This window comes from Medicago truncatula, chromosome 1 (genome assembly GCF_003473485.1).
Source record: "Medicago truncatula cultivar Jemalong A17 chromosome 1, MtrunA17r5.0-ANR, whole genome shotgun sequence".
Taxonomy (NCBI): domain Eukaryota; kingdom Viridiplantae; phylum Streptophyta; class Magnoliopsida; order Fabales; family Fabaceae; genus Medicago; species Medicago truncatula.
This window is the reverse complement of record NC_053042.1, coordinates 37,563,547-37,625,992: the sequence shown is the minus strand read 5'-3', so window position 1 is coordinate 37,625,992 and position 62,446 is coordinate 37,563,547. Positions and strand designations below refer to the sequence as shown.

The window sequence follows — 62,446 nt, the reverse complement described above, 5'->3', positions numbered from 1 at the left end:
GTGTTTGCTAGCATTTTTTTGGTTGTTACTGAAATGGTTATGTGATGAGGCTTTTGTTCTTTTATTTGGACTTAAAGGCTTTTGCTGATAGTGAGACATGTCTATGCGTGTTAACAGATTTTATTAGGTTGACTGCTTAAATAAAAAAAAAAATAAGTCACGATACCTGACGTGGTTCTAGAAACAACGACAATCCTCACGATAATTGGAAATTACGGTAATTTGGAACGACAAAATTGAACAATCAAAATGGGAAGAAGAATGGAAAAGAAACAAAAATTGATCAATATGGAAGAATAAAGAAGAAGAAATTTGAAAGAAGGAGATGTTTTTGTTCTCACGTTCGGGGTTCTGGAATGGAAGAAATTTTATGAATGTAAATGATGAATTTAAGGACATCCAGATGAAAGAAATTTGATGTAAAATTTTATTTGTTATAAGTCTTGTAGTGTAAATTAATTAAGATTGAACACCTTAATATAATAAAAAATTAAATCATTTGTTGTTTCAAAAAAAAATTAAATAAAAATTAAAAGTATTAAAAGTTACCTTATGATTAAGATTAACTCTCCTTAAAAAAAGAAAAATTAAGATTAACTCTTTTATTTTTAGAAAAAATCTACTCATTTATTTGACATTTAATGTTACCTATGTATATTACATTTTGATTGGTTGATAACATGAGAGGGTAAATTACCCTCTAAACAAGAGAGGGTAACGTAGGCTTCACCATATTATTATCATTATTATGTAAGTATAATATAACATCTAGAGGTATTCCATGCAACGATTCTTGTGTGGTATGTGAATTATTGGTTGAATCCCACATGCACCTCTTCTTCGTGTGTGATAAGGCAAAGGAATGTTGGGAGAATATTGGTATGGGGAACTTAATCCGGGAACTGTTGAGCCGAGCTAACAATTTCTCTACTTTATTATTTGATTTCCCAACTGCTTTGGCACTTTACGGATGGTCTTGCATGCAAAGAGCTAAATTGCATGCCAAATCGGAATCAACTTACAACATGGTCAAAACCGCCTTCAAGTGTGACAAAATGTAACGTGGACGCCGCAATTTTCCACGACAATGTTATCACCGGTTATGAAATTTGTTTTCGTAATTGAGAGTCATTTCATAATAGGGAAGTCTGATTTTTCAACTTCTAATATGTCAGTTTTAGAGGCTTAACCAGTGACATTGCTTGAGGCGATAAAGTTAGCAGCTAACAACGGCTATCAATTCGTCCAATTTGAAACCGACAGCAAAATCCTAGCTGCTGCTGTGAACTCCAGCTGTGCTCGTATTAATGAGTTTGGAATGATAGTCTCTTAGTGTAGAGACCTTTTGATTTTAAATACCGACTTTAGAGTGTTGTTTATTCGGAGACAAGCTAATAGAGTCGCTCAAAGTATAGCTAGAGCTTCTCTATCACACACTAGCCCCCACCTATTTTATATTGTATCACCAAAACCTAGTTTTTTCTCCTTCATCCACTAAAGAGGGATGATTTATGGTCAATTTTTTACCCAAAATCACCCCCTCACACTCGTTTTCTATTTCCCTTTTATTGAAATAAGTGATTTTCACATCTATTTCGTTTTTCTTTCGTGATTTCGTCGTCTTAGTACGGCGTTGTTTTGTTTGTCGTCTTTGTGCGACGTTGTTTGTCTTTCTTGTTTCGTTCACGTATTTGTTTGATTCAGATTGTCAGATCAGGTTTGATCCAGTGTAGATCAAATCAATGACTTTGGAGCCGTCAACGTTGGAGATCCGTAGACATGGATATTCCAGAGACTTAAATATAGTCATATGTGTAGGCTTTAGTACTTTGCCGTTTTATGCTATTAACATGGATACTGTGAGTTTGTTCACAGATTCATCCTTTTTGTTTTTAGAAATTTTTTATTGTATCGATGTACTCTATCAATTTAAACGAATGAATATCGTTTATTTTTAAAAAAAAATGTAAATATAATATAACATGCAACGATAATGTTTTCTAAATAAACATAACAAAATATATGTTCTTTAGAAAATAATATGTAAATATAATATATTTCAAATTGTTACACAACAAGTATTATGGTGCAGCGGTAAGCTTTCCTCACATCCAGTATCATGTAAATGATTCGATTTTCATCCTTTACTTTCACAAACAATCTCTTGAGGGACCGTAGGAGAAAACAAGTCATTTAATGAGCATTAAAAAGTATTAAATTAGCAAATTTAAGAGAGAAAAGGAAGACCTTTCAAAAAATACTAAAAGAGAGAGAGAATAGAGTTAGACCGGTTTGACTTGAAAATCGACCGAGTCACCGAATTTTACCGGTACACACCGGTTCTTATTGGGCCAATTACATGGCCAATCTGATAGGTTGCTAAACCTGGTCTATCCACCGGTTCCTGGTTCGATCAGTCGGGTCGAGTTTTAAAACTATGTCACAATCTATTTTGTAAGGATGAGTTAAATTCAATATAAAATCTAAGGGGGTGTTTGTTTTAAGTTTAGTAAAAAACATTCTACGATTAATTTTTTTTTGTTACATTAGTATTATAATATTCTCAAGAATCTTAATAATATGGAGATTAAAAGATAAGTTATATATAAATTTATTCTCATCGTCATGGGAATTTTATTCTCACCTTTTTATTCGGGAAATTTTTTCTATTCCCTGAAAAATTTAATTCCCCAAAAATAAAATTTAATAAATTTGTAACAAACTTAAGAATATATATTTCTATCATTTTATTTTCGAAAATTTACCGAAATTACTTGACACAAATTCACCTTAAGAAACTCATTTAAATAATAGTGATGTTTTAAGTATATAGACATAATAACTTAAGGAAACAAATTGGCTATGAAATTCTTCAACGCCCTCACTCTTTTTTTGATAAGTCAAGAGAAAGGACATGCATTAAGAGAAAACAACGACATCCCAACTTGATTGGTACCCTGCGAACACATATTCAAATCACTTTACAATAATAACACATACTCAAATCTTAAGTATCCTATCATATTATAATAATCCAACAAACCTCTGATGAAATGATAAGAGATTTTCAATTTAATCAGAGGTCATAAGAAACAACTTTAGAAATGTAGCAGTATTAAATCTTGTTAGGGGGAGATTCTTCACCCCTTGTGGTCCTACCCAACTCGACCCTTAAATAATTAGGATCATTTATAGGCAAATTAGAAAATTGGCTCTGTTGTACCATGGACAACGAAGACGATTTTAATTCAAACTTGTTTGCCTCCATCCTCGAACACACAATGCTTGAATGCAGTTATGCATCAATGGGAGTAGCATAATCCTTTAAAGTATGATTTTCACAGATCTTGATTGTTCTCTTCTTCTTTGATGAGAAACCTCTCTATCTCAGTAATTGCTTACAGAATTGCCTCAAGACTTCTTCGCATTCAAACAAAAAACTAGAAAATTAAAAAGAATTTTTTTACTCTAACCAAAATAAAAAAGTGAATCAATATCAACAAAAATACCCGATAATGATGCCAAAAACTTGATAGACAACAAGAGCGCAATTCTATCACGTAATAAAAAATGTCAATCACACGAGTACTATTGTTGATTACCAATTACTTTTCCTAAGATTAGCTAAAGAGATTTGTGAATTTAGATATTGGTTTTTAATTTTATAAAGAAAATACAATAATGTTAAAAGCGTCTTAGGATTGCGGTTTCATCACAGTGATAGAAAGTCCAATCCCAATTCTCTTTGTTTTCTATAGAAATCAAATTTCTAAAAGTGAGATAAACTGATGTAACTCATGTCCCTTATCAAGGACGCACATGCATGTTTTGAACCAACAAAACATCCTATTTTCATGACACGATTGTTGGCAAACCCATTAAGTTCGATTACTCTATATCACCTGAAGGGAAACTATACTATTTTCATGTTTTGAATCTTTTTTTTTTAATGTCATCCTTTTTCTTATGGTTGACACCAACCTTCACTTTTCAGTTCATTGGTTGTTGTATAAGATCATGTATTGTGTTCTTATAATATTCAATCTTATTATGCTTTTATATAATATATTGGGGGACCATAACCTATATATAACATGATGACCAATTAGGGTTTCCAATATTTTAAATAGGTCGTCTGACATCCACTCATATCTGAGTCTATATCAACTAATCATTAAATTAATTACATATCTAAATAAAAATTTAATCAGTTTTATTTTATTTTATTTGACCATTAGTCAATTAAGGCTCTTATTTTGATAAATAGCTAATATAATTAATTAAGCCCACTTGGGTTGGCCTAGTGGTATTGGCTTGGAATCTGGGAGTGTGCTCCTCCTCAAGGTCTCAGGTTCGATTCTCTCTGGTGCCAATTTAAGGGGGTTAGTTTAACTTCTTTTTTTAAATTAATGTAAATATATACACTTAAAAGAGTGAAAGAGAGAAGAACATATTTTGCAGTATGCTATGCTACCTAAAACTCTTTGCAGTGAGATGGAAAAAATCCAAAGAGGTTTTGTTTGGGGGGATACATAACATATCCTCAAAGCTCATTTGATTAGTTGGGATACTTGTTGTTTACCCAAGAAGGAGGGGGGTCTTGGATTTAAAAGGCCTCTTTTGATGAATGAGGCTTTCCTCATGAAAATCCTATGGAACCTTATTAACAAGCCTAATGACCTTTGGTGGAGGGTGTTGTATAGTAAGTATGGGAGAAATAATGATTTGAAGATAACTATAAACTCTCAACCTTATGATTCTCCTTTATGGAAAGCTCTTACTAGGGTGTGGGATGATTTTCAAAGAAACATCATCTGGCAAATAGGAGATGGTAATAGTGTCAATTTCTGGTTGGATAAGTGGGGTCCAAACAACAATTCCCTCATTTCTCTAGCGACAAATTCGTATGTGGATACCACTCTTCTTGTCAGGGATGTGATGAGTTCTTCTGGTAATTGGGATCAAAATTTCCTTTTTGATAACTTGACTAACAACATAGCTGAAAAGGTGTTAGCTCTCCCTGCACCTTCTAGTGGTGATGGTCTTGATATTATTGGTTGGGGAGGCACGAGTACGCGACAATTCTCAGTCAAAAGTGCTTACGACATGAAAGACGGAAATCATGCTAATACCGGAGGGGATTAGAAAAGTTTGTGGAATTGGAAGGGTCCGCAACGTATTCAAACCTTCATTTGGTTGGTTGCTCATGATCGCATTTTGACTAATTACCGTCGAAGTAGATGGGGTGTTGGCATATCCCCAATTTGTCCTTCTTGTGGGAGTGAGGATGAGACTACTCTTCATGTACTCAGAGACTGCACTTATGCAACTCAGATATGGATCAGACTTGTACCTTCAGATTGTATAACTGACTTTTTTTCCTTTGATTGCAGAAATTGGATTTTTACAAACCTCAACAAGCGTCAAAACAGAGATCTCAACTCTAAGTGGAAGACAACTTTCATGACTACTTACTGGTATATTTGGAAATGGCGGAACAAGACAGTCTTCGAGGAAAATTTTCAGAGACCAGAGAATCCCACAAGTATCATCCAAAAGTTTACTAGTGATATTGAAGATTGTACACTTAATCATTTTCAAATGGATGTTCGACACACTGAAACAATTTATATTGGCTGGAAATATCCTCAAGAGGGATGGATCAAACTCAATTGTGATGGAGCTTGCAAAGAGAATGGAGATCGCTCGGGTTGTGGAGGCTTACTCCGGGATGCTAATTGTTATCGCGATTTTCGGGTGTCAAGTCATTAATTAGGCTTGAACCTTTCAATCTTTGATATTCTCTATTTTTTCTTGGGAAGGGCAAAATTGAGAAAAAAAACCCTTAGATTCGAAGTTCGGGGGTCGTTTTCACTACGGGAAGGTGTTAGGCACCCGGAGCGATTATGGTATTCCATAAGAACCGTTCTCCTAAATTTATTTCTACGCTTTATTTTTATTGCCTACTTATTTAAAAGAGAAATTTTATTTGAGTGAAGAATGGGGGGAAGAGAAGATGATTGAGATTTTATTTTACTTGGCTTGGAGGAGTTTTAACTCATTGCCTACGTACCCTTTTAAGGGATCAAAACCAAACGTAGTTCGTTCTCGAAAATTGTTTTTGTTTTTGTTGGTTGATTTTAAGTTTGAAAAAGGAATTTTGAAGAATGGAGATGAGAGGCCTCAAGGGCATGAGATTTGGAAAATGTGAGGTGGAAGTAGTTATTTTGTAAAATAAAGTCTAAGTATGATTAAAATTCATTGGGATTTTTTCTTAAGAAAACAAAAGGGAAATGAGGAGTTTTGACTCCTATTTTAGAAAAAAAAGTTTTCAAATGAGGTTATTCATATTTTTGAAAAATGATTTTTTTTTTTCTAAGCGTTGTAAAACCTAAGCATACATCTAAGCGGTAATCATGCAACGTGTGTGCGTGTCGGTACTTGTGTCGGTGTACATCCCTTATAATGTCCATAGTCCTTTACATTGTCCTAGTTACATGCTATGGTCTTTGTGAAGAATTTTAAAAGGAACTAATCTATCTAAGATTATTACAAACCCAATTGATATAGAAATGAATAGAAAAAATGATGTCAAAACTATAGGATGAATGAAATGTGAGATGAGATGGTTAGTATCATAAAGCATAAAAATAGTAGAAAGGTAAACAAAATTGAATAGAATAGCAAGAGAGAAAAAAAAGTAATGAAATGAAATAAAGTGGTAAAAATACACCTAGAATTTAGGTATAACACTCATACATGCATATGACCTATAATTCCCTCATTATAGCCATTTTTGAAAGGTTTGAATTTAAGCTACAATGTGAGGATCATAAGAGCACACACAAGCAAAGCATTATATCATATTCCTAGAGATATTTTCACACATTATTTCACATGCCAAAATATCACAATATGAAAAAATGCATCAAGAACATATATGGAATTTAATGAGCAAGAATTAAAAGAACAAAGTAAAGAAAATAAATGCAAAAATAAGCAAATAAATTCTAAAACTTAGAGGAAAAATCAAAATGATAGGGAAATATTTTTAGAAAATTTTTTCGAAGCATAAAATGCCAAGAAAGTGTAAAAAAGGTATTTAAAACACAATTAAAAAGCAATTAAAAAAAAGGCTCAGCAGGATTTAATCTGGTCCGCTGGATGAATCCAGAGGTCCAGATCTAACTCCCAAGATCTCATCACAGCCATTGGATCAAAGATCCAAGGGTCCAAAAAAAAGCACAAAAGATAGTGTAAAAATGCAGGAAGCACAGTGACCGTTAGATCAAAGATCTAACGGTTCAAACAGAAGATATACCATATTCCACACAAAAAATCACACACAGGATTCAAAATCAAACACACAGCAGCCATCAGATCTTAGAAGAATCCAGATCTGATGGTTCACAGAGCGAGGGAACACAACAAGAGCACGCACGCGCGCGCGTGGGAACGGAGGGAGTATAAAAAGGATTTTTCACACAAAAAACACATAAACTTCTTCCTCTTCTCTCTCTAAGTTAAACTTAGAGAGAGAAGCTCTCCCTTCTCTCTAAGAACTCGCCGCCGGCGAGCATGAGGTGGTGGTGGTTCCGGCGTGGCGGCCGGCCGGTTTCCGGCGGCGGCGCCACCGTGCCGGAAAATTCAAACTACTTTTTTTTTCAAAATTTTTACATCAAAAGTTCCGTCACCACCTCCTCTACACAAATCCGGCGTTAGTTTTAGCGAGAACGGTTCGGTTCGGACTAGATCTACATTTTTCTTTGAAAAATTTTTCACACTTTTTTTGAAAAAAAAAACCACGGATCTAGATATCCTTTTCGCTCTAGTGTCCGAATCCGGCCTCAAAATTTTCAAAATCCGAACGTACAAGCCTAGATCTACAAATACATATCCGTAACAAACTTTTTCACACCTTTTCTACACTACGTGCGCGCGCGAAAATGAAGAAAAAGAGGAGAGAAATGTGTTACCTCTGTCGTAGAACGGAGAAAAATCTTCGGAAAACTTCGAATCTCCCTTTTTCCCCTCCATGCGCGCGCGCGTTTTGCTCCGCTTGTGGTTGTTTTTGCTCGAAAATCCGGTACGTTTTGGTGTTGATGTGATGTTTCGCGGTGGTTTTGAGTGAATCCGGTTCGGATTTGTTGATTTTGTGGTGGTTGGGGCTGTTTTGGAGCAGATCCGGTTTGGATCTGTTGATTTTGGTGATGAAGTGTTCTTGGTGTTCTTCCTCTTTTTCTCAGCTTTTTCTGTTTTGATTCTGTTATGGATGAGAGAGAGAGAAAGATTCTGTTTTGAGAGTGATTGTGATTGATTCTGATTTTTCTGACTGATTTGACTGATTGTGATGGATCTGACACATTTACTATTTATAGCCTGCCATGTGTATTGGAGACCCAATGGAAAATTGACACCTGGACTGTTTTGGACTTATGGACTAATCTGCAAAAAAGTTAATATGAGGACTAATCTGCAATAAAAAAAAAAACTAAAAAAATGCAATTAAAAAAAGTATTGGACAAAAATGCAATTTTGGGACTCTTTTGGGGGACCGAAATGTAAATAAAAAATAAAATGAATTAAAATTGGTAATTGGTAAAAAGGTAAAGTGAAACGAAAAATAAAATCAACAAACGGACTAAAACGAACAAATTACCGACATGAGGTATTTTAAAATACCTCCCTGTCGGAATTTTAACAGGAAAAGACCAAAATGCCCCCTAGGGACTAAACTGACTCAGATGCAATTTTTGAAATGATTTTAAAAAGAGACTCAACAATAATTCGTACAGACAAGTTGAAAAGACTCAGAGGCAAACACAGGGACTAAAATGGGTTCCACTGCAGGAAATAACCAAAATACCCTTTTGTATGATTTTTTGAAATAAAATGCAAGAAAAGTAATGCGACGTTTCAGAGAGTTCTTAAATGACTTGTAATGTCAGAAAAGACAGACAGAGGCAGTAAAATATGTTTAAAAAAAAGAGTAAAGATTCAGAGAAAAAAAATAACAGAGAATTGACAAATATCAGTGTAAAAAAAAAAAAAAAATTTGAACGAGTATTTTTAGGTCCAAAATCAGGGTATAACACTAATGGTAGATGGATCAAAGGTTTTGTCCGCAAGATTGGCGCTTGTGATGCTCTTCATGCAGATATGTGGGGTATGTACCTTGGTCTAATGTTGGCTTGGAGGGACGATATTTCTCAGCTTTGCGTTGAAAGTGATTCAAAAATGCTTATTGACATGGTAACAAAAAATTGCAAGATGAATGGGACAACCCCTGTGCTCATTCAGCGTATTCAAAATATTTTGAATCGTAATTGGCGGATTCAGGTTCATCACACTTTGAGAGAAGACAACAGAAGTGTTGATTGGCTTGCCAACTTCAGCCTTACCATGGATTCATGGAATTTTACTATTTTGGAGACCCCTCATAATGAGCTCAATAGTCTCCTCTTTGATGACATCTCTGAAGCTTGTATGTCTAGAAATGTTCGTGTAATTGTTTAGTTTACTCTTTTGGGCTTCGGCCCTCTCTTATACAAAAAAAAAAATTATACAACAAAAGTCAAATTTATAAAACACAAATCAAATAACTTACAAACATTTTTTGATGATCTAACATAACATAAGTGTCATTACATTCCATTTAATGAAAGCTTCTTTTCCTACTAGTAAGTTATGCTCAATAGCTACTTCAAATGGAGAATGATTACAAAGCATGTTTAATTGAAATTAAGTGAGAGAAAAGCTTATACGCATATACTCTTTCTCCTTCAATGTGCGACTCCTACAAATAAATTTTTGTTAAAATAAGTTACGATTATTGATAGAAAAAATATTAATTATTGTTAAAATATAATGATATGTAATTATTGATGGAATCAAATTAGTAAATTTGTAGAAGTGTTGCATTAGAGGGTTTAATTCTTATTAAGAATTGATATTTCAAAATTATAAATAGGTGACATGTATACATGAAACTCACTTAAAAACTCATTTTAAGAGTTCTCCCTAAAACATGCTCCAAGTAACATATGAAATGTAAAAGTTTAGATAAAATGGACATCCACAATATTCATAACAAATTGGTCGATTATTTATCAAACTTGTTTTTTAAAAAATTAGTGGAATCATAATTTTACTGTTAGTTCAAAGATAAGAATTTAACTTTATAACTTTAAGAGTGTGTTTGATATGTAAAAAATTGAAAGGCATAACAATTATACATTATATAATTGTCTTTTACTAAACCCCAATACACTTTTTTTTTCTTTTAAATACACCCATGTTTGGTATCACTATGGGTGTACCAACATCATGACGACCCACCATGATGTTTCGAAAACTACACTCTATAAATTTTGTAAAATCATAGTGAGTCACCGTAATTTTAATATATTCGATATGATACAAAACACACATTGCAAATTGTCTACCATACTAAAATAGTCTATTGTCTACAAAAAAAATTGTAAAACATCATAGAAATTTGTCCTAAGTTATTTTATCTTATGTTGTGATGTTATATCTTTTTTTTGCCAGGTAGTCTAGTATTAGAACTCACATTTTTTTAAGGTGAATAAGTTGGGTGTTCGGCGTTCAAACCTCGACCCCTACATATAATAATGCATATCCCTGCCAACTAAGTTATGCTCACGGGGGCGTTGTGATGTTATATCTAATACTTACTTTTAGCAAATCAATCGTCATAAGATATACTCCATCCATTTCAAAATGAGTGTCGTTTTAACCAATAGTTGATTAGAATAATTTGGTAAAATAACATATCTCTTTATTTTAATTAATGCATTCTTAATCTATATGCAATTGGTTAAAACAACACTCATTTTAAAACGGAAGGAGTAATATATAGTTCAAATATCATCTTAAACAATTGTAAAATAGTGTTTGTATGTTAGACCGTAAGAGAAATGATATTTGTACAATCACTTTTTAACAACTTTTAAAACAACTCTCTCGTACTCACATGTGTTTTTATTATCTTATTCTCTCTCTCTTCTTCTTTCTCTCTATTGTTTTTATCGAATAAAAAGAGAAAGAAAATGATTGTCACAAAAGTTGTCGTTGTACAAATATCATCCTCGAGGGTAATAAGGTGAGATGTTCATTCACTTGTTCCTAGAAAGCGTCCATTTCCTTCTTCCCTAAGAAATCGCCTCCCAACCAACACGGTCCAAACAAACATGTCATGTCACATTAATACATTATTATCAATTTTCTGCATATTTACATTTTTAGCCCCAACATTCTCCCCTAATTATATTTTATCTTCTTCCCCATTTTCTCACTCTTCTATACTACTTTTCCAGGAAATTTTCAAATTTTCCTGGAAAATCATTTTCTCATTCAATTCAAACCCACTTATTATATCATCTCTATTTATTTATTTATACCCCAAAAAATATTCCTTTATTCCAGAATCTATAAATTATAAACCCTAAAAAAAAATCTGATTTTGAATTTGAATTTGAATTTGTAATTTTCGGATGGGACAAGGGCAATCGAAAAGCGAATTGCTCTACCAGCAAGTCAGTTATGGGAATTCCGATGGAATCAAAGCCCTTCATAGAGAAGGTGCAGGTCTTGAGGTAAATTAATTTTTGCTAATTTTTTCATAAAAAATGTTAATTTTATGATTATGATGATGGGTAGTGGTTAATGGTTTTGATCCATTTGATTTTGTTTTTTTTATTGTGATTGTGATGATTTTGTTGTTATTTGATGCAGTGGATGGATAGAGAAGGAAAGACACCCTTGATTGTTGCTTGTATGAATCCTGAGCTTTATAATGTTGCTAAGACTTTGATTGAACTTGGAGCCAATGTCAATGCGTACCGCCCTGGTATTCATCTCATTTTGTTTTGTTATTGTTTTCGATTCCGGTAATTAGCTTATTAGCAAATTATGCTGACTATTATGATTGAAATTAAATGGTTGGTAATTTGTAAGAAACATGAATGTTGTGGTAAATTGCCATTGGATAAAACTTGATATTTAGCATGTGTTTGATTTTAAGTGAATTGATTCTATAAAATTGTTTCCGGTTAAAAGCGAGTTGAACGTAAAGTGATTTATGTTTGGATACATTCATGTCATTTGAGTGTAAAAATCAATTATAGAATCAAAAGCTACAATTTCTAGCTTCAAGTTAGAATCAACTCAACAAGAGAGTAACCAAATATGTCAAATCAATTCTACACTTCCAGGATCAATTTGGACTCCTCAAAAGTGGATCCAAACATATGCTTAGTACTAAAATTACTCTACAGAATTTGTTATAATGAAGTATTGAAGTAAGATAATGTTATCTGGGAGGATGAGCTTCCACATTCCTCAGTTTATATGATCTTTTGTTTCTGCTGTTATCCTCAATTTTTACTAAACTTTCAACTACTGTTTAGGTCGTCATGCTGGATCTCCATTGCATCATGCAGCTAAAAGGGGACTTGAAAGCATTGTTAAGTTACTTCTTTTGCATGGAGGTATGGTCAAGTGTCTATATTTCAGAAATGGTTTGAATTTTAGAGACTCCAGTAAATGTTATTACTTATTAATATGGGATTTACTGTTTAAATTTCCAGCCAATCCTTTGCTCATGAATGATGATTGTCAAACTCCTCTTGAGGTTGCCCGGGCTAAAGGAAACAGCAATGTTGTTCGTGTAATTGAGGTAGCATTTAAACTTTTTTTAACGTTTTATTATTGTGGTACTGTATGAAGTTGAATGGGCTGATTGTTTTCTCTTTCATCTCTTTATCTTGTTACGTAAGTACATAAGTTCTTAAAATGATGGGTACTGTTTGCAGAGTCATATATGCTTGTTCTCTGGTTGGCTGCGGGAGTTTCATGGACCTGGATTTCTAGAAGTTGTAGCTCCTAATTTGGTATCGAGAAAAGTGTGAGTATGATGTGACATGTTGAAGCATCGCAGTTCACTTCTGCATTTTCTATGTTATGGCTAATTAATCTAGTTTTGTAAAAAAAAAATGTGATTATGTTCATTTGTCAATCTTCTTCGCAGTTGGGTGGTTGTTTTACCAGTAGGCTCCCGTGTTCTCACCACGCCTTACAAGTTGGAGCTTGCCGTATATGCTTCTTTGCAGGTACTCCATAATTAGTTAAATTATACTTTCGCATATACAGACACACACAAAATAATAAGTCTATGTTCCATTGACAGGAAGAAGTTTGAACTACTACCTTATTTTAATTTTCTACTACGTGGAAAAATGTTAAACTATTACAGGGACATTGAAATGCTTGTAGTTACTAGTTTTTAGTTTACAATTAAAACTAAGATAAGAATCGAGTTGGTGCTTTTCATTTGGCTAGATATTATTCCCCTATCATAATATATCTATTTGTATGTTCTCACAAAGCATATAATTAAATGAGCAGGATGCACGACCCCGTACAATTATTCCTCTGTGGAAGGCCAACTTAGAAGAACCAAAGCTTCGTCAGTCGGATCCGTCAGTGGCAATTAGTGATAAGACTACCAGTAAATCTCCTACACTTACTTCTTTTTCTTTTTCTTTTCATGTCTATCTTCATTTTTCCGTTTTGGACATCCATGCCTTGTCACAATTAGTTTTGGGTATTTATGTCTTGTTATACTGGTATGTGCATCTAAAGCTTCAATTTATATCCCTTATTTCATATATTAATAATGGTGATAAGAGTAGAGAAAGATAAGGGAAATTGAGGCCCAAACCAAATGCAAATCCAAATTCTGAAACTCACTGGTACAATCTATAGTTCACTGGTATTTGTACGTTTACTTGAAATTATGTGAGTTTGACAAAAAAAACGAGTTTATGTGTGATTAAGTCTGTTTTGATCCTGCGGTCATAAACTCATTAAAGCTTTATTCTAGAGCTATGTTGTCAATAGCGTGCTATAACGGTGTAGCGTTGGGGCGCAATCCTCCACTGCTACGCCATAGGCCCGTGAAGCACCATTGAGAGTAGCGTCAACAGCGGCCGCTATTAGCTGTTGAAAAGCGGCACCATCGCGGCACAATCCCGCTACCGTATCGGTTTGATGGCGGCTATTGCACCCTTTGAGTGACTTAATATTGTATAACCCACATGTATGATTGTTCAATTGTGGCTTTGCTTTTCATTCTTCTTCTCTTCGTGTTGCGATCGTTCCACGATCGTTCCTTGGAGTTTGAGTTCTGCCACTGTTGCCTTGCTCTCGTCCAAGTTCTTCTTCTCTATTTTGTGTTCTGCCATTGTTGTTGTCCTTTGCTCCATAGTTTTAAAAACCGTCTCGGACCGGCCGGTCAAACCGGTCCGACCAGGAACCGGTGGGTATGCCGGTTCGAGTCATATGTCAGATCGGCCATGCAATTGAATCGGTGTAAACCGGTGAGACTCGTATAAAACCGGTCAAAACCGGTGACTCGGCCGGTTATCGGGTCAATCCGGTTTAATGATTTTTTTTTTGTATTCACGGTCATAATTAGTCATTTATTAAATCATAATGCACAATTAATACTGATTAATGCTAATTAAATGCGCATTTCTTTAGGCTTCAACTGATTTGATTTTGATTTTTGTAGAAAATATCAAAATTTGAAAAAATTGTTAGTGACAGGAATCGAACCACAAACACCAGAGTTTAAAAAACGAGAATTTTACCACTACAACAACCACATGCTTGTGGTTTAAACTAAAGTGTATTATATATATAAGTATATTATATATTCATTTGTACAAAAGAAAAACACATTGTTTTTCTTTTTTCAAACACAATACATCTTTATTAAATACAATATTTACATAAATATTATAATCATTATTATATTAATATTAATAGATATGTAAATCAAAATATATTTCTTGTCAACAAAATATAGCTAAAAAATTAATCCTAAGCCGAGTCATCTAACCGAGTTATTCGGTTTAATCCGATTCAATCATGCGGTTCAACCAACGACTCAGTGGTTCGACCATTAACCCAATGACCCAGTACCCCTGCCGAGTCGATGACCGAGCCGAGTTTTAAAACTATGCTTTGCTTTGTTTATGTGCAAAAGGTTGTATTCTCCTACCTTTATGTTTATGTTTGAGTTCTTCTTGGTTCGTTTTGTTTTTCTCCTTCCTTTCTGTTTCTGTTCATGTTTTGTTTAAGTGTTTTTTTTTTGTTTTTTGTAAACTCGGTATATGGTCCAAGGACCGACTAATCCGGGAAACCGAACCCACTGTCCACCAGAGGGGTGGGCTAGCCCACAGAAATTTGCACCAGGAGTATTCGAAACTGAGACCTTGTGAGGTGCACACTCCAAGGTCCCAAAGACTACACCACCAGGCCAACCCATGTGGGTTGTTTTGTTTACTTTTAGACCTTGTTTTTGTCTTTTTTTGATGGGACGTCATTTTGAGTACTTTTAGAACTTCATATTGTTGAGATGCTATTTTGATTACATTCAGCACTTGATTTTGATGGGATGTCATTTTGATTAAATTTAAAGTTTATTTTGATGGGAAACAACACGATTGATTATAAATATTAAGTTTGATTGTCCCTTTAATTTTTTGTGTACTTTTTTTTGTTTTTGAGTATTTATGTATGTTGTTGGAATTTATGTTTACTTTATACATGATATTTTACCCTTTGGTTTTTTAGAACTATGGTTTTCCATACACAGGAGATGCTTCCTTCCTTCTTGACTGACTTCAATTCTGTTGATTTTTATCTGCGCCTTTTCAGGAACACGCCTTAAATTTGGGCCTGCAAGTGAGAATGACAGGCAACAACTTACTTGGTTTTCTAATGCTTGCAAAGGAATGCCGCAGGTTTGTCACATCTGATTACTGATATATACTGATGTTATTCTGTTTGTAAATTTTGCTTGAATCTGTTTTGTGTGTTTTGTTTGAGTTTCTATATACAGTTAATATTGTGCTTATTAACTGTATATGCATGTAACTAATAGGTTGATCCATAAAGAGTATGTTCTTTTCAAAGAAAAAGTTATTAAGATGAAGAGAAGAAACGACAACTAATTTGGAGTATAAGAAATCCTCTTCATTATAGAGCAAAAACCAAAACATCAATGGTCCAAAGCTGCCTTATAGAGCAAAAACCAAAACATCAATGGTCCAAAGCTGCCAAATCCCTCAACATATATGTTAGGGAGACTCCCTTAAAATGTCCAAGTTCTTTAGACCAAATAGAAACCAAGCATCTAATCTTATTTCTATATCAGTACTGTCCCAAAAGAACCTCCTTAAATGTTGAGTTACACTCAACCATAATATGCACCAAAATGTTGCATGGATTGCAAATTGACACAAACTTACACTATATTCTACCAAGTCCAAAACATAAAAACTAATCATAAAATATTGGTACAGGGATCTAAGAAAAACTATAGGCCCAATAATTGAGTAGAACTTATATTTAAATGGTCAGTCATCAGACATGATTATGATAGGATATTATGGCATTATTTGATCCATGTGTCTAACCCCATCTAGTGGGAAAAATACTTCGGTGTTGGCTGTTTTTTTATCCAAGCTACGCCTAACATTCACAAGAAATAGCGAACACTGAATTTCTAAGAGAAACATTGTAAAAGCATGTGAGGACTGGAGTTGATTCCAAGTGCCAGTATACATTCTGATACTGATAAGTGATAACCTTCCCATCAAATGTTAGTTTAATTATTATTTCCTGACATTTGACCTTGGTTTCAGTATTTATACAAATCTTCAAAGCATAAATTAGTATACTACGGCCTTTCCATTTTCTTTATTTCCTTTATTTTTTTGAAGTACATTATTCTTGCATCCAATTTCTAAAACTTTTTATTTTCATATTGATTAATAAAATAAGTTATGATATTTTTCTTTAATTTCACTTTAGTCATTTGCAACCCAGATGAGTTTTGCAAAGGTTTGCATATGAAGTAATAAGCATTTGATGCGTAAAATAACTGGCTTGTTCCCTGCATAATGCTCCCTGAACTTTTGATTTTTCCAGGTAAGTCCAGTATTTTTGCATAATAATCTGCCTACAGTTCCACCAACAGCACCGCCTGATGCTGAAGACCCAGAATTGGCTATGGCTATCCAAGCATCTATTCAGCATGCTCTTCACGAGAGGCCAAGCTTTCCTGATGCCCAGCCAAACTCTGAAGCAAGCTCTTCCATCAACGGAGTGAGTGCAGTGCAAGGTTTTCTTGGCACTCCAAATATAAATGATAGTGAATCTGTAGCTGTTCCAGGTGGCAATACTCAACATGTCCAGAACGATGACAATGTCTCTGCTGGCCATACTACTAGCGGTCTGGATTTGAATCCATCAGCTCCTCCATTTGCTGATGATGTTCAATTAGATGGCCCGGTTCATTATCCGTCCATTGATTTGAGCCCTGTTGATGTATCATCATCTCCACTAGTTGAGAAGCTACCTAATGAAGAAGGGAAAACTGCTGGTGGAAGTGGTTCAACATGCGTGATATGTTTAGATGCTCCAGCAGAAGGGGCATGCATACCCTGTGGCCATGTTGCTGGATGCATGTCTTGCTTGAATGAGGTTAAAACAAAGAAATGGGGTTGCCCCGTTTGTCGAGCTAAGATAGACCAGATCATTAAGCTATATCACGTTTGAGGGTTGAAACAGTGTCGAGAAGCTTACTTTGCTACCACCTGTTATATAAGTAGCAGTACATGAGAGACGAAAATCCATATTCATTTAAAAATATGTTTACAGCAAGCAAAGACAAACAGAAAAATGTAGTATCCACACCTCACAGGTTTTTTTGTGAATAATGTTATTTCATATTTTTTTTTTCTTTCTATGTACTTGTGGGTTCAAATTATCACTTTTGGAAGTGAATTGTGAAACTGGTGTAAGTAATACTGTAATAGGTCTTGAATACACTAAGATTTTGACCAATTTTGGTTTAATATCGAAGAGACTCGGTGAAAAAAGTGGTCTCGGGATACCTGGGATCTGTATTACAACCGATGAAATTCATGTACACTATTTAGATTTGTATTGTGTTTGTTCTTGTATTATATTGCAAAATAGTTTCATGTACCTCTTCTGCTGCTTGAAATTGTTGACAACTATTTAACATACCAGTATATTTACTCATGAGCTGCATCAATGTTTTGAGTTTTTTCTTTGGAGAAGCAAAGAAAAATTATTGAAATAAATCACAAAGCACAAGGAATGCTTTGGATGGAACCAAAATTACAAGCAGAGATAGTTATCAAGTATGTATGACAAAAGAGACCCCACACCAATACAAAAACTCCTAAGCCAACTTGATTACATGGATGACAAAAGCACAAACCAAAATTCACAACAAATACAAAAGCCAACTTGATTACATGTTTGCCAAGTTTACGGTATCATTCAAATTCTAGTTCCTTTATTCTAGTTCCTTTAATAGACATTAAGATCAATAATTCTAAGAATTCTGCTCTTCATCCTGCACATTTTGCTCGCGTCCTGCACTTTTTCCAAATATAATTCTGCGTGAGTTAAGTCACGCAGCGAGACTTAACTCACGCACCTCACAAGCTTTGCGTGACTTAAGTCACGCACCACTGAGCCTATGCGCGAGTTAACTTGCGTAAGTTGGCCGGTGGTAAAAACTGAAGCACAAATGTTTCTTGGACGGTAGTCAATGGTTTTGATTGGATTTTACACGTTTTTCTTAAGTTTTTCACACGTTTTTGGACCTCATTAAGTGGCATATACCTTATACCACCTATAAAAACCCTCGCATACTTCCTCTTTTCCTCACATTTTCTCCTCCCACTCTCTCCCCCTCTTTCTCTTCTTCTTCTTTGCTTCTTTAGTTTCTAGGCTTTTATATACCCCCTTTAGGTAAATACCGATGACTTTTGGGGAAAATAGTGGTCCGTTAAATTGGGGAAAAAGACATCATCCCTTGAGATAAAATTAGGTTTGTTTCCTTTTACTCCTAAAATCTTTTTACCGTGGGTAAAAAGAATCAATATGGGGGTATAAAAGGAACCAAATTTAAATTTAACTCAAGGGTCTTGACGTCGTTTTCCCCAGCAGGACGGATCACTATTTTCCCCAAGAGCTATTGACATATACCGAAGAGGGTAAAATATATGTATTATATAATGTAATGTTTGAATCATATTAATAAAATGAGAGTTATTTTTATTAATTTTGTTTTTTATTTCTATTTATTTTTCGCATTTATTTTATGTTTATGCTTATGTATTGAATAAATAAAATCGATTTTATTTTCTAATTTTGCATTTAATGAATAAATAAATTAGAATGAAAATTGAATTAGTATAAAATCGAATGCATAAATAATTTAGAATAAAATAAAATAAAATAGAATTTATATTTAGACTTTGCGCCATATTGACTAAATAAAATAATTTATTGAATCATATTGAATAAATAAAATATTTTCGATTTTGCACCATATTGAATAAATAAATAAAAAGTAGGCATTTTGCGCCACTTAAAGTTCGCACTAGTTTACACTTGCGCCACTTAACATGTGCAACGCTATTTAACTTGCGCATAAGTTTACACTTGCGTTAGTTAATTAGGCGCTGGGGCATTAGAATTCTAATTCTAAAGTAGGACAAGTGTTCCATGACTATTCCTAGTCTAAACAATACTCTCCTTTGTCCGTGATTATACTATTCTTTTGACACATTTATTTAATTTTAAATATAAGATCCTTTGCAAATTTTTAGATATCACATGCAAAATGATAGCCCTAGAGACCATTAATGACCCAGTCCTTCTTGGAGAAGAGATCAAATCATTTGAATTAGGGCAACTTAGAGTGAACCATCAAATTCGTCCCTGAATTTTTACGGGTCGGTCAAATTCATCCCTCAATTATGCGAAATATCAATTTAATCATTGAATTTGTCACATCTCCATCAAAAGATCCCTCCATCCAAGTGCTCCGTTAGCCATGCCGATGTGTCGCCCTGCATGTTGAGTTGTCTTGTACACGTGGCAAGAAGGAAGCCACGTGTTCAAGGACTAATTTGATTGAATTGGAAAAAGTTCGTTTTCACTTTTTAGACTTATTTTTTTCTGCTTTTCCCATTTTGCCTCTACATTACCCATATCTCCTTCTTCACATTTCAGTCAGAAACATCATAAACATCCTTGATGTAACACCCCGTTACCCAAAAGCAATAAAATAGCATAAATACATCAGAGTAATTTCACAACGGCATGTTACACGTCATTTCAAAATTCCTTAAATAGAAAATAAAGCTATTTAATTCGACATGTTTAATAACTTCAAAGATTATGCAGCGGAAAGTTTGCATTTCAAATAACCACAACAACGGTTAAAATTCTCCAAATAATATCTTGGCATAAAGCCTAACAACAATATCAACCATCAAAGGGCCACATCATCAAGTTCCAAAAATTGATACATAGGAGGAAAACAACAAGAAAATGAATAATAGTTCTCATCCCACGTATCAGAGCCCTAGACACGACATTGAGCCACCACCTACTACTCAGGATCACCTGCAAGTTACCCATAGGAAGGGCAACGTTTTCAAGCAGAAGGGGTGAGATTCACAACAATAAATATAGATATTAAAATCATCAAATGAATCTAACACCCTATTACTTCGAACATATTAATCTTGCAAATATCAATATTTAATTCACAAGCCACAACAACATCACCATAATAATCTATTTAGCAAGTATGTATACAATGTACATATTACCAATAACATCAACAACACATCAAGATCACAATGAATATATATAAATAAATGTATATTCAATATCAACATCAACATCAGATAAAACCGAACAACAACCAAGACTCATGCAAATGACATGACCACTGCTAAGACACCATCTTAGACTTATTAATGAAATGCATTATGCATGTGGTACCAATCAGGACCGAAGCCCTCACCGCTGTTGAGCAACGAGTACTCCAGGACCGAAGCCCTCACCGCTGTTTTATGCATATGCAATGGACCTACTTGTGTATATCTACATACAACTGACCATGCAATGCAACTCCATGTGACTCCATAAAATACAACATGTATGGTTTAATAAATAAATCATACATCATAGCCATCAGCAATAGCAACAACCAGCAATTCATCAATCCATAATAATGCACAATTACATAAAACTATGCTCAACACATCAACAATAAGTTACTACTATCCATGCACGAAAATCAACACTCAGGAACTGAGTAGCTCGCCTCGCGAGCACATCTGCTCGCCATGGCGAGTTCACAAAAACACTAGCTCGCCATGGCGAGTTCAAGGCGAACTCGAGGCGAGTAAAAATCAGGTACTCTCGGGAAAAAGTGACATTTTCTCACTCAAACTCCAATTCTAAGCTCCCTATTCATCTTTTTAACCTAAAACTTTCACCATTCATCATTAATATCATCTACGTACCTTAAACCATCCCCAAAACATCTTATAACAACTTTTCAAAAATCAAGTTTTATCCAGGCTTACTCGCCATGGCGAGTTGGACTGCTCGCGAGGCGAGTGATGAAGTTGCTCACTCGCGAGGCGAAGCATGAATGCTCGCGAGGCGAGCGATGAACTTCTGTACGGGCAGAAATCTGGTTTTTCCCCAAAATCCCATTTTTCTTCCAATCACTCCCCAAATCAGTTTACAGATGCAAATTAACTTTCTGTATGCACTTAGAACCTATTTCTAACATCAAATTCATGCTTACAATCATCAAAACCCACAATTTCAACATAAAACCCAAAATTCCCAATCTTTACCAAAACCTGTTAGACTCAAAATCAGACTTTAAATTCTACACTATTGAAGTAAACCCCACCCTTACCTTAGAAATTGAAGAAGAAATGCACAGCAAAAAGGGGTTCCTCTGGTTTCTCTCTCTTGCTCCTGGTTTTCTCTTCCTTGGTTTGATTTCACGTAAAACTGTTTTCTCACGTACAATAATTCTAACTTCTATTTTGTTAACTTCCCACTTAAGAGTAACTCCCTCCTAATTACACTTAACTCCCCCAAATTCCTAATAACTCCAATTAATTCCCCAAACACCAAAATAATTAATATTTCATACTTATTCTAATTATTATTAAATAAACCATATAATAAAATAATACACCACATAAATCACCCAAAAATTACATATATACAAATATATGCATATATATACTCCGCATAAATCACCAAACATCATATATAAATATATATATATATATACTCCACATAGTAAAATAATTAAATAAATAATTAGGGCGTTACACTTGACCCTTCTCCTTCCCGCTAAAACTTTCTCCCCTTCAAAATCATCATCATCTCCGGCGATTATGACGTTTTTGAAGTTTCTGTGTTCGACTGTGATTAAAGGTAACGCCTTTCCTATTGTTTATCAAGTTTCTGTGTTCGTATTCACTCTATTTTTGTCGCTTTTTTGTTTTTTAGTTTTAAGTTTTGATCATTTTGTTTATTTTGTTTTTGTGATCGTGGATGCTTGCTTTGTTCTTTGTCTTCCAGAAAATGGAAATGCAGAAAGTGCAGAAAATGTTGTTGCAAATGCTGGACAGGTATGACACTTAAATTTTAAGGATCGATTTGACAATTATTTAATTAATTGAAGGACTTATATGATTGATTATGTCATAGTCTAGGGACTAATTTGATTGAATTTGCAATTTCAGGGTGTTGCACCAAGGAGGTATGGTCTTAGAGGACCGGTTCTTTCAGCTAATAGGCCTAAGCAAACACCAATGAGGGGTCCTACACCAACTAATCCAACTCCTCCTGCCATAATTAGAGTTCCATATCCAACCTATGGTCCACCCGGTTAGAATCAACCTCAATTCATGGAGTTTATACCAACCCCCGGATTTTCAAAGAAGTAAAGCTTCATGAAGTTTAAAATATGCTTTAGGGTTTGTAATATTTAGGCTTATTTGAATTACGCCTCATAGTTGTGTTTGTAACGCCCTCTTTGAATTATTTAATTATTTAATTGAGTCTAGAAGTTATTAAGATAAGTTTATATTATATTTATATGATATATGTGTGATTTAAGAGATTTATATGATTGAGGTGATTTTATGTGATTTTATGAGAAGTTATGACTTATTTTATTGTTTAATAAAATAAGATTTGAAAATAAAATAAATATTGAGTTTAGGGGTTGTTTTGAGATTTTAGAGAGTTTTGGAAGAGAAAGAGAAATAAGATAAAGTAGATAGAGGAGATATAAATAAGAAAGACCTAGTTTAGAAAAACATTACGTACGATCAGTTTTTGGAGAAAAGGGAGAAAAGCCAAGAGAAGGGAGAGAGACCAAAAAGTTGCGATTCTCATATTCTAAGGTAAGGGTGAGACTAACTTATAATTCTATTAATCTATATGATTCTGATAATTGTATTTAGCAAGTGTAGGATTGAATTAGAGAAGTCGAAAAACTAGGGTTAATGAGGAAAATTGAGGATTAATTGATGCATAATGGTTAGATTGATGTAGAAACTGTTTACAGACCTTAGATAAGTCATAAGATGATTACAGGAATCATTGTTAGGCTTAAAACCATGAGAAATAGTGAATTTTTGTAAAAACTGCACTTCTGCCCGAGCCTAAATTCATCGCTCACCTCCCGAGCTATGATCCTCGCCATAGCGAGTGATGAACTTCATCGCTCGCCTCGCGAGCAACTTTCCCTCGCCTCGCGAGTTGCTCCTTGCAGCTCGCCATAGCGAACAGATGAACTCGCCATAGCGAGCATGACCAGAGAGCTACCCAGATTTCGTAATTTTGACTTTTGAGTTGATCCTTAGATGTTTTTGAGTTCCTGAATATGTCTAATAATGATTAGGAAAGATTGGAGAATGAGATTGAACCTGGAAAGATTTTAGAATGAATTTTTGTGAGTTGCACCTGAACTCGCCATGGCGAGCAGAGGCTCTCGCCTCGCGAATTACCCAGTTACAGAGTGCCTTGCTTATGTTAAATGCGATCTTTGTCACACGAGTTGATGTGAGTTGATCTTAGAGGTTAGAAACTAAGTTGTTTATCTTGTTGTTGTTGTTCTAGTAAGACTGATGCATATGAATTGATGTTGTTTATAATGTTATATAATTGTATATACATTACATGAATTATGTTTGATATTTGAGATGTTGACGACTTGCATTCGATATTGTTATATCATGATGATTTGCATACTGCCTATGTTGCTGTTTGTTATTTAACTAAGTTGCATGAGTCGGTCTAAGTTGAAGATGATGATGTTCCAAATTATTGGACTTATATAAGAGGTGGTTGTTCTAAGTGGTTAAGATGTTGTGTCCATGCATTAGCATTCATTGTTGGGGGCTTGATGCCCTGGAGCCTTTGCTCACCACGTTGGGGGCTTGATGCCCTGGAGCTTTAGCTCAATTATGTTGGGGGCTTGATGCCCTGGAAGTATATTAATACTTATTACGTTGGGGGCTTGATGCCCTGGATTGGTACCACATGCATATAAGAGGTCTAAGTTGCATAGTCGCATTTGTCGAGTCAAAGATGTTAAGTTGCCAAGTTGATGAAGTTGTGATTCTTTATATGAATTATGAATGAAGTGATTTATGATATATTATTATCTATGATGAATATTAAGATGTTTTCATGTTGTTAAATATAATTGTTGAATTATATGTTTAATATTATTGTTTTGTGAAATCTCACCCCTTCTGCTTGGAAATGTTGCTCTTCGTATGAGTAACTTGCAGGTGATCGAGAGTAGTGTTGTTGCCTTGCTGTCGTGAGTGGTTATCCCTCATTGAGTCTTTTAGGTGCTCTGATACGTAACGGGATGAGATCTTTTGTGGCTATTTCTTATTTCTTTACGTATTTGTTTTATGAATTTAAATGATTAAGTTGTTTAACTGAATTTATGAGATGTTTTGATGAGGCCTACGTGCCAAGACTTATTTATGTTGAAGAATTTAATCCGCTGCTAATATGTTGATGATTTATGTTGAAGGATAATTAGTTAATTATCTCGTTTATGACTTTTAGAAGTGTAGCATTCCGTTTATGTGTTGATTACTCTGATAATATGTTTTGAAATTTTTATGTTGGGAAAACGGGGTGTTATAGTGTTTCCTTTTGCTTATCTTTATTTAAGACTCATGACTTGTTAATGCCCCATAGTTCGGTTTCTTTTGCATATGTAATGTCTCAGACTTATGACTTATAACCTATGACTTTTGCCTATGTAATATTTCAGTTTCAATTTGTGTGTTCTGGCTTTTTTACTTCATTTTGTACATATATGCTTCAATGATCAATTTGATATCTGATTAAACAATTCAGGGACTTATTTGATGGGTTTTTAATATAACGTATGGATCTATTTGATAGATAGAGAAATAATTCAGGGACAAATTTGATGGAAATATTATTACAAAAAGGTTACATTTCTGAATCATCTTCAACCTCTTTTCATCACCATTAAACTTGGAGCTTGAAGATGAAGCTCGACTTTCATAACAGTTTTTTCCTATATTCCCACCCCCCATCATTTCGGATTTTATTTCAATAGTTTTGCTTCAAGAAATTTTGAGGATTCTGGCTTTCAGGGTTTGAAGTTTTTTGAATTGGGGAAGAACTGGACTAGTTATTATTGGAGGAAATTTAGGTGATTTTAGAGTGTATATTGCAGATTGTGTAATTAGGGTTCCAATTTTGTACAATTGAGGAAGAAAGAGCCGTTGGGGAAGAAGAGAGCAGTTTGGGAAGAAACCAAAAACATTTCTGCAAATCAATCAATTTAGTCCTTCGAAATGTTTGTTATTATCGGTCAAATTAGTCCCTGCCTACGTGGCGTCTGACATGTGAGAGGTTAACGGCCACGTCAACCTTGTTAACGCTCCGTTTGAATAGAAGGACTAACTTGATTGACATTTAACAAATTCAAGGATTAAATTGATATTTCGCATAATTGAGGGACGAATTTGGCTGACCCGTAAAAATTCATGGACAAAATTGATGATTCACTCGGGCAACTTAATTATATGATTTTTTAATGCTGATGTGGTGGGGCCGAAAACTTCATTTTGGTCACAAACTCATCAACTTGAGCTCCATTAATGAGCCTCCCACCAGCTTCAATTAAACCATCAACAAATAAGATTAAATCACTTAGAATTGTAACCAAAACCTAGATTTCTTTTTTACTCATTTGCTAAGATTAATGCACCATTTATCCTTAATCATAAGTTAAAATTACTCAAAGAAAATTGATGTATTTGGTTTAAATTTTGGATCAAATATATTAACTTTTTTTGACCATTTTTTATTTATAATTAAGAACGGATCAAATATATTAACTTTTTTTGACCATTTTTTGTTTATAATTAAGAATGGAAGGAGTGCTCAAATATTAGTTTTTTTTAGACTAAACAATAGAAAAAAAATAATAATATTGCATTGGTATTTTAAAATTACTATAATTTTGAGAAAAAGATAAAATGGTAAATAGAAAAATGGAGTACTTCAAAAGAGAAATTTCGTTTCAAATATTTACGAAAACTAGACTATTAAAAGGATTAGATTCGTCATAAATACGAGTATGGCATTTAAGTTGAAAATATTAACCCTAAAAAAATACAAATTGCTATGTTTATTTAAGTTTGTCTGTTGACAAATTTTGCATGCTATAATTGGAAGTGACATCTTCATCAACTGATTGACAAGAACATAAATGCATTCACCCAAATAAATGATCCTAATTAAAGTTTACCTTCCACCCCAATTTTAGATTATCAAGCCCTTTTGTTTAAAACATCAGAGCGATCAAAACAACCAAGGTGAAAATAAAGCACAAATAAATAAGGGTGGAAAAATTAAGAGTAAGATCTCTTTCAGTTTAGCTAAAAGGTTATGGATCCAAACTACCAAAAAAAAAAGGTTATGGATCCAAATTAAATCTTAAGATGCAGTAATGTTAAAAGTTTTAAAGGAGTGTTTTGTCTTCAACTAATGTTTTATTCGATTCAAACGATTTATCTCTTCATTTTTGCGTAAATATATCTGACTCACACACAAAATAAGAGTGAAAAAAACAATTTTTATATGCAGCTGTATCACACAGGCTATGAAAATTATTTATATATATTATCTAAGCCGTATGGGTATGTTTGTTACCTATTATAAAAATAAATATTAATAATCTAGAGATTAGTTTTTAGATATTAGGTTTAAAAAGCATAAGATGTTTGGTGTTTGTTTTCCCAACACTTTTTCATAAAAATAAATTAGTCTTTTTTTTTTTTTAAAGAAGCTAAAATTTAAATGAAATATATTAAGTAAAACTTAGTCTCCCAAACACAAAGAGTGTCTGAAAAGAACTAAGATAGAAGAAATATTTGTTACATCATGTTAACAATGAAAAGGGAAAGAAAAAAAAGCGACATGGCCATAATACAGTCACACTTAAGATACATAAGCTAAAATAAATTAAGTGATAACTTGCAAAAATAAAAGGAGATTAAGCCAACACATGTGATAATTAAAAGCAAAATTAAGATGATTTGTCTTCAACCATTAGAAGGATTGGAGCTTAATTTTATCCATAAGCTGAATGATTGAATTCCCCTTTTGTTGAAAAACTCTAGCATTTCTATCACGCCAAATAATCCAAACGCAGGAAAGCCAAATTAGATTAAAAAGCAGAACAAATGTTTTTTGAGAAGCCACCCAACGATCAGAAAAGAAGCAAGCGATCCCTTACTCGAGCTGGTTTAGCTGAAACCACTCCGAACCAATTATAAATTTCATACCAAATTTGTCAAAATAGTCACAAGTCAAAAATAGATGATCAGAATCCTCTTGTGAGCCGCAACCTCCTGAGCAGAACAAAAACATATTTGGTTGAAAGACCCTTCGCCTGATTAATTTATCGATTGTTGGAAGGCGGTTTCGCAAAAGACGCCATGCATAGATGTTGGTTTTTAGAGGAACATCCTTGTGCCAATAAGAGTATTATGATCATTGTTTGAAGGAAAATAAATGATTAGTTATAAAAAATTATTTTTTTGACAAGCTACTCAAACCGTTTCTCATTTGAAGCATATTTTTAATTTTTATATCATCATATTTTAATTTTATTAACAAGGAAGTGCCCCTAAAAATTAGTCACTTTGCTTGGTGTCTGTTGCGGGATAGATTACCAACAACGGATAATCTAATTAAAAGACACATTTTACTTCCAAATGCTCAATTATGCGTGGGTGGATGCGGCATGATGGAGGATGCAAAACACTTATTCCTCTCTTGTGATTTTTTTGGTAAACTTTGGTATGGTATTTCTCATTGGCTTAGTTACCACATAGTGTTTCCTGAACATGTGCCAGACCATTTGTATCAATTTGGCACCATATGAGGCTTCTCAAAAAACAATCGCTCCGCTTTTCATCTTATATGGTTATCTTGTGTGTGAGTGATTTGGCTTGAAAGGAATGCTCAGGTTTTTCACCAAACAGAAGTTTCGATTAATCAATTGCTAGATAAAGTTAAGCTTCAATCTTACTAGTGGCTGAAAGCAAATCGTCCTAGTTTTGTTTTCTCCTACCATTCTTGGTGGTTAAATCCTTTACCTTGTTTGGGAATTTTTATGTAACAGGGTAGCTCTCTTTTTTGGTTTTTCCTGTTTTTGTTCTCCGGATTTTTTTGATTGTATTTGATACTATTCAGCTGGGTTTTTAGCACTCCTTGTGCTGAAATCTTCAGGTGTTCAATAATATATTCCATTTTAACTTCTTAAAAAAAAAAAAAATTAATTTTATTAAGATTCTATAACAAACGAATGAAATTTTCAAAAATAATTATTTATTTAGAAAAGACGATTTTTTTATGAAAAATCTATAATAAATGGGCTATATATGTATTTGGTGCAAAATTCCCTCTAAAAAAATGTATTTGCGGCAAATTCATATTTGTTTTTGAAGGATATATTGTTTCTTCACATTTAAGGTTAACGAGAGTATTATATATGAGGTTTGATAGGATACACACACTAGTTTTTATTAAGGTGTATTTTAACAAAGATATAATTAATAAGTTGTTAAATACACCTTAAGGTGAATGTTGTTAAAACACACCTTCTAAAAAAATAAGTGGGTGTATGCTAGCAACTCCTATAGACATTTGTTAGGATACACCCACTTATTTTTTGAGTATTGATATTTGAACAACTATTTAATAAAACTTTTGTGACAACTTTTTTTTTTTTTTTTTTCATTGGTTTAAAACAATGGAGAGAGAAAAAGGAAGAGAGAGAATACGAGTATAATGTGAGTATGAGAGAGAAAGTTGTTACAAAGTTGTCAAAAAGTGGTTGTACAAATGTCATTTCTCTATTTTTTAGAAGGTGTGTTTTAGCAAGTTATAACTAAAAAGTAGTTAAATACATCTTAAGGTGTAGCTTGCTAAAATACCCCACATAAAAACTAGTGGGTGTGTTTTAGCAAATCCCATTATATATAATTTAAATAATGTTTAATTAAAATATGAATTATTTAAGATTGATTACTTTTTGTAAAAAAAAAAAAAAAAAAAAAAAGGATTAATTCTTTTTTGTCGTTTGTCCAACACATTTACGGATTGTCCCTGCTGGGTTCAGTCTTATGTGATAAGACTTTCTTTGTAGGACTTATGTGGTACTATTAACATAAAATTGTAAAAATTTAGATTTGATAACACTCCTATAAAATTTATGTATGACTTATATGAATTATTGAATTTTATTTTTAAAATAGTGGAATCTATATATTCCTAAAACAAATCTATGTGGGTCACATAAAATTTTGCTTTACGTACCAATAAAATTTTATGCTTTGTTTTGTTTGGATAGTACGGTTTTCTAATTATTTTAGATGTTATGCAAAGCAAATAGAAGGAGATTGATTGATATGTGTATATTACACTTTCTTGGTACTTTCTTTATGGCTCGGACTTACATAATTAACCATTGTCTCTAAACTATAAAAGGGGAAGCAACTATTATATTAGATTTTATAATTTTTGAGACAGATATGGAATCTAAATCGAAAAATAGCAATAATTTAGAGAGTAACAATGAGATTAGATGTTTTTTTAATCAAATATTGATTTATAAGCTCAATTTTTTAACAGGTAAATAGAAGCTGTCAAGAGTAGCTTCTTAAAAAATAGATTTTGTTCAGAGGAGAGAGAAAATATTGTTTAAAAGATTGAATTAATTTTGTAACAAAAAATCTCTTTTATATAGTTGTATCCAATCAAATTAAATTATTTGTTTAAAAAAAGTTATTTTTATTACGGTAAACAAACGCAAAATAGATTCTGATTTTTCATAAAATATCTAAAATATAATCTCTAAATTATTTTATGTCAAAATCATTTTTATTTTAATCCGTAACAAACGGGTCCTAAAAAGGTAGTAAATGGATAAAGATTTGAGACAAAAAGTGTAATAAGAAAGAGGGACATTTTAGGGCAGAGGGAGTGTGTTATTTTTTCTAGGGATTACTTTTTTCTGATAAAATCAAATTTGGGTACACATTGATTTTTTTTACAATTGGATAACTCATTTTATGATATAGAGAGTAGTGTTATTTTTTGGGTCGGCTAAAAAATGCAAGTATATACCACTATATATATTTTGCATTTTTAACCTACTAAATTATTTTTTCTTGCACCACTAGCCCAGAAATCTAAAAACTCAAAAGTTTAAATCCCTAAACCAAGGTCTAGGTTCGCTCTTGTCTCACCAACCTACTTATCACTCTAAACTGAACTATCTCATTGTAGTCAAATAATTTTCATAATTGTCATGGGTTAGTAGTTTTTTTTTTTTTTTTAGGGAAGTCATGGTTTAGTAGTTAGGTAGTAAGGATTATTTCCTTTTTTAAGGATGTAGTAAGGATTACTTAGTACACAAAGAAGCCTACATAGTTTAAATGTTTTATACCAATAAATCCCTTTATACTAAAGAAGGATGCATAGTTTAAATGTTTTAAAAAAGGTCAAATGTATTTAAAGGTCTTTTAAATTTTTCATTTTTCTTAAAGTGGTTCTTTAAGTTTCAAAAGTCTCAAACAAGTCCTTTTAGTTTTTGAATCGTGTCAAACAAGTCCTATTGTAGATAGCATAGCTGGTAATTGCTTCCTTGAACTCATCTTTCGTACCAAATCTGGCTCCTAACACCCACTTAAAATTAGTCATCTTTTTAGGCATGGCAAACGGTGGATAATGCTCTTTGTTGCTATCATCTAAATCATCACAATCATCCTCTAAAAGGACTTGTTTGAAACGATTCAAAAACTAAAAGAACTTGTTTGGGACTTTTAAAACTTAAAGGACCACTTTGGGACTTTTGAAACTTAAAGGACGACTTTTGGAAAAACAAAAAACTCAAAGGACCTTTAGATGCATTTGACCTTTAAAAAACTACATGTTTAATATAAAATGCACAAGTTCTAAGAAAAAGTAATTATTTTAAACTTCTTAGCGTGTGTAAATTTGAACATGATAGAAAAACTTTAAATAAAATGTATGTTTTAAAAAATAATAACAGTGCATCTCATAAGTTGTATAATGCTTATATTTAAGCCCAAATCTTTTTTTTAAAGGATTTATTTAATAGCAATTCCTACTGAAACAAAGAGAAGGCTACCGAGTGTTCTTAAAATATCGACTAAAGTTTTAAAGGAAGTAAATTTACATTAAAAATTATTGTAATTATTACTAAGATAAAAATCAAAATTTATATTTCTAAAACAAATTATATTTATGAATTTCTTAATCAATATATTTAAAATGTGTTTGGATGGAGGGTTTAGGAGAAGAAATGATGAGAGAACTTATTTTTCTTTTTTAAATTATGAATATTATAAAATAATTTTAAAAAAATTGATATAATACTTCAAAAACACTTAACTTATTTTAAAAAAATATTTTACATTTTATCAAAAAAATATATTTTACATTGTTTATTATTTAAAAAATAAAAGTGAATCATAATTTCTTTTTCGCTTTTAAACCTTCAATTCAAACAAACATTTTGGATATTGATAAGCAAACGCATGAAACAGTGACTTTCATAATTGAAACTGAAATGATTATAATTTGCAAAAACAAATCATCATATCTAGGGATTAACACTTCTTTCAAAAGTAACAGTCTAATGATGGTAAATACACAAAGCCCTACTGTCTACTCATATGCAACTATATATATGGTTGATGATCCCATTATATTCCTGTCAGACAAGGAAGGGCAAATAAGTCATTTCCTTAAGGTGTTGTCAATCAACTAAAGAAAGAGAATCAACAAAAAAACATATTTTATATATTTAATTTTACCCCCACCTATTAACTTTATCTGTCTGCATCAATCATCTCTCACAGTCATGCATTTTTCAAATTCAACCTATTTCCATTTCCACAAAAAACCCTAAAGTCCAAACCACTGCTCCTTTCTCATTTTGATAGGGTCAAATTAAAGCAACACAAATTTTCCATATAAAAAGAAAACTCTGTCAATTCCTAAAAATGGATTTTTGCTAAAAAGCACCTAACATTACCACTTACTACACTTTCAAGTATTCTAGGAGTTATCAAAAAACCAAAAGAATGCAAAGGTGTAGCCTCCTATCCTAGCCTTGTTGGAAAATAGTCTTCACTCTTTCTTAACTGTTCTTTTACCCCTCCATCACTCTCTATCACACCCCCATCTCTCTCTTCTCTCTCAATAAAAAGACTCTAGATCGATCAAGATCCAATCTAGTTTAGTCATGAATTCATTTGAAGAATTCAACTCATCATCATCAACAAAAAATATCATCAACTTCACCAACACAACAACCTCAGAAGACAACAAAAACATCTCAAATTTCACATCTTCTAGTTCTTCAGCAGTACCACCAGCAACAAACACAAACACTCTAAGTCGCTATGAGAATCAAAAAAGAAGAGACTGGAACACTTTTGGTCAATACCTAAGAAACCATAGACCACCACTTTCACTCTCACGTTGTAGTGGAGCACATGTTCTTGAATTTTTAAGGTATCTTGATCAGTTTGGGAAAACTAAGGTTCATTCACAGATTTGTCCATTTTTTGGTCATCCAAACCCACCTGCACCTTGTCCTTGTCCTCTACGACAAGCTTGGGGAAGTCTTGATGCATTGATTGGAAGACTAAGAGCTGCTTTTGAAGAAAATGGTGGGAAACCTGAAGATAACCCTTTTGGTGCTCGTGCTGTTAGACTCTTTCTTCGTGAAGTTAGGGATTCTCAATCGAAAGCTAGAGGTATCAGCTATGAGAAAAAGAAGCGTAAAAGACCTCAAATTCAACCTCCACCACCACCATCAAATGCAACTAATTAAGTACTAAGCAATGGTATATTATATATATTATTCTCTCATATTTAGCATGTAATAAGTTGTTTCATTCTGTTGTTCCAAAAAAAAAAAATCTGTTTCATTCATTCTTGAGTATATTTGGATTAGCAGTGAGTTTAGATAAATCACAGAAAACCCCTTAAATTTGTTGAAAGTTATATTTTGAAATTTCAACTATATGAGGGTGTTAGGTTATGTGATTTTGTGACATTCCAAACATGCAAGTATTAGCAAATATGTTTGTTTGAACAACCAAACTTAGACAATTTTTAAGTGATTAACGCAATTCAAATACGCAGTTAATTTAATGTTTATAGTAGATGATTAATGAATATAACATGCGTCTAAAGTCATTAATCATTAACAACAATTTTTAGGGGTTCAACTCTACTTGCATTTGAACACCTAAAAAATTTATGGTCAATGAAGATAGGTTGATGGTTACTGGTTTCGGCACATGGTATATTCATTAATAATCTAGTGAAAATTAGTCACTAATTTGCACTGTGTTAAATGTTATTCATTTTTTACTTTTACATTGCTAGTTGTGTGCAGAAGTTGTGATTTGATACTGAGTGACTGCACTATTGGGAAGGATACCCTTTGGAATTGGATTAACCTAAACAGAAGAAGCATGTACTCTTGGTTGAAGCATGAAGCAATGGTTGAGTGTTATTTTAGGCATTAGAAATGTCACTGAAATGGCTCTATGACACTGCTAAACTTGTAATAAAATGTTTCCATCTTAATTAAGATGTTACATGATGAAAATAATATATGGATTTCAATATTATGTTTTCATGTGTTCCCTGCTGGATCATGAGGTAGGTAATGTGGTAATGTGGTTTCTTCCTTCAGTTGCTTTGATGTCTTGATATATTGCATAGGCTTATGAAATTGTTGATTCATGATTATATTTCAGTTTTTAATTAAAATATATACCATATGTGTACTATAATTCTTTATGGAAAATGTTTATAGTGCTCTAAGAACATTGGTTAAGCAATCAAAAGAAGTAAAATTTTAATTAAAAGGTGGTGTAATAATTACTTAATCAAAAGAAACATTTATATTTATAATACAAAAATTTTATTTTTAGATTCCTTAGCGAGTGCTGTAGAGACACTAGTTAACAAGTTTTTTTTTTTTTAAGAAGACTCTTTCTTTATTGTATATTGACTTTTACTTTACATTTGCTAGCAAATTTTGAATGTCTATATACTTATATATCTAATCTAAGATCTTTTGTGTGAAAGAATGAATCATAGCATACTATGAAAATTACTTGGTGCAGATTTGTGGTAGGATCCTCATATTTATGATGAGCCGCTAAGAGTCAATAAAACTAAACTGAGAATAAAATTTATGTAAAAAAAGGAAAATGTTTCCTATACAACTCAATTGGCGCATACACCTCGATAAAGATAAAGATAAAAATAAGAGAAAGTGGTGTGATAAATATTCTAAACGATAATGTGAAGGAAAATATGAGACAAAAAGGAAAATAAATTTTTGAATAAATGTAGAAAAATTTGACAAACTTCCAATTGTTTAGACCTAAACATAATGATTTGTTGCATTATCCATATTATACTTTGATTTCAGGGATGAGCTCTTTTGGTAGCTTTTCATTCTTTATGTTCTGTTAGTTCAGTGATTTCGTGTAGTTTACTTTAGTTAATAATCAGTTCTTAGTTGTATAGGTATAGGTATAGGTATATAGAGTCTGATGAGTTGATATGATGCTTCAAACCGTCACAAGAATTGGAAGCATAGTCATGCCTCGGAGTTTGCGTCTAATTGGTAGTGCGTGCGTGCACTTTTCTTTTTGTCAAATTTTAACATCAAACTGGGTGCTGCCGATTAGGGCTGGACAGAATTTTAAAAACCGGTCCAAACCGGCCGAACCGGACCTTTTTAAACAATCGACCGACTGTCCATCCCTACTGCCAATACACTGCACACACTATATATAAGTGTTATTGTTAATAGAGAAATGATAATTGTGCAATCATTTTATTACAATTTTTTGACAACTTTTTCTCTCATACTCACATTATATTCTTATTTTCTCTCTTTATTGTTTTGGACCAATGAGAAGAGAAAAAATGAGAGTTGTCATCAAAGTTGTCCCAAATGGTTGTACATATATCACTACTCTTGTTAATAACATTATCAAAATCATTTTTAAACAACCTTCATAACAAGTTTTTATCATGTTTTATTATTCTCTATTTTCTCATATTATTGTTTTTGTTCAATGAAAAGATAGAAGTGAAAAATTATCATAAAACGGTCGTACAAATATCATTGTTTTAATAATATATTATTGATGTTTATTTATAAGGAGAATCCACTAATTAGATGTGCTGGTAATATTTTTAGTTGTGATGTTTAGACATAAAAAAAACAATATTGTATTTCGACACCGTATATAATAAGTTGTTAATGTAAGTTGAACTGAAGTTGGAATTGCGAAAAGAAAAAAAAGAAAGGAATATACCAGAAGTGTTTTCAAAAACATTTCTTTTAAGAAGAGCTCATTAACCTCCAAAATCTATATTTGTTAAATATTTTTAGCTGCTAAAATTTATTGGTGATCAATTTTTGTTGGATTATCTGATCGACTATTTTAGACCATTTTAACTTTCAACTAGGTTTCCTCTAAAAAACTTTAAACGAGGTTGATTAATTCACCACATGTGTCAAGTATCTATCTAGCTACATGTATATGTCTGTATATATGTGCCCCCTCTGATCCTCCTTTGGACAAGATATATAAATTTTTTCTATTTACAATCTGTAGCAGTACAGTACCTATCGACATACATGTATAAAAGCATGTACTTTTGTTCGTGTGTATGTGCATTTTCAGGTGATTTCAGATCATACAAAATAAAAGTCTTTGAACGATTTTAGCTGAATCAAAATAAAGCAATAAAATGTAGTTTAAATTACTTTGACCCCAATAGTTCGGGTTGTTTAATATGAATCCGGTCCAAATGTAGATAATATTCAATCCGATCCTCTTTAACAAATAAACTTTAGTCAACAAAAAGTAATGCATTTGGTTAAAAATTCAGTCTAGATACATTGAGTTTTGTTGTCCCAATTTTCTCTTATACTAAATTTTAATATAATAATTTTTTACATCATTTTTGTTATTACAAAATTCATTTTTTTACTAAAAAAAGTAAGGTCCACCTTTAAATCATTTTCGAGAGGTTCATATTAGACACACCTCAATATTACATACTTTATGTTAAGGGAAATGTTAACGAGTGCCCTCCGGGGCACTCTTATGTTAATAATGTGTGGAGAACGTTTTTAGCGAGTCAACATTCGTGAATGTAAACACATGAGAGAAAATAATGAGAGAAAGGGAGAGAGGTTGGGGGAGGTCCATCGTGGGAAACATGAGAGAAAATATAATCAACCTATCATCTCGAAGGAATGTCCAAGATCAGAGGAATGGTTTATCCATAAATTTGATCAAAGGACATTTTTCTTTTTATTTCAAAACATCCTTCTTGAAGTTAAAACCATTGATTTATGACATATTTTTGTTAACTTTCAAAGAGTACATGAGGTGTTCATTCTTAATAAGGTGGATATGAAGGAGTAGATATTTTGGTTTGTTTAGTTTAAGGAGCTGCAAAAAGTAGGAGAACAAACTTCAAAATGTTTGACAGGGTTACACTTACCCCCATATTTTATAAGAAATTGAATGATTGCAAGATCTATGGCATCTAATCAGTGACTATTTACGAAATTAATTAGTTTTGATTGTCATTTAGTCATTTAGAACTATTGATGCTCATTTTGGTTGTTTTGTGGAACATTTTGAATATTTGTTGTGGCGATACAAGAAGATATATCGTTAGAAAGGTGTTTGGCGATGTATGGAGATGCATTGCTAGGAAAGAAGCTTGGAGATGTATCGTTTTAGATCGCAGAGTACGATTGTAGTAGTGTACGAACTCTTGGGACCTTGTCTGCCATTGCATAGGGGCTAAGTTTGATAAGATGTCTCCAATCATTCTAGTATCAGGAATAAAAGAAAATGTTGAGTACCGAGAGTATAAGACAAGGACGCCTCATAGGTGAAATTACCAAAGGGCACAACTTGTAGTGGTTGGACTTGTACTATAAAAGTGTGATATTATGCAATCAAAATATATATAGGGTTAATAGGCCTTTACACCCCTGTAATATAGGTCACTTTTGGTTTTGCCCCCTGTAAAAAAAAAAAAAAAAAAAATTGGATTCGGTCCTTGTAAATTTTTTTTTGTTTTGGAAAACCCCCTTAGACCAGTTGACTGTGCATTTTTGCTGATGTGGCGCGCTGACTGTATAATTATTTTTATTTTTTATTTTTTATGGGGTACACATGGCATTTATGAAAAAATTAAAAAAACAAAAAAATATTATACTACGAAGTTGAGAGAGTATCATCAGTGTTAAGTGTGACATTATGAAGATATACCTATCAAAAATTAATTCAAAAATATGTTAACCAGTTTACAAACATGAGAAGCAGGAATAGCTCAGTGGGTTAGAGCGTGTGGCTGTTAACCACAAGGTCGGAGGTTCAACCCCTCCTTCTAGCGTTTTTTAATTTTTTTGATTTCACCAACAATAAAAAGCTTTTATAACTTATTGTTATGTCGGTATTGGATTCTATAGCTACAATTATTAGTGTTTGCATCCATAAAAAAGTAAAAATCCACCTTTAAATCATTTTTGAGATGTTCATATTAAAGTCTGATATTATGTAATCAAAATAAATATATACTTATATTTTGGGTGATAATAAGAAGTTGAGAGAGTATCATCAGTGTTAAGTGTGACATTATGAAGATATACCTATCAAATATTAATTCAAAAATATGTTAACCAGTTTACAAACATGAGAAGCTGGAATAGCTCAGTGGGTTAGAGCGTATGGTTGTTAACCACAAGGTCAGAGGTTCAACCCCTCCTTTTAGCGTTTTCTAATTGTTTTGATTTCACCAACAAAAAAAAGCTTTTATAACTGATTGTTACGTCGTTATTGGATTCTTTAGCTACAATTATTAGTGTTTGCTTCCATAAAAAGTAAAAATCCACCTTTAAATCATTTTCGAGATGTTCATATTAGACATACCTCAATATTACATACTTTATGTTAATAATGTGTGGAGAACGTTTTTACCGAGTCAACGTCCGTGAATGTAACACATGAGAGAAAATAGTGAGAGAAAAGGAGAGAGTTTGGGGGAGGACCATCGTGGGAAACATGAGAGAAAATTTATTCAACCTATCATCACTTGGGAGGAATGTCCAAGATCACAGGAATGGTTTATCCATAAATTTGATCAAAGGACATTTTTCTTTTTATTTCAAAACATCCTTGTTGAAGTTAAAACCATTGATTTATGACATATTTTTGTTATCTTTCGAAGAGTACATGAGGTGTTAATCCCTAATAAGGTAGATATGAAGGAGTAGATATTTTGGTTTGTTTAGTTTAAGGAGTTGCAAAATGAAGAAGAACTTCAAAATGTTTGGCAGGGTTACACTTACCCCCCATATTTTATGAGAAATTGAATGATTGCATGATTTATAGCATCTAATCAGTGAGTATTTACGAAATTAATTAGTTTTGATTGTCATTTAGTCATTTTAAACTATTGATGCTCATTTTGGTTGTTTTCTGGACCATGTTGAATATTTGTTGGAGCGATACAAGAAGATATATCGTTGGAAAGGTGTTTGGCGATGTTTGGAGATACATTGCTAGGAAAGAAGCTTAGAGATGTATCATTTTAGATCGCCCAGTACGATCGTAGAAGTGTACGAACTCTTGGGACCTTGTATGCCATTGCATGGGGGCTAAGTTTGATAACATGTCTCCAATCGTTGTAGTATCAGGAATAAAAGAAAATGTTGAGTACCGAGAGGATAAGACAAGGACGCCTCATAGGAGAAATTACCAAAGGGCACAACTTGTAGTGGTTGGACTTGTACTATAAAAGTGTGATATTATGCAATCAAAATAAATATATAATTATATTTTGGGTTATACTACGAAGTTGAGAGAGTATCATCAGTGTTTAGTGTGACATTATGAAGATATACCTATCAAAAATTAATTCAAAAATATGTTAACCAGTTTGTAAACATGAGAAGCTGGAATAGCTCAGTGGGTTAGAGCGTGTGGCTGTTAACCACAAGGTCGGAGGTTCAACCCCTCCTTCTAGCGTTTCTAAATTTTTTTGATTTCACCAACAAAAAAAGCTTTTATAACTGATTGTTACGTCGGTATTGTATTCTATAGCTACAATTATTTGTGTTTCCTTCCATAAAAAGTAAAAATCCACCTTTAAATCATTTTCGAGATGTTCATATTAGACATACCTCTATATTACATACTTTATGTTAATAATGTGTGGAGAGCGTTTTTACCGAGTCAACGTTCGTGAATGTAAACACATGAGAGAAAATTGTGAGAGAAAAGGAGAGAGTTTGGGGGAGGGTCATCGTAGGAAACATGAGAGAAAATATAATCAACCTATCACATGGAAGGAATGTCTAAGATCAGAGGAATGGTTTATCCATAAATTTGATCAAATGACATTTTTCTTTTTATTTCAAAACATCCTTGTTGAAGTTAAAACCATTGATTTATGACATATTTTTGTTATCTTTCGAAGAGTACATGAGGTGTTAATCCCTAATAAGGTGGATATGAAGGAGTAGATATTTTGGTTTGTTTAGTTTAAGGAGTTGCAAAATGAGGAAGAACTTCAAAATGTTTGGCAGGGTTACACTTACCCCCCATATTTTATGAGAAATTGAATGATTGCATGATTTATAGCATCTAATCAGTGAGTATTTACGAAATTAATTAGTTTTGATTGTCATTTAGTCATTTTAAACTATTGATGCTCATTTTGGTTGTTTTCTGGACCATGTTGAATATTTGTTGTAGCGATACAATAAGATATATCGTTGGAAAGGTGTTTGGCGATGTTTGGAGATACATTGCTAGGAAAGAAGCTTAGAGATGTATCATTTTAGATCGCCCAGTACGATCGTAGAAGTGTACGAACTCTTGGGACCTTGTATGCCATTGCATGGGGGCTAAGTTTGATAACATGTCTCCAATCGTTGTAGTATCAGGAATAAAAGAAAATGTTGAGTACCGAGAGGATAAGACAAGGACGCCTCATAGGAGAAATTACCAAAGGGCACAACTTGTAGTGGTTGGACTTGTACTATAAAAGTGTGATATTATGCAATCAAAATAAATATATAATTATATTTTGGGTTATACTACGAAGTTGAGAGAGTATCATCAGTGTTTAGTGTGACATTATGAAGATATACCTATCAAAAATTAATTCAAAAATATGTTAACCAGTTTGTAAACATGAGAAGCTGGAATAGCTCAGTGGGTTAGAGCGTGTGGCTGTTAACCACAAGGTCGGAGGTTCAACCCCTCCTTCTAGCGTTTTCTAAATTTTTTTGATTTCACCAACAAAAAAAGCTTTTATAACTGATTGTTACGTCGGTATTGTATTCTATAGCTACAATTATTTGTGTTTCCTTCCATAAAAAGTAAAAATCCACCTTTAAATCATTTTCGAGATGTTCATATTAGACATACCTCTATATTACATACTTTATGTTAATAATGTGTGGAGAACGTTTTTACCGAGTCAACGTCCGTGAATGTAACACATGAGAGAAAATAGTGAGAGAAAAGGAGAGAGTTTGGGGGAGGACCATCGTGGGAAACATGAGAGAAAATTTATTCAACCTATCATCACTTGGGAGGAATGTCCAAGATCACAGGAATGGTTTATCCATAAATTTGATCAAAGGACATTTTTCTTTTTATTTCAAAACATCCTTGTTGAAGTTAAAACCATTGATTTATGACATATTTTTGTTATCTTTCGAAGAGTACATGAGGTGTTAATCCCTAATAAGGTGGATATGAAGGAGTAGATATTTTGGTTTGTTTAGTTTAAGGAGTTGCAAAATGAAGAAGAACTTCAAAATGTTTGGCAGGGTTACACTTACCCCCCATATTTTATGAGAAATTGAATGATTGCATGATTTATAGCATCTAATCAGTGAGTATTTACGAAATTAATTAGTTTTGATTGTCATTTAGTCATTTTAAACTATTGATGCTCATTTTGGTTGTTTTCTGGACCATGTTGAATATTTGTTGTAGCGATACAAGAAGATATATCGTTGGAAAGGTGTTTGGCAATGTATGGAGATGCATTGCTAGGAAAGAAGCTTGGAGATGTATCATTTTCGATCGCCCAGTACAATCGTAGAAGTGTACGAACCCTTGGGACCTTGTCTGCCATTGCATATGGGCTAAGTTTTTATAAGATGTCTCCAATCATTGTAGTATCAGGAATAAAAGAAAACGTTGAGTACCGAGAGTATTAGACAAGGACGCCTCATAGGTGAAATTACCAAAGGACACAACTTGTAGTGGTTGGACTTGTACTATAAAAGTGTGATATTATGCAATGAAATATATATATATATATATATATATATATATATATATATATATATATATATATATAAAATTATATTTTGGGTTATACTACGAAGTTGAGAGAGTATCATCAGTGTTAAGTGTGACATTATGAAGATATACCTATCAAAAATTAATTCAAAAATATGTTAACCAGTTTACAAATATGAGAAGCTGGAATAGCTCAGTGGGTTAGAGCGTGTGGCTGTTAACCACGAGGTCGGAGGTTCAACCCCTCCTTCTAGCGTTTTTTATTTTTTTATTTTTTTATTTTACCAACAAAAAAAAAGCTCTTATAACTAATTGTTATGTCGGTATTGGATTCTATAGCTACAATTATTAGTGTTTTCTTCCATAAAAAGTAAAAATTCACCTTTAAATCATTTTTGAGATCTTCATATTAGACATACCTCAATATTACATACTTTATGTTAGTAATGTGAGGAGAACGTTTTTACCGAGTCAACGTTCGTGAATATAAACACATGAGAGAAAAGGAGAGAGTTTGGGGGAGGGCCATCATGGGAAACATGAGAGAAAATATAATTAACCTATCACCTGGAAGGAATGTCCAAGATCAGAGGAATGGTTTATCCATATATTTGATAAAAATACATTTTTCTTTTTATTTCAAAACATCCTTGTTGAAGTTAATACCATTGATTTATGACATCTTTTTGTTAACTTTCGAAGAGTACATGAGGTATTCATTCCTAATAAGGTGGATATGAAGGGGTAGATATTTTGGTTTATTTAGTTTAAAGAGGTGCAAAACGAGGAAGAGTAAGAGAACAAACTTCAAAATGTTTGGCAGGTTATTATTTATGACCAGTAAAATTGTTGGTTATCACCTTACACTTATCCCCCATATTTCATGAGAAATTGAACGATTGCATGCTCTATAGTATCTAATCAGTGACTATTTACGAAATTAGTTAGTTTTGATTGTCATTTAGTCATTTTGAACTATTGATGCTCGTTTTGTGGAACATGTTGAATATTTGTTGTGGCGATACAAGAAGATATATCTTTGGAAAGGTGTTTAGCGATGTATGGAGATGCATTGCTAGGAAAAAAGCTTGAAGATGTATCGTTTTAGATCGCCCAGTACAAACGTAGAAGTGTACGAACTCTTGGGACCTTGTCTGCCATTGCATAGGGGCTAAGTTTGATAAGATGTCTCCAATCATTGTAGTATGAGGAATAAAAGAAAATGTTGAGTACCAAAAGGACAAGACAAGGACACCTCATAGGAGAAATTACCAAAGGGCACAACTTGTAGTGGTTGGACTTGTACTATAAAAGTGTGATATTATGCAATGAAAAGAAATATATAATTATATTTTGGATGATACTACGAAGTTACGAAGTTGAGAGAGTATCATCAATGTTAAGTGTAACACTATGAAGATATACTTATCAAAAATTAATTCAAAAATATGTTAACAAGTTTACAAACATGAGAAGCTACAATAGCTCAGTGGGTTAGAACGTGTGGACCTTAACCACAAGGTCGGAGGTTCAACCCCTCCTCCTAGTGTTTTCTAATATTTTTTATTTCACCAACAAAAAAAAAGTTTTTATAACTGATTGTTATGTCGTTATTGGATTCTATAGCTACAATTATTAGTATTTGTTTCCATAAAAAGTAAAAATCCACCTCTAAATCATTTTTGAGATGTTCATATTAGACATACCTCAATATGACATACTTTATGTTAATAATGTGTAGTGGACGCTCTTACCGAGTCAACATTTATTAATGTACATACATGAGAGAAACTAGTGAGAGAAAGGGAGAGAGAGTTTAGGGTAGGGCAATCGTGGGAAACATGAGAGAAAACATAATCAACCTATCAGCTGGAATGAGTGTCCAAGATCTGAGGAATTGGTTTTATCCATAAATTTGATCAAAGGACATTTTTCTTTTTATTTCAAAACATCCTTTATGAAGTTAAAACCATTTATCTATGGCATCTTTTTGTTAAGTTTGGAAGAGTGCATGAGATGTTTATTCCTAATAAAGTGGATAGGATGGAGTAGATGTTTTGGTTTGTATAGTTTAAGGAAGTGCAAAATGAGGAAGAGTAAGACACCGAATTTTAAAATGTTTGGCAGGGTCTTATTTATAACTGGTAAAATTGTTGGTTATCACCTTACCCTTGTTCCCCATATTTTACGAGAAATTGAGTGATTGCTTGGTCTATAGCATCTAATAAGTGACTATTTAGGAAATTAATTAGTTATTTTAAACTTGTGATGCTCGTTTTTGTTGTTTTGCGGAACATGTTGAATATTTGTTGTGGCGATACAAGAAGATATATATCGCTGGAGCCTGGAAAGGAGTTTTGCGATGTATGGAGATGCAGCGCTATGTAAGAAGTTTGGAGATGAATCATTTTAGATCGCCTAGTACGATCGTAGAAGTGTACGAACTGTTTGGACCTTGTCTGCCATTGCATAGGGGCTAAGTTCGATAAGCTCTCTCCAATCATTGTAGTACGGCCACGCGGGATAAAAGAATATGTTGAGTACCAAGAGGATAAGACAAGGACACAGCATATGAGAAATTACCAAAGGGCGCAACTATAAAAGTACAACTACATGTTAGTTCCAAGGTCCAAAATTTGTTAGTTTGAATTGAGTGGCCAAGTTCTAGCTATGGTTAGCAGCCACTAAAGTTCTCACTGTGTCCCATCTCATCCATAGATGAGCATGAGTGTTAGTTTTTAGTGAAGTAGAGTTAGAATTTCTTGGATGATGCATAAGCTCGCCTCTTTCCTTTATGAGAGGTTTTCTGATTAGAGAGAGGTTGGGCTTCATTCTTTTGTCATCTGGTTAGATATATAAGTGGAATGAAGCTTTGTTCAACTTCATAGGGTTGAGGTTTGGTAATGTTATCAAAATAAACGAAGACACTTGGAAGAAAAATATACTTAATGTGGCCTAGATAAAAAAATTATATAGATGTATTCAAATTATAGAGTCGGATATTTCATTCTCCACCATGGGAATTTAAAGATTTATGTAAATGAGAAAGGTGTGGGGTTAGAGCTTATTGATGATCAAAGTAGTTCCTCAGGCGCACATTTGTCTAGCGTTGACGCTAGAAAGTTTAAGGGCAATAAGTGGTAACGAACGTGAAATTGAAGAAACAAAGCCTAACGGAATCACATATGGAGTCAGAGTGAAATTTGTCCTTCGAATATGTGAATTTTTCACATGATCAGTGCTAATTTGAGGCATGTTTAACACTTGATCTTCTTTGTTCAAATTGTTATTTCCTGGGATATTACTTTGGTTTATGTTCCTTCTCCATGAAGTGTTGGCCACTTTTAACTTTTCTTATATTTTGAAATTTAGGAAAGTTAACGCAAACTATCTTAAACCACGTCTCACCGGGTGTGTCAATTTATCGGCAATAAACAAATGAGTAGTGATATATGTACATCCATTTGATGACAACTTTCATGACAACCTTGTTTTTTATCTTCTTATTGGTCAAAAATAACACAGAGAGAGAGAGAAATAAGGAGAGAGGAAAATAGCATCATGTGAGTATGAAAGAGAAAATTATCCAAAAATTATTATAAAATGAATGTACAAATATCATTCATCTAAACAAATATACTAAATGATCAATCTGGCGAGTTTTAGCATGGGGCAATTGTGAAATTGCCCAATCTTAGATCAATTTTGTTTTATTTGTTGTTACATGTACACCCTGCATTTTATATTCCAATTTATAACCCTACTCAATTATAATTTGATTCAAATTAATTTACTTGTAAATACATTATTTTTTAATCTCCTGTTTAAAAATCTAATAGGTCCAGCTCATTCTCAATAATTTTTTTAATATGAAAACATTTTTTTTTTTTAATTTGAAAACATAGACATGTTTAAATCTGGGCTAAAAAAATTATGGCGTAAATATATATTTACTACATTATTTATAAAGAAATAAATTTAGTTTATATCTAACTTTGTAATATTAATCCAATCCACAAAAAATTTTAATATTAATTAGGGTTAAATATATTTTTGGTGCTTATAAATATAACTAAATTTGTTTTTAGTTCTTATAAAAAATGACATATTTTTGTCCCTTCAAAATATTTTAATTCCCATTAAATTAAAATTAAAATTGATATATTATAAATGAATATAACTATAAATTGGAATATAAAAATGCAGGATGTACAATTAATAACAAATAAAACAATAAGATGGAGCAATTTAACAATTGCCCTATGCTAAAACTCACCGATCAATCTAAGACACAAGTTAGATCTATAGGGGTTTTTAAGTTGATAGGTTTATTTTTTCAAGTCAAACTCACAATGCAAGAAGCGTATGAAAATAATTTCAAGTTTAAAAAATGTATAAACAAAAACACTTAAGTGCGAAAATGCAAAAAAAATATAAACGAAGGGACTTAAGTAGATAAAATGAAATGGTATTACTGTCACCAAGAGTGACTTACATGCATCATTAAATCAAACATACCACTATAGTTTTTGTTGATAAATCTCAGTCATAACAAGTATTTAGTGCCATTTTAGAGTCTTTTGAGTCCATTAGTTATTTCTTTCAATTTAATGTTTATTTTAGAGTTATTTTTGACAAATGTTTCATGGAGGATTATATAAGGTTTCCATAGTTTCATCTTATTTATTAACCACCTGGTTTTTCATAGCTTCATTTTATCTAAAGCTAATCGTTCAAATTGACTCTATAATATACACGAAGTCAGAAAAATGATTTTAAAAAACACATAATTTAACGGTGTCATTCCTATTTTTGATCTCTTATTTTCCACGTAGAAATAAACTTCAAAAAATTGACCTAGAAGATTTTTTTCATGCCTTTTTACAGGAATGTTTAGGACGCTAAAATATGGTTTTCCGTTTAAAATTAGAATTTTTGAACAATGAACGAATTAATTATGAATTTTTAAACCACAAAAACTAAAAAAAAAAAAACAGAAACATCAACCTATAAATTGAATTTTGAGCATTTTATTTTTGATGAGACATCTATTATAATATATAGAAAGGATATACAAAGTTTCATAACATTTTGAAGAAGCCTCAATTTATTTTTATTTTTTGACCAAAACGTGCAAATTGCAATTTTGTTATGAGTAGACATACTCGTGTGTCAAAATTTGTGCCCTACTTTTTCTAGCTTGTCTATAACATCATAACTAATTTGTCCCCCGTTTAAAAACTCCAAAATTTTATGGTGAAGGACGTTCTTAATTATGATGTTATAAACAAGTTATTAAAATTAAGGAATAAATTTGACCCATGAATATATGCTTAATTACTCAATACAAAATTGTAATTTTGCACGTTTTGAAAAAAAAATAAATAGAAGCTTCTTCATAATGTTATGAAACTTCACATATTCTTTCTATAAATGTTGGAATTCCACTGTCCCTAAATCTATAGTTATTTCATCTATTTATGAAACTATCATTTACGTTGTAGCCTCCTTTGCAATTTTTTGTCTCATGATATCCTTTATGTTACTCTTATTTTGGCTGTAAGTCTTCTGCTATATATTCGAGTGTTGTCTATCTTTTTCGAGCGCAACACTTGTAGTTTTAATTTTCCGGCTATCTTTAGTTGTCTTGCAACTGAACACGAAATTAAAAATTTAAATTTTACCAATGACGACAATTAACGAAAATGCTAAAAAGTATTCTTAGGATGTTAGAAAAGAGAATTAAAATAGAAACAAAATATTGAAAAATGATGAAAAATTGTGAATTCAACTTTTTGAAAGTAAAAAATTTTGTTGATTTCAATGTTAATATGTATTTTTGGTTTTCTTAACAAGGCATTTGTCATCCAATAATTAATAATATCGAAGTAATTTTAATTAATATACAACTATATCTAACAAATACCATGAATAAATATTTGTCAAAAAAACTCGTCTGAATTTGATGTCAATCTATAATGTTGGAATTCCACTGTCCCTAAATGTATAAAGTTTTTTTTTTCTTTCTAAATCTATAAAGTTAGATTAAACAACATTTTACTAGGAAGGAACATCTCCTCCATTGTTCTTGAATATATAAATAAAATTTAGGACTTTCATGTGTAAATTTGTATATGTTAAATAGTAAAAAATGACAAGTTTTTCTTGTATCTTATGCACCTTATATTAAAAACATAATTTTGTGATAAATCATCATTATTTCAATAAAAACATACAATTTATAATTGTTTTTACTTATACAATATTGTATAAGATAATTAAACCTTAAAATCAAATATCCAACCTAACATTCCATTCGAATTTCACTTCCAATTTCCCATACCCAAAAAACAGTTAATATCTCATCTTTTTTTCTTTTCGGTGCGTTAATACCTTATCTACTCAAGTGGAAACCTTTTCTTTACATTTATTTTATTTAAAAAAATCATTTCTTTTTTGGTACAAATATCTTTAAATCAATGCAAACCGATAAGATTCTCAATATTTCCCTTAAAATAATAAAAATTCTGTTTCAACGACGTGACCTGATTTTGAGGGAGTCACAATATTTGTGGCATAAAATAAAGCCACCGACTGAATCAAAGAGCTGGAAAACGCGGTTCACTGTCAGTGTTAAGTGCAAACCCACTCTCTCCAAGTGGAATCGCGGTGGTAAATTAATTCACATGCATTACTTTTTTTCTCAGAACAGAACTCATCAGAGTTAGAACAGACATAAAACGTAACTTTCGGTGAATATTAACAGAATTATTTTTACATTTTACAGATCGTCCACAAAAATCTCTTATGTGAAAATTGAACTCACAACTTTACGGATAAGTCAACTTCTTATCGAGTAAGTTTATAATTAATTAATTATTTAATTGATGAATCTATATTATATTACTCCATAAAAGTTGCTACCTTAATCACAGGTCAATTTGCTGTTTTTGCAAACTGTTTCTACACACTTTTAGGTTGGAAAACACACCACCTTAAATTTCACACTGTCGGTTATTCTACTGTCTTTCTATCTCATCATTCTCACACACATAACTAAAATACAAACACTTGTTGAGATCTCAATCTCACTCTTGTTCTTTTTTCTTCTTCTTTTTGATAAAGCTTTTGTTTTTCTTTGACCCAATTGGATTCTAAGCTAAACCCAGTAAGCTTTTTCTCTAATTCTATTGTTTTGCATTATTTTTTGGGATTGTAATGGATCTGGAACATTTTACTATGTGGTTTTTTTAAGTTTGTTTTTGTGGTTCTTGTTGTGAATTATGATGGTTGTTGCTACTGATGTATTGAATTGAATGCTAATGCTCAGCACTTTTGAGCTTAGAGTCTATTATTTCTATGATTATAACTTGTTATTAATGGTAGTTACCATTTTCAATGCTAGTGTTGTTTTCCATTATGCTAGATCTGGTAGTTCTGTTTAATTCTATTGTTATTATTTGTATTTATTGTTAACATGATTCATGGTGTTTGATTTTAATCCTCAATTGCCAATTTGGATTCATGATGTGTTCACTTGTCACTTTATATCATAAATCATGTTTCTTTTTATGGAGTGATTTGGATTGGATCCATCATTTTGACTTGGTTTTTTACTGTCACTTTACTTGATGACTATCATGATTGTCATCATTCACTTTTATAATTTTGTATTATTTTCCCTCCTATGGAATATCTAGTCCAAAGTATTTGGTTAAAAACTTGAAATGAATGAGGAATCTTGTGGATTGAGTTTTAACTTAATGTTGAACTGAATTGCAATGACTCTAGTTACAATCTAAGAGTGTATATGTTAGATCACCAATTTTCATTGGATAAAGAAGTTTGAATTGGTCTCTTTATTTGGACTGTTTTCCTTATCTTAGTTTAAACTTTTTCTTGATGTAAACGTATAATAAAGATCTGCAGGTTACTTAAAAGTCAAGTACCGAATTTGCTGACTATTGTTTCCTTCCTTAATTGCAGGTTAATCCTTAAGTCAGTGTATTGTATTGTGAGGAAGTTACATAATTCTGATTTGAATTATTGGTGTTGAGACGTTCAGTTGGGTTTTGGATTTTGTGGATTTGGATCTGAATGTCTGGTCAAGCAAGATCCTTTTAATTGGAATTTGGATCTGAAAGTTGGAATTTGGATCTGTATTGATTTCAAGTTTCAACTAATAAATGTCGAGGGGAAGATCTGATGGGTCACAAAAGAAGCGCATAGTTGCTTCCATCTGTGTTGTGACGGTTTTTATTGGTTTATTGTATGTGTATGGTGGATCCATCTTTGGTTCTCAAACTAGTGGTTCATCTGCTCTAGAATATGGCAAATCATTAAGGAAACTCGGTTCATCATATTTGGGTGCGGATGATGACAATGATGACAAGCAAGATGATTCTTCATCAGGTTTCGGGCAGGTTGATGAGGACGACAATATTGTTCCAAAGAGTTTCCCTGTAAGTCTCTTTGTAAGCTTAGACACAAGGGACATCCACTCTATTTTTGCTTTTGATATTTGGTTTTATCAGTCTTTGCATTAATAGAAATAACTAAGTCTCTTGTGTAGGGTTTTGTTCAGTCAATTTCAGGTTGCCAAGCTCATGTGTACAAGAATTTAGTAATTTCTGATAAATCAATAAATAAATAATAGATACAAGCTATATAAGATGCTTAAAATTAAATGTAAATGGAAAATTACAGTTTTTGAAAAAACTGATTTAGTGTCCACATATAGTAACTAAATCAGTCAACAAGAGTCATGTTTGCATAATGAAAATAAAATTAATTGTTTCTTGTATAGAAAAGTGGCCACAATCCAGTTTATGCGCAACATTTGGATGCAGCAATATTTTTGGCTCATCATCAATCTTGTGATATTTATAATGTTTCTTCTTTTGAAGGTTTGTGATGATCGACATTCGGAGTTGATTCCTTGTTTAGATAGACACCTTATCTATCAACTGCGGATGAAATTGGACTTGTCTGTGATGGAACACTATGAGAGACATTGTCCTCCTGCAGAAAGGCGCTACAATTGCTTGATTCCACCTCCAGCAGGATACAAGGTAAAGCTTTACCAAGAGTTGATGTTGTTCGAATATAAAATAATGTCTTGATATTATGTCAGAATATCTAAGCTTATCCCCTTGGATCAATTTTTAATCTTAGAGCATCTCAGATTATCCCCTAGGATTAAGTTTTACATATTTCTTAACTATTATCATGATTTCTTTTCTTACGTTCTTATTTATTCAAGATTAGGAATCTTGTTAGAATAAATAGAAGCTAGTGCTTAGTCTTTTGTATTAAGTCAGCATCATGTTATTATCAATCACATTCAAAGTTCTTATTACTTCTCTCCTCCATTTATCTAAATCCCATAACTTCAACAAATGTGATTTTCAATGTATCCTCTGATACATATGTATTATTTTAATCCAAGCATTTGTCATGTCTTTAATGTTGCAGGTCCCTGTTAAGTGGCCAAAAAGCAGAGATGAGGTGTGGAAAGCAAATATCCCGCATACTCACCTTGCACATGAGAAATCTGACCAGAACTGGATGGTTGAAAAAGGTGAAAAGATAGCGTTTCCTGGAGGTGGGACTCATTTTCATTATGGAGCTGATAAGTACATTGCATCAATGGCAAATGTAAGTCTGCATCTTGTTTTACTGGTTTTGCCCATGAGAATGTTTTCAGATAGGAGTTCTATGGGATAGGATAATATCTGTGTTATGCAAGTGTCTGTACATATTCCTTCTACAAGTGAAACATTTTCCATTTTCATTTGATGGTCCAGAAATTCCAAAATAATCCATATTCTGTTTTTAGTACATAAACAGAACATACATGGTTTGAAGTGTATTTGGTAAATTTAAAATGATATATAAATAATTTATTTGAGATAGCTACACCTTATATTTTATCGCCACAGTATTTGTTTTTCTCCTATTCTTTCTCCTCCCTTTTTCTTTTTATCTCTATTTCATTTTTTGATTTTTTAATGTGTCCCTCACATCTAACTATGTCATTTTAATACACTTTTATATATTGATGTATACATTATAAGCTGTGCATTTATATGCAACCACCTTGTAGCTTAAGCTTCTAGAAAAATTGGTCCCTACCTTAGTAGCTTAATATACCTGATTCATAATTACTAGACATGAAAAAATTTCACTTCATAAAAGTGTGCCTATGCATTTTTGAAGATTAGATATGCTCATTTTTTTTTAAATGAGTCATTATCGTATCATGTTTGACAATGTTGGTTGTTTGATGTATTCAGTTTATCTGGATTTGCTTGCATTTCATGGATAAATCATTTTCTTAACAATCCAGTTTCAACTTGCATTTACAGATGCTTAACTTTTCAAACAATAATCTAAACAATGAGGGAAGATTGAGGACAGTGCTTGATGTTGGCTGTGGTGTTGCAAGTTTTGGAGGATACCTTCTTTCATCTGATATCATTACAATGTCCTTGGCACCAAATGATGTGCATCAAAATCAAATCCAATTTGCCCTCGAAAGAGGAATTCCTGCATATCTTGGTGTGTTGGGAACTAAGAGACTTCCATACCCAAGCAGATCTTTTGAACTTGCTCATTGTTCTCGTTGTCGAATTGATTGGCTTCAGAGAGATGGAATACTACTTCTTGAACTAGACCGGGTTCTCAGGCCAGGAGGTTATTTTGCATACTCGTCTCCAGAAGCATATGCTCAGGATGAAGAGAATCTAAGGATATGGAAAGAAATGAGTGATCTTGTGGGGCGTATGTGTTGGAGAATAGCTTCAAAAAAGGAGCAAACTGTTATCTGGCAAAAACCTTTGACAAATGATTGCTATAAAAAAAGAGAACCTGGTACTCGCCCTCCTCTATGCCAGTCTGACGCTGATCCTGATGCAGTTTTTGGAGTAAATATGGAAGTTTGCATAACACCTTACAGTGAACGTGAGTACTCTTTTTTCTCTCTGTTATTTGTTGGCCTTTTGTATTCTATTGCTCATAGGGCGGATGAAGATTTCTCTATAATATCAGTTGATAGATACTTCTTTAGTAGTGTACGTTCTTTTAGTTTTTCATTTTAGGTTTATCTGTCAATGTATATGTATTCTATGATTTCTATGGTCCATTCTGGCTCAAGATTTATTATCCTTTGACTGCAATGGATTGTTTGATTTCCATCAAAGAAACAAAATAACCCTGAGAATTGAGTATTAAATGGATTTTTTAATTATTGAAAGATATTTTTTTTAGAGGTTTAGCCTTTATGTTATAAATAACAAGCCGTGAGTTTGAAACTTACCTACTGAAATTTATGTTGGATTTTATCAGATGACAACAAAGCTAAAGGTAGTGGCTTAGCTCCATGGCCTGCAAGATTGACCAGTCCTCCTCCTAGATTAGCTGATTTTGGCTATTCAAATGAAATGTTCGAAAAGGATTCGGTAATTAGAAATTACAATTGAACCTCTTGTTAATGATTTTTTTATTTTTTTTTTATTTCTAACATAGAAATTGTGTAATAACAGTATACATTTAGATAAACCAACTGTTGGCTTACATTTTATCTTGTGGTACAGGAACTATGGCGAGAGAGAGTTGATAAATACTGGAGTCTCATGAGTAAAAAAATCAAATCCGATACGATAAGGAATATTATGGATATGAAAGCTAACATGGGTTCATTTGGAGCTGCTCTTAAAGACAAGGATGTATGGGTGATGAATGTTGTACCTCAAGATGGACCAAACACACTTAAAGTTATATATGACAGAGGCCTCATAGGCGCCACTCATGACTGGTATTGAATCCAGTTTACTTCAATTATAAGTTCATTGATATATTTCCATTTCAATATTGTCAATTGCAGATCACAGAAAATAGTAGTTTGTTCAAATTTAGCTACACAATAGTGTTGTTGCGCGCCACTTCAACCACTATTTGACAACATTTTATACTAAATAGCATATTGTAGAACAATAACGATTTGTTCGAATACTGCTACACTATAGTGTCATGGCGCACCGCTATTTAGCAGCATCTTCTTTTTTGTCAGTTTTTGTTGGTAGTTCTAATGAATGATGAGAAATTTGATTTGACGCTTAAGTTCTAACTAACACGATGCATCTCGAACAGGTGTGAAGCATTCTCAACATACCCTCGGACTTACGACTTGCTCCATGCATGGACTGTCTTGTCTGACGTAGCAAAGAAAGATTGCAGTCCAGAGGATCTATTAATTGAGATGGACCGCGTGCTTAGACCTACCGGTTTTGTAATCTTCCGTGATAAACAGCCAATGATTGATTTTGTGAAGAAGTACTTAACTGCTTTGCACTGGGAAGCAGTTGCAACCGCAGATTCGGGTTCCGACTCTGTTCAGGATAGTGATGAAGTTGTTTTTATCATCCAGAAGAAATTGTGGCTAACTAGTGGAAGCTTCAGGGATACTGAATGAATAGAACAAAAGTGAAACAACCATTGCCATTTTCATTTTTTTAATATATTATCTGCTACTGCAAAGGGATCAAAGCACTTCCCAAGTAGTGAAGCAGTAAGCAACTTTACATAATGTTTTCTTTTCATTCTATTTCCTTCTATTGATTCTCATTTTTGAGGTAATGATTCAAGTTGTTATTAAGAAATAGGCAACACGCTTATATAGGCTATTCAAAATTTTGCTGCCTGCATTTGGGTATTATGTAAGCTAGTTCAATAATCAAGACATGGCAGTTGACTAAATGATTAAAGTATAGACAGTGACTTATCACTTATAATTTATGTAATATATATACATTTGGCATTTTATGCTCAAAATTCCGTCTGTACAATGATATTTTTGTGCTATTCTGTTTAGTATGGCTTGCTCGAGTATCTGTGACATGACCTCATAATGGCTAAATTACATCCGAGGTCCTTTAAGTTTGAGGTTCGTAACAGATTGATCCTTTAAGTTACTTTGTTCCCACATAAGTCCTTTAACTTTGTGGTTTGTAAGAGATTGGTCCTTTAAGTTATTTTGGTCTCACATAAGTCCTTTTAAGTTTGTAAACGTTTTTGATTTAGTCCTTCTGCCACATCATATGTTTGGTTAACATAAAGACTAAATTGAAAACGTTTACAAACTTAAAGGACTTACGTGTGACCAAAATAACTTAAAAGGACCAATATGTTACATACCACAAACTTAAATGACTTATGTGGGAACAAAATAACTTAAAGGACCAATCTGTTATAAACCTCAAACTTAAAGGACCCCTGGTGTAATTTACCCCCTCATAATCAATTTCTAGCACAAATTCTGATCCAAATGTTTGTCAATGCATTCTATTACTTGCTCGACAAGTAATCAAAATTGAATTGCTTAAAAACCTTTTTTCCCATCAATTTGATCATGTTTGTCAATGCATTCTATTACTTGCTCGACAAGTAAATCAATATTGACTTTCTTAAAAACCTTTTTTCCCGTCAATTTGATGAAGGATATCATTTAACCATGCTTCATAATTTTGAACTACAGTTTCATTTTCAAAATCGTCATAATCAATTTCCTCTTCAACTTCCACTAGAGGCATATTCAGATCAAGATAGGACTGTGACACCTTTCTCACATGTTTCATTATCTTGCTAGTTACTTTCTCATTATTAAGAAATGTTTCTTTTCTTTTTGCAACAACATTCACATTTGTGCTACTGCTACTCATGACATCCTCAGAAGCATGCTCAAGTGATAACTCAGTTTGACATCTTTTAGCTTCAAGGCTTTTTCCATATCGAAAAAGCCTCCAACTTTGAACACATGACAGTTCACAACAAAGATTGCATTGTAGAGGCTGATTTTCCTTCCATATGAGTACGGAAACTTACCTGTTCTTATTGCTTTGAACATTTTATCATCTATTTATAATATAACAATCTAATATATATAAAAAAAAAATAAAAAATAAAAAAAAAACATGTATATCAGATTATGCCAAAACATTAAGCAAGATCGATCATGCAAGAATATCAAAGGCATCAAGCTAAACTACGAAGGAAGACACAAGTGCCACACCACACGTGTCCTACACTTGCAAACAAACATGTAATTTTTAACTGGATTGGACCATGTTAAACATTGTATGCATATGCATGACTCAAATTAAATGTGAACATATGATAAATGAAAGCCAAAAACAGGAGCTATCCAAATTAAAAATTGGAATTTGTATAATTATTAGCATCTGCATTCATCAATTTTTCATTACATTAATCATAGTTCTCTTGGTTGCTGGATAGTAACAACTCAATTTGAACATAACTAATAACAAAGCAAAGATTTAGGGAGAAGAAAATGGAACCATATATTATACCCTAATAGTAGTAATAAGTTGTTATGATGCAAAATACTTGCATTCTGTCCAACTTTTGCATTAAATAAACTAGTCTAGAGATGCACGGAGGATCCAATGTCAGAGTTAACATTAGATTTACACCACCATCTGCTCTTGCTCCATGTATAATTGCTCCGGCCAAGACGGAGCATCCGGATTATAGCATTGCAGTTGATCTTCAACTCAATGTTGATCAAATTCCATTGTTGGACCATCCTCCACAAGTGAATTAACCCAAGATTCATGGCTTAAAAACACATCTGGATCATCGACACTTGATGCAGCAGCCATTGTTGAAGTGCTACTTCTGTTGCGAAATCCGAAAGAATAAGATTTCCTCATTTTATTGAGTTCATCGCCGCGGATGGACCAGTCTAATTTTCCATCAGGAGAGCCCGAACCAGAGAAGGCAGAAGGTTCCATGGCAACTGAACTTAATGCAGCAGCCATTGTTGAAGTGCTACTTCTGTTTTGAAAGCCGAAAGAAATAGATTTCCTCATGTTATTGAGTTCATTGCCGCGGATGGACCAGTCTAATTTTCCATCAGGAGAGCCCCAACCAGAGAAGGCAGAAGGTTCCATGGCAACTGAGCTAGCAGAAGGAAGCTCGGAATTAAATCTCGCCATGCTGCTGCACTCAATAAAGCTTTGGCTACGCTTCGAAAAGGCATCAACTCTAAATTGTGATGATCCAATCACGTTTGAATTGGTAAGATCAAAAGGATTGCCCCAAAGTTGCTGGTTTGTGCTCTGATGCACCTGTATTGATGTCGGAGATTGTATTGATGACCCAAAAATGTTTTCAAGGTTAGTAGGATTCACTCCTGCAAGCCTATTTGAAGGAGATGGAAGACCTGTAAGGCGATTTTCAAGTTTGAGAAATTCAGCATTATTTCTGACATTCATTGCAGTTTTAAATCTGCTTCTCGGCATCTGAAGGGTAGGGACTGCAGCATGAAGCTGAATCTGAGTCTGCCACATGGTTCCAGCCGTAGGCGATGATGCTGCAGATGGAGTCAAAGGTGGCGTCGACGCAGATTGTATCAAAGAAGACAGAGAGCTCAATGTGAAAGAATCCATTGAAGAAGCACTAGGTGAATTTGAATATGATGTAGGTGAAGGTAGAGCAGAACCGGTAGAAGCATACAACGGTCGAAGCTCCTCTGGCTTGTGAGCGAAAAAGCAAACCCTTCTCGTGCATCTAGTTTCATCCTTGCAAAGCCTTGTTCTGTATTGAGCAGGATGAAGCCAGCATTCAAAAATACCATGTGCATATTCAGAAGCATCCCCTTTGTTGCATGATCCCTTCCGAAACTCGGGGCAAGGGACACATGTGTAATGACATTTCCTCAGATCGCGGCGCCTTGCATTCTCCCCAGGATGAACAAAGGGGCACTCAGTCCAATCATGAGAATAAGCCCTTGAACAAGGCTTCACTTTGAATGTAAACATCCTAAATTCATCTGTACTATATATTCCATTCTTTATGTCAGGTAGGGATGGATCAATGGGATAATCTTTCTTCTCGGTGTGAGGTGTACCTACGTCTTGTTGCTTCTCCACCATTTGGAAACCTATTTCCTTAAGGAAATTGTCGTCCTCGTCATCAACATCATCTACCCCTTCTAGTATCCCTTGTAGTATCCTCTTCCTTGAACCGTAGAGACTATTAGAAACCGAGACAACCAAGTTGCTGCACCGGTTACGATATGCATCAGCGGAACTAACATCTGCAGATGCATCAAGCAGAAGTTTGACAACCTCGGCAGAAGCAGCAGAACAACCAGAAACAGCACAACGAAGAGCGGTAGCCCTATCTGAGCCACACACTCGGTTAACATCAACACGACCGGTTCCGAGAATATAAGACAACACACCCTTGCTTCCATATAAAGCAGCTACCATAAGAGGTGTCCTCTCTTCATATCCCATTTCCTTTGATCCAACCTTCCTTCCATACCATAACCCTACTTCATCAACATTATGATCATCTTTCTCAACTGCATCTGTGAACGCCATTACATCATCTTTGGCTGAAAACTCAAGCAAAGCTGAAATCTTATGATGATGTTCTTCTTGTCTTTCACATTCATTTTCCCTTATCAAACCAGTTTGACAAGGTTTTCTATTCGAACCGTTGCACATGACTTTTGTTTTATCACTCTTAGTTTATCTTCTTCTCTATTATTACAATACAGAATCTGCAAAATCAAAAGAGAAAATGTGTTTTAATATGATACTAAACCAGAGAGATTTCTACATATTTAAAGCATAGAAAACTTTCTTTAAAAGATTTCAGTTTAATCAACAATAAACAGAAAGGGATCAGATAGGGAAATAACAAGAGACAGATTCTGCTAAATTTGCAACAATGTTTCTAAAAAAATAAAATATTGCAACAAGTATTGGTTTAATTTTTAAATGTACAATATATTTGTTTATGCACAACAATAATTCAAAAAATCTTGTCAGAAAAAAACAATAATTCTAAAAATAAACATAAACCTTAGGAACAGAAAAAAAAAAAAAAAAAAAAAAAAAAAAAAAAAAAAACCGGTAAACTAGTTATACAACCTTATTAGCCAAACAGCAAAAACAACCTGTACATCTTTCAGAGTGAAAGAGAAAGCTAATACAAATAATTCAAAACACACCTCGAGGTATTTTCTTAGTAACCAAGCAAAAACATTGAAATTAGAAATACTTTATAAAACTTTACATAACTATCTTACTAATTTTTAATTTAGAATTCCTTATTTATGTCGATTAATTCTTAATCCCTTAATCTTAAACATTGTCAATTTGGCACTATGAAGTCTAATATGTAGTACAGGTACGATACGATATGGATGTGCAATTTTTTTTTTTTTTTTAAGTTTAGGATATGATACAGCTAAGATACGTAACAATTTTTTTATAATAACAGAATGTAAGGTATAAGAAATATACATAATCATAAGTTCACAATTTACATAAAAATAATACTACATATTCCATTGAGTAGTTGTGATCAAAATATAACCTTCTGAGTCTCATATAAGTCATAAGGTCACAATTTACTCTTCATTATATGTATAGAGTTTTCATATAAATTACTGAAAAAACTTAAAACAAGTTTTGTCTAGTTCGGTTGAGTCTCATATCTCATTACATTAATTCACAATAAACATAACCTTCTGAGTATGGTCTATGGAGAGAGAATTCAACCAACATATATCTTAAACCGAGTAATATACATTCTATTGAATTTCCTTAAAAAAAAGTTAGTAGGCATTTACCCCTGTCATATAGATCACTTTTAGTTTTGTCCACTGTAAAAAAAAAAATTAGATTCGATCCTTGTAAAAAAAAATTGTTTTGGAAAACCCTTCTAGACCAGCTGACTATGTATTTTTACTGATGTGGCATGCTGGGTCACCTTTTTCAGACGACGTGACGTGGCATTTATGATTTTTTTTTAAATGAAAAATAACGGAAAAATGAATAAAAATGATTAAAAAATGAAAAAATATTTATGGAAAAATTAATATAAATCTGGTAAAATGAAAAAAATCGAGAAAATTTAATAAAAAAAATCTCGAAAAACAAAAAAAAATGAAAAAAACAAACTTTTTAATTTCGAAAGAAAAATCTGAACTTTTCATTTTTAATTCTATTCTTATTATATTCATAAATTTCAAAATATTTTAAGTTCCTGAATTTTTCATTTTTTTATAAAATAAAACTTCTTACTTTCGAAAAAAATATATATATGAATTTTTTTCATTTTTTCGGAATTTTTTAATTTTTCCGCTATTGAAAATAATATGCAAATATGAATTTTTTTAAATAGATTAATTTTTTCATTTTTTTAATTTTTCCAGATTTTATTTTATTAAATTTTGTAGATTATTTTCATTTTACCAGATTTTTTTAATTTTTCCAGATTTTTTTTACTAAATTTTCTAGATTTTTTCATTTTACCAGATTTTTACATAATTATTTTTTTGTTTTTTAATATTTTTATTTTTTCATAATTATTTTTTTGTTTTTTTTTAAATCATAAATGTCACGTGTATCCCATTAAAAAATAAAAATAATTATACAGTCAGCGCGCCACGTCATCGAAAAAAGTGACACAGCATGCCACATCAGCAAAAATGTATAATCAGCTACCATAGGGGTATTCTAAAACAAAAAAAATTTACAAAGACCGAATCAAAAAAAAAATTACAAGGGGCAAAATCAAAAGTGACCTATATTACAGGGGGTAAAGATCTAATAACCCAAAAAAAAAAAATACATTTTATTGAATTCTCACAACATTTTTTGAACAAGGAATTCTCACAACATTGTCTCATTTTTTTACCCTTCATCTTTTATAGAATACATATCAGTGAAGTATAAGTATCCACGTGTATTCATGAAGTATCATATACGTATCAAAAAAATCGGAGGGAGTACATGTTTGATAACCGTCATGAGTTTATAACTTATTTTCATCATTTTATCACGAGCTTATAACTTATTTTACTAACTAATAATGTTTTTGATAAGCAAATCAAAGTAGCTTATAAGTTTATCATCATTTATTTCAATTTTACCCTTGTATTCTTAATTGAAAATGATAATAAATATTCATTCAATATATCATTCATATTTATAAGTTAGTTCAACCACTAACATTACAAATTCAATCAACTAACACATTCGCTATCGACTATAAATTAACTTATAACTTATCCTATATAAATTAACTTATAACTATTTACTACTATTTTAAAAAATGCTAACCAGTGCTCTGGAGCACAGGTTAAGGCTATAAAAAAGAAAATTATATAATAATTATTGCATTGAAAATTGTGTAATTAATTCATAAATATGTCATCAAAGTTTCCTTTTATGATAATAAACTCTTTTTTTTGTATGCTTAATCGGTGCTCTAGGGGCACCGGTTAGCATGACGCTACTATTTTTTTACCAAACACACCCAAATTATTTTCACATTTGTTAATTGTACATATTAAAAATAGGAAAGGTCAATTGAGGAATTCACCATATATAGAACTATGCTGACTCTAAAGATTCCTGCAAAGATCCAAATAAATAGTTTGACAGAGGCTGCAGATTGATACAACAAATTTTACCAAAGGGAAGCTGTTATTAGAAAACAAATATCACATTATAATAATTTTTCATTGCAAATTTTATTTTCAATTTTTCTTGACGAAAAATACTAATTTTTCAATTAAGACAGTCTAGTTTTGCTTTTTTAGTACTGACATTAATATCTGTAAAAAAAACTACAAAGATAAAAAAAATGACTTATATTAGCCTAACAATAAAACAACAATTGTATTAAAAGTAAACTTTAATCCATTATCGGTTTCCTAAGACCTTTTTTTGGAGTTTGGAGGAGAGGGGAAGGAAAGATTTTGGAGGGTTAGAACTTAGAAATATAGAGAAAAATAGTAAAATCTTTCACATTTTTTAAAAAGGTAATTTTTTTTAAAAAAATGATAAATTAATGTTTATGATTAATATATTTTTTTATCTTTAACAATATTATCACTACATAAATTAAATTTGAAGAATTTATGTAAACCCTCTAAAACTTCCCAAAACCCTCCGCCAATATAACTTTTGAGATCCTCCAAATAAGGAGAATATTGTATTATGAAGAAAAATGAACTCCCCAAAGCCTCTCTTAATGTCATTTATTTCTTACACTTGCTCCTTTTTTTTACTTTTCTTCTCAAACTCCTCCTCCCCTTTCCCTCCAAACTCGCAAAGAAAGTCTAAGGTGTGTTTGGATAGAGGGTTTAGGAGGGGAGAATTTAATTTCTTTTTTAAATTATGAACATTTTAAAATGATTTTTAGAAAATTGAATTAATAATATGATGAATGATCATATAATACTTCAAAAACACTTAATTTATTTTAAAAAAACATTTTACATTTTTCGTAATTTAAAAAATAAAAGTGAGTCATCCCTTCCCTTCCCCTCCTAAACCTTCAATCTAAACACACCCTAAGAAAATTCATTTGAGCATGAATTACTTGAGTAATAAAAAATGATTTTTGAAAAAGCCATCATCTCATATGCAACTCCT

General features: G+C 32.6%; 4 protein-coding genes and 4 non-coding genes across 11 annotated transcripts; 7 read left to right on the top strand and 1 right to left on the bottom strand.

The window, feature by feature from the left end:
- Positions 1–11,221: 11,221 nt before the first annotated feature.
- Positions 11,222–18,084, top strand: LOC25485787 (putative E3 ubiquitin-protein ligase XBAT35). Its single transcript, XM_013613271.3, has 9 exons — positions 11,222–11,618; positions 11,758–11,872; positions 12,432–12,512; positions 12,612–12,700; positions 12,837–12,928; positions 13,052–13,133; positions 13,429–13,531; positions 15,748–15,833; positions 17,023–18,084. The coding sequence occupies exons 1-9, from the start codon at positions 11,517–11,519 to the stop codon at positions 17,650–17,652; spliced, it is 1,380 nt and encodes a 459-aa protein (XP_013468725.1). The 5' UTR covers positions 11,222–11,516; the 3' UTR covers positions 17,653–18,084.
- Positions 18,085–32,600: 14,516 nt separating this feature from the next.
- On the top strand, positions 32,601–34,284 carry LOC11434608 (protein LIGHT-DEPENDENT SHORT HYPOCOTYLS 4). 2 transcript variants are annotated; one of them, XM_024781052.2, is made up of 2 exons: positions 32,601–33,425; positions 33,983–34,284. In XM_024781052.2, the coding sequence occupies exon 1, from the start codon at positions 32,819–32,821 to the stop codon at positions 33,410–33,412; it is 594 nt and encodes a 197-aa protein (XP_024636820.1). In that variant the 5' UTR covers positions 32,601–32,818; the 3' UTR covers positions 33,413–33,425; positions 33,983–34,284. The 2 variants fall into 2 exon arrangements, with proteins under 2 accessions (XP_024636820.1, XP_003590857.2); XM_003590809.4 differs by having other exon boundaries at positions 32,605–33,425; positions 33,973–34,284.
- A 3,679-nt stretch (positions 34,285–37,963) lies between these two features.
- TRNAN-GUU (transfer RNA asparagine (anticodon GUU)) lies at positions 37,964–38,037 on the top strand. Its single transcript has one exon. It is a non-coding gene; the product is annotated as a tRNA-Asn (tRNA).
- Positions 38,038–39,597: 1,560 nt separating this feature from the next.
- TRNAN-GUU (transfer RNA asparagine (anticodon GUU)) lies at positions 39,598–39,671 on the top strand. Its single transcript has one exon. It is a non-coding gene; the product is annotated as a tRNA-Asn (tRNA).
- A 1,177-nt stretch (positions 39,672–40,848) lies between these two features.
- On the top strand, positions 40,849–40,922 carry TRNAN-GUU (transfer RNA asparagine (anticodon GUU)). The gene has a single exon. It is a non-coding gene; the product is annotated as a tRNA-Asn (tRNA).
- Positions 40,923–42,148: 1,226 nt separating this feature from the next.
- On the top strand, positions 42,149–42,222 carry TRNAN-GUU (transfer RNA asparagine (anticodon GUU)). Its single transcript has one exon. It is a non-coding gene; the product is annotated as a tRNA-Asn (tRNA).
- Positions 42,223–48,906: 6,684 nt separating this feature from the next.
- LOC11425628 (probable methyltransferase PMT8) lies at positions 48,907–54,811 on the top strand. 3 transcript variants are annotated; one of them, XM_003590803.4, is made up of 8 exons: positions 48,907–49,134; positions 49,953–50,428; positions 50,873–51,037; positions 51,441–51,623; positions 52,334–52,928; positions 53,313–53,425; positions 53,561–53,781; positions 54,117–54,438. In XM_003590803.4, exons 2-8 carry the CDS (start codon positions 50,153–50,155, stop codon positions 54,436–54,438), a joined length of 1,875 nt encoding a protein of 624 aa, XP_003590851.2. In that variant the 5' UTR covers positions 48,907–49,134; positions 49,953–50,152. The 3 variants fall into 3 exon arrangements, with proteins under 3 accessions (XP_003590851.2, XP_039684547.1, XP_024636809.1); XM_039828613.1 differs by lacking the exon at positions 48,907–49,134 and adding an exon at positions 49,691–49,819; XM_024781041.2 differs by lacking the exon at positions 48,907–49,134 and having other exon boundaries at positions 50,153–50,428; positions 54,117–54,811.
- A 1,725-nt stretch (positions 54,812–56,536) lies between these two features.
- LOC11423139 (zinc finger CCCH domain-containing protein 66) lies at positions 56,537–58,498 on the bottom strand. Its single transcript, XM_003590802.4, has one exon. It carries the CDS (start codon positions 58,496–58,498, stop codon positions 56,537–56,539), a length of 1,962 nt encoding a protein of 653 aa, XP_003590850.2.
- Positions 58,499–62,446: the final 3,948 nt, after the last annotated feature.

Bases quoted from the DNA above. Each gene is read 5' to 3' on its own strand.
- LOC25485787 (XM_013613271.3), top strand. From the start codon at position 11,517: ATGGGACAAGGGCAATCGAAAAGCGAATTGCTCTACCAGCAAGTCAGT. The intron at 13,134-13,428 runs GTACTCCATAAT...TTAAATGAGCAG, and splicing joins CCGTATATGCTTCTTTGCAG to GATGCACGACCCCGTACAAT. The intron at 15,834-17,022 runs GTTTGTCACATC...TGATTTTTCCAG, and splicing joins CTTGCAAAGGAATGCCGCAG to GTAAGTCCAGTATTTTTGCA.
- LOC11423139 (XM_003590802.4), bottom strand. From the start codon at position 58,498: ATGTGCAACGGTTCGAATAGAAAACCTTGTCAAACTGGTTTGATAAGG.
- LOC11434608 (XM_024781052.2), top strand. From the start codon at position 32,819: ATGAATTCATTTGAAGAATTCAACTCATCATCATCAACAAAAAATATC.
- LOC11425628 (XM_024781041.2), top strand. From the start codon at position 50,153: ATGTCGAGGGGAAGATCTGATGGGTCACAAAAGAAGCGCATAGTTGCT. The intron at 51,038-51,440 runs GTAAAGCTTTAC...TTAATGTTGCAG, and splicing joins CACCTCCAGCAGGATACAAG to GTCCCTGTTAAGTGGCCAAA. The intron at 53,782-54,116 runs GTATTGAATCCA...CATCTCGAACAG, and splicing joins ATAGGCGCCACTCATGACTG to GTGTGAAGCATTCTCAACAT.